Genomic DNA, 72,089 nt, shown 5'->3' on the forward strand with positions numbered 1-72,089 from the left:
TTGTGACACTGAGCAAGTCACTTAAGCAAATATTTTCAAAAGCATCAACTAATTTTGTGACCCTCCATTTTGGGAGCTTACTTGAAGACATTTTCAGCAGGGCCGAGCACCCACAGTTCCCGTTAACTTTAACTGGTGTTTTGGATGTCTCTGAAAATCAGGCCAATGGGTGTCTCAGATTGGCCACCTAAAATTCTTGGACAGTTTTGAACATTTCTGCTTCTATTCCCCCATCTGTAAAACAAGGACAATCATACTGATCTAGGGCCAAATTCTGATCCCACACCAGTGAAAGACTGGAATAATTCCACTGAAGTCAGTGGAGTTACTCCAGATTTCTTGAGATGATTGGGATGCACAGCACCATGGATGGAATTTGCTACATAAGAGAATGAGTGACTATATTTGTAATAATTGTCACTGTATAAGCCTTCCGTGTCTCTGGCAAGGGGAGCTGGAAGGAAGGGGTTACGGTTTTCAAGGAAGCCACATTCACAGTAAATCAATTGTCCTGTTGAGAAATCATCCCTGTGGAACTCAGCCAGCCTGGGGGGGATGAATAATCCACTAATTCACTCCTCTGCTCCCTTCGCAGCCCTTGCACAGAATGCAAGCAACATGGGGGAAATACATCCAGTTATTGTTAACAACATGCTATGGGTAGATCCTCAGCTAGTATAAATCCATATAGCTCTATATGCAGATTTACACCATATGAAAATTTGATCTCCATTTCCAAGGAAACAAAGGGGGTGAGTATTAATTATACCGGGCCCAGAAAGCTCTTTGAAATTCATTTAGCAGACAGCAATTAACATGGAAACCTGCCTCTCTGTAGTTTGTAGCAAATTTTAAATACTTATTTTACTGCATGAACAAAACCCAGTGCTTGAAGAAGACCTTATGGGCAGAGATGTGGAGGTCCTGCACACACTAGGTTTAAATGGGTAATGAAAACCTGCTTTGCTGCTTTTAAACACTGACAGGGACGAGTCTTCATTTTTTCAGAGTGTGCGTAAGTCTCAGCGCATTTTTAGTGGGTCATTGTGAAGTTAATAATCATGTGAGGCCTGGATTCTTCTCTTACTCACACTGGTGTAAACCACTGAAATCAATTGAGCTTCCCCGGAGTAAAGCTGGTGTGAGTGAGGACTGTATTTTTCTAAAATACATTTCCTTATCAATATTGTAAATACCACAGTAAAGACTTAAAACATTTGTAAATATCATGTACTTTCCACTATTTGTATGGCTTGCTTCTTTTATTTATGTATTTATTAATTTGCAGTTTTCATCTTGAACAATGAAAGTAGACTTATTTTATTTATTTATATTCTGGTATAAAATATTCAGGCCCCATTGTGCTAGGCACCGTACAAATAAGATTTGTCAGTTTCCGTGTTGCTTATAGTCAGTTTTCACTTCCAGGTCAATTTTTTCACTTTCCGGTTCTCATACATTAGCATAGAGGTGCTATTTATATACCTGTGCAGAGGAGCCTGCAGCCACAGTCATGTTACACACAGTGATGGGCTGCCAAGAGGTGGGGGTAGGGTTACTAACTGTCTAATCACACAAACCCAGACACCCCACCCCGCCCCTTCTCCAAGGCCCCACCCATTCCAGCTCCCCTCACTCTGGTGCTCACTCTCCCCCAACCTCATTCACTTTCGCTGGGCTGGGGCAGGGGGTTGGGGTGTGGCCTCTGGGCTAGGGCCGAGGAGTTCGGAGTGTGGGAGAGGGCTTCAGGCTGAGCCGCGTGCAGGAGGGAGTGTGGGGTGCAAGCTCAGGGCTGGGGTAGGGGGTTGGGGTGTAGGAGGGGGTTCCAGGATGGGGTTGAGGTGTAGGAGGGGGTGCGGAGTGCAGGCTCCGGCCAGACAGCGCTTACCTTGGGTGGCTCCTGCCCTGGCCCCGCACTGCTTGCAGAAGCAGCCGCCTTATCCAGCCCCTGGGGGGCGGCAGGGGGCTCTGCACGCTGCCCGCAACTGCAAGCACCGCCCCCGCAGCTCCCATTGCCTGCAGTTCCCAGCCAATGGGAGCTGCAGAGTCGGTGCTCAGGGTGTGGGCAGTGCACAGAGACTCCTGCCCCCCCGGGGCTGCAGGGACGTACCAGCCACTTCTGAGAGCGGTTCCGCTGCACCGCTGGAATTTTAGCGCCCAAAATCTCCCGGTTTGGCTTCAGTAGCTTCTGGGAGATAGGGCCTGATTCTGGGAGACTCCCAGCGAAACCGGGAGGATTGGCAACCCTAGGTGGGGGTGGCAAATGGGGCAATTTGCCCCTGGTCCCCATTTGAGAGGTGCCCCAAATCGACCTGGCATGCCAGTTCACAAGGCCACTCACTGAAATTTGGCCCAGTGACCCCTCCATCACAACGGAGGGGCTGCTGGGCCAAAGCTGAGTGGTGCCATGCTAAATTAAAACAAGAATGTTTCAGTTGTGCATACCATGTGAAAAATTTCTGGGGGAGCCCCCATACTTGTCTATTCTGATCTTTATATTTTTCCTATCAGCTGAGAAGCTGGATTATGTGGGTTTCAAATATTACAGGGGAATGTTTGTGTTTTACAAACTGTGCCCAAGAGAATTAAGAACAAAAAATCATGGGAACATTTATATTGGGAGTGATTTTAAAAATACTCATATTTTAAAAAGAATCTAAATTAGGACCAAATTTGGTCAGGAAGTACCCCTTTAAAATCATTCGTTTCTGCTGTTAGACTGTGGGCTGGTGCTGCATATGGAATTATCTGCAACCTCCATCAGTCTCACCACAGCCTTCTATCTTGAGGTGTCTGAGCAGTCACAGCACCTCCTGAGTGCCAGCAGTTGCTTAATCACAAGGATCCCATGAGGTTCAATCATGCTAAATAAGTCATCGTGCGTGCCCATGACTCATGTCACGGGTGGGCTCAACAGTGATTCAAACGTGAAGCACTGTGCCGGTTCCATCCTTACTTATATGATGACATAGTTAACAGGAGAAAACAAATTCAAAAGAAATACTCCTGAGATGGAGTGAACAATCTCTTTTCTGCCTAATTCCTCAAACTGCAACCTAAGTCGCAAACCATAGGGCAAAAGCTGTCACTCTGCAGTGGGGAACCAGAAGGACTCCTCTCTGATTTCTGCCCCACAAACTTCCCCACTATCTAGCCCTAGTTATTTAGGTGGGGCACTTTGGAAAACATTTGTCTCCATATGGGGCAGGGAGGAGAGCTTTATCTGCAAAGAAAGAGTCATTACTGCTTGTATCCGGATAAGCTTAGGAAAGGAAAAACATGCATTTGTAAAATAATAGTTTGAAACTTCTTTGCCACAATGTCAGCAGCCCCTGTACTGTGTCATTTGCAATGACAGACATGTGTGAATGGCGCTCAGCTGTTGGTATCAATGAATCATTATTCCTAGCTGTATTCAATTGTCTGAGGTCTGTATGCTCCTGAAATGCCCCATACAAAGATGCTAATTATCAGCTTCCCAAGAGTAATAATTGCGCCTAATGACATACTTCTGTGAGGAAGCCAATCCCTTGTCTCTGTCAGCAGTGCAGAAGTTACAGATGTACGAACCCATAAACACTAGAAACTTGAGGCTGGTGATGGAACAATCGGCTTTGTGTGGCACGTGCGTTACTGCCAGGCTGTCCTGCTTTCTTAGCCCTTCTCACCAAATGTGCTTTTGACAAATACATTTTGCATTAGAGAGTCACAGCTAAAGGAAAATAAACAAAAGAAACAGCTTTCCTGCACATTTTGGTTGGTAAAGAAACCTAGTTTGTTGTTTAGTTTCTGGCCTGCACTAGAAAGCTTCCATCTCTCTGCTCATCTGGCCTGTAAGGCAGGAAACATTTTCTATCAATATTTTCTACATTCCTAGGTCTGAAACATTAGCCAAAACGCATCGTATAATTGTTATTTCTAGAGCCAAGCAAGTAACATCACTCTGCAGCAAAGGCTAGCAGGGACCACTGATATGTAGCTGGCCTCTTTTGCAAAAAAAGAAAAAAAAAAGGCAGTAAATAGTTTCACAGAATAAGTGTGTACATATATGTGTGTGTGGTGGAGTGTATACATATATTCTTAAAATAACATACATGGGGGTGACAGCCATGTGAGGGTGATAGCTGTCTGATAAATTGCAGAACCATGTGACAAATGAATTTCATGGGTCTAATCCTGGTCTCACTAAAGTCAAGGGAAGTTTTGTCATTGAATTCAGTGCGGCCAAGATTTCACCCCATGATTTTAAAGTCCAGTATCTTGTACCATTGGAAAGGGGGAATTCCCAGCTTCTCAGTGGGACCGAGCACTCACTTCTAGCCTTTGGAGTCCTAAGTCATCACACTTAAGGCTGTTATATTTTTGATATACCTTTATTGTAGGTAGTTTATACAACCTTTTATGGCTCCCTCTAATTCTGGAACATTTGGCATTCGTGGTAACTAAGGCACCTGGCTTTACAAGCAGTTCAATCTGAAAAAATAGTCCCATTTAAAAAAAAAATTAAAACTTCCTTACAAATAGTTTTTCTGCATTATGTGTGGTATATGGAGACCATGAAATGTTATGGTATTGCATGAAGCATTGATAAGCACTTGTTTGGGATGAGCTGCCTATCTGATTAGGACTTTGCCATTTGTGAGTAATGTGCCTATGCAAAACTTAATGTAACCCTAAATCTAGTGCCTTAGTTACCATAAGTCCAACTCTACAAAGCTCAGAGAGAGAACAATTAAGACTAATAAATATAAAAACCTCCAAAACGGACCCATGTTACCCTTTCCTTCCATAGCAAAGTCACCTTCTTTTAAAGACAGCTATCATGAGCCCTTCCAGGGCTATTTCTCTGTTCTGGGGTGCTGGGTCTCCCTTTCCTAATTGTGCAATGCTCCTCTTTCTATCCAGGCTACAAGGTATCTCTCACACTTTAAAACCAGGATATTTCTGTGTCTAGACAAGTTATCTCTGGCCCAAGACTGATTCAGGTATCTCAAAAATTCGAATAAATCCCTGGAGAGAGGAATTAGTGAGCTGGGTACAGATGAGGTAGTCAGAGATGCTTGATAAATGTGTTTCCCACATGGATCTGCAATGTTATCATATGCAAGTCACCTCCACATCTGTGATGTGTGTACGTCTGCTCCCCTTCTCCTCCTCACTAACTATTAAGGTTGCTTATTGTACATGAAGCCAGGGAGAAGAGACTTCAGTTGATCTGCTGTGCTAAGAGTACAATGAAAACGCCTGTGTTTTGACAAGCAAACTCTGCAAGTGCGACAAGGAAATCATCCAAAGGAGTGATTAATAAAAACAGTCAATATTCAGACATGCGACAAGCCTTGCAGTAAAAATATAACAAGTGCGAGTCGCTTTCTTTTGTGCTACAGTCGTCACCACCATCACTTCCATAAGTGCTCCTCATCTTTTGCCAATCAGACTGAGATCCTTGGCAAGCACAGTAAGCCTGTTTTTCAAGAAGAAACTGAACTCTTGGAAAATTAACACCAATCATTCATGCCAGGTGCAGCTCTGAGTGAGGTTAGATGACACAAAATCAAAAATCCTTTAACTAGTCAAGACTCTCCTAGCATCCTCCACTGCATCCTCTTTAGCACTCATAAACATAGCATGTAAGCACAACCAGCTAGTAATATTGGCATGTGCTGTAGGGGTGTGTGAAGTCCTAAATAGAGTAAACAAAGACCCACTCATGTACAAACCTTACTCATGTAAATTAATTCTTAATCACAAGTAGAGCCGCATGGACTTGAGTGGGACATCAATGTGAGACCCATCATCTTTCGCTTTCCTGATCCTTTCGTTCCACAGATAAAGCAGAGGATGAGGTCCAGGGGCCAGCAAATCATAAAATCACTGGGAGAAGGACCTTGTCTTTATTCATGCATTATATAAAGCTGAGCACACGGCCAGCTCTTAACAAATAATGAATATCAATGAGGCCGAATTGATCCAAAGTCATTAATTAGTGAAAAACAACAAAATATTTTTGTTCATATGATTTGGCCATGACTTTTCCTATCACTGTTGCACTTCCATTCATTCCTGGATTTCTGAATTTTCTTGATCTAAGCAAGAAAGGTTTTTATTTTGCTCTTGGTTCATTTTATTTCAGTAGATACCATTCTCTTGCATAATATCCTTATTTCGTAGTTTAAATTGTTCCGTTGTCATAATTCATGGAAGCTTATTCAACAGAATGAATAATCGATTTCCCTCCCCACTTCAAAATGCACATATAATGTTATAAACTGCTGTGACTCATACCCAGATAGAGTGGAGAATAAGGCATCCTGCAGGAGTAACAGCTACTTTATTGGGTGACATATTAAAGGTAAAGTGTTTTGTTATTGATTGATAAATACACTGGACATTGTGCAACATTTGACTTTCCCCTGCTCAATATTGACTTTCATTTTCTTCTTATGATAACTGTTAAGAAATCAGTGTCTGCATTCTCTCTGAGGTGGCTTTTCTGTCAATAGGCCCTGGTTCCTTTTGTCTTCTCTTCTCTCCTTTTTCACAGATTAGCTTTTCACTGAAACGTAAAAGAATCTTCAACTGATGTTGGCAAAGTCAAGGTTGACAGGAAGCGAAAACAGACAGCAGGCATGACCCATACATGTTGCTGAAGACTTATTTCAGCCTGTGCCCCTTACCTTTGAGAAATAGTTTATATTATAAAAAATACAGATTTAAGAAAATGTAAATGTTATGTTAAAAGTGTATCCTAATGATTATGATTATTATTTGTATCTAGCAGCCACAATCAGAGATCAGGACCTCATTGCACTAGGTGCTGTACAAACACACAACAAACAGCCCCTGCCGCAAAGAGCTTCCGCTTGAAGTAATGTAGGTATAATATCTCAATAGGTATTTGTCACGTGTTGTAAACGACCACAGCGTTGTTACTGCAGTTTTGACACAACGCGGACTAGGTGATCTATGGCCAGACACTTTGAAAATTCTCAGTTATTCGTATCCCCATTTTATTATGGCCAGACTGACTCACTGCTTGCATGGCTTATTCAGTCAAGACTTAAACCAGAGCCATTTGCTAACAGCAGTTCTATCAAGGGAGCTGAAGGAAAACCTGCTACTTGCTGTTAGCCAAATCTGGGTCTGGCACCAATGGACATGGAACAGAAAGGTTCTGCAGGACTTCTGGGGAGGGTGAGGTGTGTGTGTGAAATTTTACCCCAAGGCCACAGAATGGCGGTGGAGCTGGTATACGGCTACAAACACAGCCCCTGGCTGTCAGCAGAATCTACAGCCATTGCACCCTCTTCTACTGGAGGTTCAGCTGATGGAGTGACATAGCTGTAGATCTACTGGCCACAGATCTATTGTAAGTACAAGCTGTGAACTCCTTGTGTGGGTTCCCCACATCAAGTGTCTGCACTGTGCAGTGGAACTATAGTGATTCCATTGTCTGTTGGGCCTTCCAAATAAGTCAGGTTGGGTTGCATTTGCTCCTTAGCCAGTAGGAGCTGTGCTAAAATGGAAATAGCTCAAAGGGTATGTCTACACTGCACACCAAACTTGGGTCTGTGAGACCCAGGCTTATGGACTTGGTGTTTCCAAGCCCAGACCTGAGCATCCACACTGCATTGTAAACCTGGGTTTACAATTGCTGGACCCAGGTCTCACAGCCATGCTAACGCAGCCATACAGCACCACACTGACTTTCTGACTTGGGTCTGCAGCTTGAGCTTCATCCATGTTGCAAAATCACAGGGCTTGGACCTCAGTCACAGCAGGACTCTGGATGTTACCCACCCCCCTAGCAGAGTCCTGGGACCCAGGTCCTGAGTGCTTGCTGACCCAAGTCAGACTGATTTGTGTGTGGACTTACAGGGGGGCTTGGGCTGAAACCTGAGTCAGAGCCTGGCCTTAGTGTGCAGTGTAGACATACCCAAAGGTGCCTAAAAATCACGAAGGATTAAGGTTCTCAAATCTCTTTAAAGCTCCTCTAATAATGTGATGATGAATTCAGGGGTCTTCCTTTTATTCACCCTACACCAAATATTAGGATCCTAGTACGTTGCATCAAATCTATGGGCCCAATCAACAGGATTGCATGGAACCCTTGATAATCCAAAGGTCGTTTATTTTTGTGGGGCCTAAGAATTTCTGATTGGGCAATGCCAGTTGTAACGAAATAATGTAGGAAGAGCAGATTCTTTGATCCGTAGGACAATTCCTGGAGGATACATGTTCATTTAAGGGTTGATGTTGCTTTCTTTTTATCCTGTGTGAAAGCTGAATCAGAGTGAACAGCGAGCACCTCAAGAAGGTGGATGGGTGGCATCTCAGGGGAAACTGAAGAACAAACTGCTTTACAAACATCACTTTGCAGAGTATATAAATGGGAAACGTGGTATTTAGACATGTGGTCTTGCTGAGAAGATGTATGCCTCTCAAGGAACAGAGCAATCAAGAAATTATGAACTCATTAATATCTAGTCAAGACTGGCCTTTTAAGTAACTCTGCTCCCCTCCCCTCCCCCCTGCACCAAACTGGAATTCTGTTATACGCTACTCAATACAATGATTCATATTTTTCCAGGAATATTCTCTATTACAGAACAATTTTATTTTTCAAATGCACCACTGTAAGCATTAAGAAACTAAACAAACATACAACCTTCTCTTTCAAAGGCTTAATAAGAGATCATTTTGGTGTGAAGTGCAACAAAACCAAAGCATAATTCTCTTATGTTAACTCAAGTGTGGAGTCATTTTCGTCTTTATGAATCTTTTTTCTTTCTGTATCTGCTGTTTTCCAACTATTCTCTTTCATGCATGAAAACCAAGTCAATCTATTCCCTTTGATTCATGCTACAATATACATAGTTTTGACCCATATTTTGAAGGGCCCTTATTGAAAACATGACTAGCACTGAGAATAGAAAGCTAAGGCAAAGGGCTCCATTCCTAGGTAATTTCATCTAACTCCAGCTTTCAGTTTATTACCCTGACCAAACATCTCTCAGTTGCAGAGCATATTCCTATCTCCTGCAGAGAATATATTCAGGATTAACTACCCTGAAATGAAAGTGTGTTGACCCAGGGAAGCCATTTTACTAAACAGCAGTTGTGAATTGAAGGGTCCTGTATGATATTATACACGGACTGAAAGCAATTTAAACACAGTAAGGGAAAAATGTGGAAATCATTTTTGGCAAGAAAGGAGGCATAAAGTATGTAAATTAATGTTTGTCAGGCTGCCAAAGCTTCTGCAGTGGAAAAAGTGTTCTCTTTTTTATCTCTACTGAGAGAAATAGCAACCACAAATGTCCTCCAGTCCCAGAGCATCTAAAATGTGCAATCATTTGGGTTTGAGCTGTGCCTCTCCATCCAAATAAAATGTAACCCATGCACCCCATGGAGATTTTACTCTGTATGTGTGTGGGTGCACATGCATGTGTGCACTTGCTTGGGTGTTTTCCCCCCCCCCGGGATCCTTTGCACCCTTCAATTTTGCTATGCTTTTGCATTCACAAAGCACACCCTGCTATCAGTCTGCATAACATCTATTTGAGATTTAGCAAAACAACAAAAAGAAAGAAACATTATAACTCTCCCATTAGAGAGCATAGTATGCATGTTTCCTCTCTACGGGCTGCAACAATAATGAGAACAAGGAGTGAGGAGCTGGTTCCAGCCAAGATTTACAGGCCCTGGGTTTCTGTTGCTCTGCAGCATGTATTGTCATTTACACCTGAGTAAAACGGGTGTGAAATGCACCTGACTCAGAATGGCAGCATTTTATACCCACTTTGCATTAGTGTGATGACCACACAATGTGCAACACAGCATCTGGCTTGAGGTGGGTGTGGCAGATACAACACTTCACACACACACACACACACACACACACACGGTTTACTCTCCTACTTCTTGCCCTTCCTACCACCTTATGCCCTCAGGCTGCCCCAGGATCCAGTAGTCCTCTCTATTGGCTACCCTTTCCCACCAACGTCCTCTCCCAGGGTAATCCCTTTCCCCCCAAGCTCCTACTGCCGCATCACCAACCCCCTCCCCTTGCAGCCCCAAGCTTTCTCTTCCTCCAAACAGGCCCCCCACAAGCTAGCTCTTGGTTAAGGAGAGTGTCATAACCGTACAGCTACGGGTAGCCTAGAATTCCTCCTTACCTGTAAGGGGTTAAGAAGCTCAAATAATCTGGTTGGCACCTGACCAAAAGGACCAATGGGGAAAGAAGATACTTTCAAATCTGGGGGAGGCTTTGTTTTTGTGTGTTCTCTTGGGAAGCATCAGGTCAGAAAACTCCTTCTCCTATAAACCATCCTAAAGGACTCTCATATTACAAAAATTGTAAGTAAAAGCCAGGCAAGGCGAGTTAGATTATCTTTTGTTCTGCTTGTGAATTTTTCCTTTGCTGAAGGGAGGTTTAGTCCTTTTTTTTGTAACTTTGAAACTAAGCCTAGAGGAAGTTCTGCTGTGTTTTTGAATCTTTTGTTACCCTGTAAAGTTATTTTCCATCCTGATTTTACAGCGGTGATTTTTACCTTTTTTTTTAAATAAAATCCTTCTTTTAAGAACTTGACTGATTTCTCTATTGTCCTAAGATCCAGGGGTTTAGGTCTGTGATCACTTTGTAACCAATTGGTTAGGATATTATTCTCAAGCCTCCCCAGGAAAGGGGGTGTAAGGGCTTGGGGGAATATTTTGGGAGAATAGGAACTCCAAGTGGTCCTTTCCCTGATTCTTTGCTAAATCACTTGGTGGTGGCAGCGTACCCTGCAAGGGCAAAGAATTTGTGCCTTGGGGAACTTTTAACCTAAGCTGGTAGAAATAAGCTTAGGGGGGTCTTTCATGCATGTCCCCACATCTGTACCCTAGAGTTCAGAGTGCGGAGGGAACCCTGACAGGGGGTATTATGAAACAATACAAACACTGCTCTGACTAATGGAAGAATGACATTATTGTATTACTTGGAACTGCCAAAGGCAAAGGCAATGGAAATAAACAAGAAGTCATGTGAGTTAATGCATGGCAAAGCTATGAGAAAAAGACTCTCTTAAAGATGACCAGTAAAGAAAAAAAAAGAAGCAAAAAGAAACACTTTTTTTTTCCTTTACAGGTCACTGTTAAACATATATGGGAACAAAGCCACACTTGCTCTCCAGAGAAAAGTTATGAAAGCATATACTCCTGTTGCCTATGTGTCCTGCATTACATTGTCTGTATTGTTCTACGTCAGAATATTGGTGCATGCCAAATTATCCAAAGGGACACCCACTGCTTTGCCACAAATTTTGCACCCACAATTTTGTGTGCAAAAAGCCCACAGATGCAAATGGCAATTGCACACACGCTAGAGAGAGAAGCATTGGGCACCTCGCTACCCAACCATACAAATCAAAATCCATCTTAATGCACGCGCAAGTGCATTTGCAAATTCAGAGGCTATTCTTTGAGACTTTGGCCCTGTCTGATTTTTTTTTAAGGCTGGGGACCCTCACGAAAATGAGATATTTCTGAAGAGTGAAAAAATATTAGCCCAAATAAATCAACAACGCTGCACATCTAAAATCTTTTCCAATATCATGCACATTGGAGTACACAAAGTAAAAGGTGATCTGGAATATGTAATTGGTTGGGGAAATGTCCCTGACAGGGAGATTTCTTAATTTGCGTGTGAAAGAGTCTTCCAAGGAAGTGGTGAATGTACCATGTCTTTGTATATTTAAAACTAGACTGAAGAAAAAAACACTAGTTTGCTACCCTGTGTCCTGTACAATACCCAGCTGAACAGGGCCTCAGTCATGACCAGAACTGCTCCAGGTGCTATCATGATACCAAAAATGACCAAGATTTTCAAAAGTTTCTTGTGAGTCTGGGCGCCTCCATTTTTTGGCTGCCCAGCTTCAGACACCTTCACTGGGCCTGATTTTCCCAAAAGGGCTGAGCATCTGCCCTTTGAAATCAGGCCCCTTTAAGATATCTTGAGTTAGGCATCCAAAAATCACAAGTTGTTTTTGAAATTCTTGTACATAATAATATAAATCATAGTGTATTGTAGGGACAATCCAGAACTGTTTGGGAAAAGAACTAGGAGCCTGATCCAAAGCATATTAAAGTCAGGCTTAGTGTACACTACAAAGATTTTATTTTGCTGGCATAGATATGTGGGCTCGGAATGTGGACAAACCATACCCCCTAGCTGTCATAGCTATGCTGGCAAAACCCCCAGTATAGATGCAACTGTGCCACCAGAGGAATGCTTCTGCCAGCTTAGCTAATGTCATTTGGGGAGGTGGTATCACTTAGCCAGCAGAAAAACTCCTCTGTTGGCACATGCTGCATCTAGGGGCCTCTGTTGGTATAGCTATACCAGCAAAGCATTTGTTGTGTAGACAAGCCCTCAAGTTAGACATGGATGACCTATGAGGCTTGGTCCATTAACAACATCTGGGAAGGAAAATTAGCTCATGTGTTACATTAGCATCTGGCTGCATGTGTGTGATGTGCTAATTATGCTTTGCAAACAACAACAAACCACCCAAGAGAAGGTTAGGTAAAGCAGCCCTTGCCCTTTGCAAATAGATGTTAAATTGCTTGCATCAAGATGCAGAAAAAAAAGCCTCTTGGGAAAACCATCTAAAATATTTTACCAATAAAAATCAAGCCATGTTATATTAAAGTGAAGAAATAGCCAGACAATCATTTCAAAATAATTACAGCAGTCAGCTCCACAAACCCACATTTTCCACTTCCAAGTATGACAAATGCTACTTGAGCGGAGAACAAGATCCACATGTTTGGCTTCAGGGATGTTGGCACAGGTGTTTGTTATGTGCCATGTAATCTCAGTGACCACTTCCTCGAGGAATGGCTCTGGTTAGTTAGCCCCATAAATCTGCTCTTTAATTTCAGGCAGTCTCAGAGGTACACGTGCAGAGTTCTATTCCAAACCTCATGGGGCAATCCAATCAGATTCTGAATATTTTAATAGACAATTGTGAAAAACAGCCCTTGTCACTCAGTTGGTGAGGTCTGTTCAACTAGAGTGTGTCATTAAAGATTAAAGAGGAGATGGTGAGCATGGGGTATGAAAATCTAGTGATCTGCCAGGCGATCTCCATCATCACAAGTAACAAATCCCCTAGCGTACATAGGTCAGAAAATGAACTAGTGTTTCCTTTCACCTCTTGAGAGCTGGATTAAAATCCTGTTTTAAATCAGGAGTGAAAAGGAGTTGGGTGTTCTAAACCCTGACAGACATTTGCTTTATACCATAAACTACCACACCATGTATCACAGTTCTGTGTGACTGACTGTCTCTGCTCAACAGAGGCCCCAGACTAGAACCAGTGTTGTATAAATTACTATTACTTATTTTTATTACAACCCACATCAGGGCCCTATTGTGCTAGACATTTTATATACCCATAGTAAGAGACAATCCCGCTCCCAAAGAACTAAATGTAGGAGAGGGATACAGCCTAGGACCTGGATGGTGAAGCTGACACAGCACCCGATTATACTGTGCCTGGGTCAAGACAATGACTGTAGTATCTTGGTTACAGTTCAGCTGATATAAGCAAGCAGTCAGTAGGGTTAAACTGGATTCTTGAAACTAGTTCACTGCAGCATCTCCACCTCCTTGCTTTCTTCTTCTCCTCCCTCACTTTCCACTCCTAGGTGTCCTCTATTGTTCTTAAGTAAGAATTGCATTTCCCACTCCAGTCCAGTTCTTATAGGGAGAGCCTGTAGTGATCTCTCTGTGACAGGCATGGAATAGTTATGTAATAATCTAATGTTACTGATATGTAACCTAATTATTCAGACTGACTGTATAACTGATATTGGGATAGGTTTCAGAGTAGCAGCAGTGTTAGTCTGTATACACAAAAAGAAAAGGAGTACTTGTGGCACCTTAGAGACTTTATTAGTCTCTAAGGTGCCACAAGTACTCCTTTTCTTTTTGATATTGGGATAGTGTAATGTCTATTATATGCCTATATTGCTTCCATTCAATGGTGGTTGGTGGAAGAATATATTGGAAGGCAACACAAAGACTCCCCAGATAAGAATCTCTGGGCACACACTTGAAAGGCAGTGGGTGAAACTATTAGCTTTGAGGATCCGCTGTCCTGTCTCCAATGAAAGTGCAAGCCTTGTTTTGCCAGGCTGAGAAGGAAGGGAATCAAAAAAAAGACTGAACACTTTTTAAAGGAGACACTCCCTGAAGCTGGGAGCCCCAGAAAGGCAGGGGGGTGAAAGTTTTGTGAGTTAAGGGAACAGACTATGCCATCAAAACTCTAGAAGGTTGGGAGGAGGGGAATCTCTAGGATGCTTAGAGCTACCAGGATTCCCATGTGGAAGATAGACAGGCACCTGGTAAGCTAGGCATGAGTATAGTCTCTTTATTGCTTTACAACCTGTTTTCTCTGAAATGCTTTTGTTCTTAATAGATAACACTTCGCTTTAAGAAGCTGTCTGCTCATTATTTACCACTGCCATTGCTCCCAGAGGGAATGGACTGCAAGTACAGAAACAGAACCAATACCTGAGTTCTGCTGCCTATGGCCTGGTCTGAGAGTGGAAGAAGCGCTTGATTCTACTCTGAGCCCTGATCTACACTACAAATTGATGCTGGTATAACTCTGTAGCTCAGGAATGTGGAAAATCCACATCCCTGAGTGGCGCAGTTAGACCATCCAAACATACGAAGTAGATAGCGCTATGCCGACAGGCGGGCTTCTCCCATTGACATAACTACTACCTCTCGGAGCGCTGGAGCGTTGTATGTGTAGACAAGCCCCATGAGAGGTGACTGCTTAAGGTCAGAGATCTGAAAGAGGCTGCACTCCACGAGACCAGGAGGGGTTAGAGGGGCAGTTAGCCTGGTAATTGTGACACTCTATATTTAGGTTGATTATCATTATAAAAGATTTTTGCAATTTTTATTTGAAAAACTCTAACATCTCCTTTGTTTGCAACAGGCTTTTGAAATTCAGCAGTGGGAAAGCCTTCAGGCTATATGCCTTTTCTTTGTCCCATGAACTTCTGTTTGGGTTTGGCTGAGATATGAGCTGCCAACAATCGCTCTTTCCTTTCTCTCACTTGTGTTTCCACCAGAACATTTTTAGAGTTGAGCGTTGTGATGCTGGCAGACCAGGTGCCAGCTCATGCCAAAGTCCCAGGTCAATTCACCTGTGTATAAGTGTAGATCAAAGTAATTGTTAAATGTATAAGAATGTATTTGGTGTTTAAACTTCATGAAAACTAATGGGATGTTGCATGCTTTGTTGTCACTTACCAGTATCCTTTTATAATGTAGTAGCAAACGTTTACATTTTGTGTAGCACTGTAACTAAATAACTCATCAAACAAGAAAGAAACCTTGTGAAATGCAAATGAAGAACTTTAACGGAAAGTGCTAATTTCTAAGCAAGTGGTCATTGTGTGTGATGATCAGAGGTTCAAGACTCAAAATGCATTCCTCACTCTCTGTCATCAAAGGAAAAGCGCACGTGGGTAGTGATACTATCAGTTTGTTTTCTGTGAGAAGAAGCTACGAGAATGGAGTCAGAGAAAGATCCTGGGTCTCTGGACTGTTTGGATTCTTACAGGGAAGTGTACCAGATGCAAAGTGAAGCTCCCCAGAGAAAATCTGGATACCCTGAAAAGACTTTTGGGAGACTGGCAGTTTATTACATCACTGCCACCATTTGGAATTACAAACTGACTCACCTGTGCCTATGTTTTATCTGCTTTAACCTCTCAGTAACTCTCATTTTCTTTTCTTAGCTAATAAACCTTTACTTAGTTTACTATAGAATTGGCTGCCAGTCTTTGCTGTAAGATTTAAAGTACCAATTGATCTGGGGTAAGTGACTGGTCTTGGGACTAGAAGCAACCTAAATGTGATGTGATCTTTGGTGTAAGTGACCACTTATCACAAAGTCCAGTTTGTCTGGGTGGCAAGATAGACTAGAAACTCTAAGGGGACTGTCTGTGACTCCATGATAAGACTGTGATCCAGGAGTTCACATTTGGTACTGGCTGCTTGGTGAAATCTAATTATAGACAACACCACCAGCTTGGGGTGTCTGCCCTGTTTTCTGACAGTCTGCCCTGAGGTGGGCACTCACAGTTGTGAGCTGCTCCAAACAGCTTGACACACAAAATAGAATTTGTTTATACCTTTTACCTTAAAAAAACACACACAAACCTTGGAAAATTATACACATTAAATGACATTAAAAATGTTATTTAGCTTTCAAAGTCCAGTGTTCAAAAGTTAGGAAGTGCCAGAATTAAGGTTGCTTGTGCAAACTCAGTTTGGCTCCCATGCGTGTAGGTATTATGAGACAGTCTTTAATTACATGGTGACAGGCTATTTTTTCCAAGGGACCCTGCCTCACTGGATACACAGGGCGGACACACAAAGGGGCAGAAGTAAGGTTGCTCAGGCAACTGTAAATCTGGCATTTGTCAAATTCTGAGTGCCAAATGTTTGCAACCTACATAACATTTTCTTAACATAGTTTTTGTACATAATATTAGTTTAACATGCCACAGCCTCACATTCACAAATAGCATATCCCCATGATATATTTATTAAAGTACATAGGTACAGTTGTCTACCAAGTGAAGTAGAAGGTAATCTCCACTATGACAGGTGTCAGTCACTGTTACATTCAGTTTATCATAAGAAGAGTTGCAAACACACTTTCTTGGGACTATGTGACAAACCTTATGCAATCTGAATATATGACTGCATTGGTACGTACATTTTTTTCAGACACCCTTGCTCCTAATTTTCCTGCTTCAGTAATCAGTCAAATGATGTTAGTGCTGCTCTCCTCCTAGCAATCTTCACCTTTGTGCAGTCTGCATGGTAATTTGCCAGAAAATATACCGCATTTGCATGTTTTTTCCCATCTAATTTGGAGCATCACAATTTAAAGCAGGTGTGACACAAATAAGGCAACTTGAGCAATCAGCCCAGGTTTGGATTTGTGGATTGCATAAGAATTTGTTTGGAGTGTATTTTCCTGTCTATGATAACATTAATTTTAACTGTTGGGGGGGGGTAAAGAGGGGAAGAAGCTGAGCAAATTGAAAATAGAAACTATGTGTTTGTTTAGCGTTAAAACTTCCATGGAGTAACCTGGGTTGTTAAGATTCTTTTGTATGCCTTTGAATATGGGGGTGCCTGCTGACCCACAGGAAAGTTTGCAAGGGCCTGCGTAGGCAAGATGATTAACATCCCCTGCAAGGCCCTTGATAGGAACTGAGGGAGTGAAACATACTCAACTCCTCACACTGGGCCCTGAATTTGACACTTGCCTTCTGGACTTAACTAAGGCCAGGTGTACAGTACAAAGTTTTGCTGGCATAGCTATATCAGTCAGGGGCATGAAAAAACACACACCTTAGCAACATAGCTGAGCTGGCAAAATCCCCAGTGCAGTCACTGCTATGCTGCTACATAGAGCTCTGCTGAATGGATTATAAAGATCTCTGTTTGTCTCAAGCAAGTTAACATTCCTTACCTCACTGAGGCAGTAACCACATTCACACTGTGCAATCCAATGGAAGTGGAGGGCACTTAGCTGCTCAGACTGGGCCCAGAACTTGACACCTGCCTTCGGTACTGAACTAGGCATTGCCTTCTTGTAGGATGGTCACTAAAGGATAACAACCAACTGCCGCTTCTAAGATGTTCCTTTAGCTGAAGTGCTAGAGAGCCATGCAATGGCACTGACAGGCCCAGGTTCTAACCTTGTAGATGACCTACATAGAAGGGTGTTATAAGACCTTTCCTAGCTTGAGAGAATTTGCACCTTCCTTATTTTCACCACTTTCTTATTTCTATCCCGCTGCTCACCTTTGTAGAATTATTCAATCTGTCAGAAATATTACATGGGGACCCTGCACTATATATTTTTATTCCCAGTGAAGGGGAGTGTGCTGTTATCATAGGCTGAGTGCCCCAGGGTTCATGACCTGCTCTAGTGTGCCACTCAAACCATTAGTAATACAGTCCCTCAGGCATTCAATGATGTCAGAGCTGTCGAGATAAATTAAAACCTGTTCAATCTTTACTGTCATGTCAGCTGCTGGTACTTTTTCTTTCCTCCTTTAAGTAAACTTACTGTTGGATTTAGAATGTTCAAACTTTCAGCTGAGAGATGCAGTGCAGAAGATTTTCATAAACAGGACTTCCGATTGCCCTTAGCCGAAGGTGAGCTTTTCAGACCGAAGACACTGTTTTCTTCCTCTGAACTTTTTAAATCTTCATACATACAAGATATAAAGTGAGAAGGCATTTGTGGAAAAATAATATCCACTTAGTTCTTTGTCACGTAAATCTCTAAACACCTGGATACAAATACCTTTGACTTTTTTGGCGGGGGGGGGAGGGGAGCGTGAAATCTGAAATGGAGGGGGATCCAAATTTTGCAGCTGGCTTTATTTCTGTGGTGGAGTGAATCAAATCCCAGGATGTGAATATCCCTGAACTCTGATGGCGGTTAGAGACGAGGGTATTAGAAATCCAAACTGGGTCTGAATTTCACACTTTTCTTTATCACAATGATGAGTCAAATCAAAAGCTTGGATCAAAATATCATTGAACTTTGGAGGAGTTTGGAATCCAGATAGGAATGCTGCAAAATCTAAGATACCTGTCCTTCCCCAACACTCCTCCAAGAAATACTATTCATTTTTTCAGATTGGAAAATATTCAGGTACCATATTGTTTGTTTCCCCCCAAACTTGTGTGCCCTGGTCCTTCTGGGTTCCTTTTGGGACCAGAACCAGAAGAGGCTGTTCTAACTAGATTTTTGGCCTGACCTGTCTGAGGAATAACTGGGTCTTTCATGGAAAATTCCTTCCCCTTCTGCAATTTTGGAGATAGTATGCTAGATTAGGGTCCCCCTGTGTTCATATAAGCTGAAGGGAATGATCCAGTTCAGTATTATTTAGCTCTGCAAATAAATTTGGGCTACGGTTTGGCTGAAAGACACTCTTCTGAAATTGTCTTGTGTTGTATTATATGCTCTGCGGACACGCAGGCTATAGCCCAGTAATATACCAGAATTAAATCTTAAATTTCCTTCTATTGCAAACATTTCCTTCAATTAACTGTTTCTCAACAATAGATAATCAAAAGACTTGCCTGTATTTTATTTTTAAATAAACCAGGTGAGGGTCAAGAGCACATAGAAAACACACTGATTAATGAATGTTTTTTAACTTTCAGCAGATGGAAAATTAATTAATTTTCTGTAAGATGATGTTGTTTAGATTAATACTTCATGGGGATCCACATAAATCCTTTAAATGAATCCCAACCCCAGTTGAAAGTACAGACGGCTGAGAGGCTGTAAGGAAGTTTGCCACCAGCAGACTAGTTTTGCAATGGGCTCCCTAGGGGGGAGGAGAGAGGACAGGATACAGGACAACTGGCTGACGTGAAGCAGAAGATCTGGAGTTTTTCAAATACCATCTTTAAACAAGAGGGAAAATCCTTCATGTGAATATGAGTTAAAGGCACATCTCTAAGGGCCAAATCCTTTATTCAGGCAGCCAATGAGGGTATTAATTATTAATGTCAACCGTGGTGGAGCTTTTGTGATTTGGACATGGACCCATTTCATATGGGCCACTGAACAACCATCAGATATCAACAACATTCAGTCACTGCTGACCTGAGTTGAATTCAATCTCCTGACCAAGCGGGGCAGCGTTTTTTCTGGTTTGGGGACTGTTGTTTTTCTTTTTAAAAGGGTGTTTGTCTGATTTTGGTGAATTCTCCCAGCTGTTAGGATTTGGTGCTGCATGAACTGCATTTTTTCCAAAAAATGCTAATATAAACTTTTCTTGATATTTATGCTTTTGCAGGTATTCACAGGACCTGCAGCATGAAGAAAGCAATAAAAACCCATCTCAGCTGCTGGCAATGTATGTATTTATGACTGGAATGTAAAAACATTTGCTCTGGGTTGAAGCCTGATAGAATGGCTCAGAGCCCAAAGGAGAACTTTTGTTTTTCAAAAATCCTTCCCAGATCCCTTGGACCATTCTGAATTATACCAATGGAAAACAAATGTTTTTATTTTAAGATGAACTTATATGGCAAAGCTGTATAAAACATGGGGGAAGGGATCAATGAAATTTTATTTGGATTTGATTTACCTTCCCTACATTTTGCTTTGAAATCTCACATAAAAGCAGCTGTGTGTATGATTTAAAATAATAAATATTTCCAAAGATCCTGTGGATTTCACTCAAATTCAGTCCAGACTCACTCAGTTCTTGTCGCAGGCTTCCTCGGCAGTTTGGCAGTAAATCTTTCGGCGAGCCTGGGCCAACCCTGGGGTTTGTAACTAACTCTAGGACTATGAAAGTTTGTCATAGCATGGCTCAAACAAAACTCAGGATGCTCAATGCAAATGTCATTCCAGGATATTAGTCCATAATGTGGAATACTATCTGGGGGTTAGATTGAAATCTTGCACGCAATGAAACCACAATGTGGACTAATATCCTATGCTGTCTGGAAATTTTAAAAGACCCCAAAATGAATTTATTTCAAACCATTAGATTACAGGACAAGAGGCTTTTCTCCCCCCGCCAGTTAAAAACATCCCATAGATTATTTTAGTGTGCAGACTTACAGTGCAAAAGGAGTCTGAAGCTAATAGGGTCACTATTTCTGAGCTAAAAAGCCTCTCATAATGGCAATGGTGCCCAAAGAAGCACTTGTTATAGGCTTGTGTCAACAGTACCTGGTCTATGATCCATGAACTACAGTCTCCAGGCACGCTATGGTGTGCAATCTCTAACTCCTACAAAGCTGATATGATGGTAGCCTGACATGTCAACAATTCATATTTTAATAGCTCCCTGTTATAATCAAATTCTGCCCTTGCTTGCACGCATGCATAAGAGGACTGAATTGGGCTCCAGGCAGTTACCTGTTGCAACCAGTATAATCCATGTTTACCTTTCCTGGCTATCTGTTTATTCTAAGTTTGTAATGGTTAGTCTGCCTGGAAGGAAGGTTGTAGCTGTGTAAGGCACCTGCACCCCCTGCTCTGACAAGGGCCCCACCACTGGCCAATTCAGTTCCCAAGGCATGTGGTCCTGGTTGGGAAGGGTGCATCCCCCTAGTTATCCAGGGAACACACTGTTTAAGCATGTCCTCAGGCAGCCTCTGTGAACAAAGAGCTATAGAATCCATGTCTATAATTCACTTAAAGTTGCCTTCTACTGGTGGAACCCCACTCCCACTGCAAGGGGAGAGCGCAGGCCCGAACACTTCCTGTCCTTCCTTGGCACAAATTGCCCATTGACACCAGAGCCCCACTGGTGCAATGGGGCCCAGTTTGGTTTTGGTTCAGCTCCCCTATATTTTTCTTTGTAAGCAGCTACGTTTAGTCTAATTTGACTTAAGACAATAACTCACCTTCCTAAGAGCCTATGGGTTTTGCTTCATACTGAGCCCCAGATCCACTCAAACTCATCCCAGAACTGCTCAGAAAGTTGGGAGCCAAGCCTACTCTGTTTAAGGTAGGTGCATTTTTGGTGGGACTCTGACTTAAACCTGCAAGAAAAAGAAAATTAATAGGAAATGCTGCAAATCTGAGCCCAGATTCTCTGTTACCCCACATCCCTTCTGGCCTCATTGACACCAGTGCAACATGGCTGTAAAATGCTACCACATCAGCGTGGGAGTGTTTTGCACTCACTCTTACAAACTTTGCTGTGGTATAAATGACTAACACAAGGTTCACAGATACAATGAATTGTTGGGACTTTATTATAAACCTGCGATACAGGCCTGCCAAACCCAAGGTTCACTGAGGTTCACAAACCTTTCAGTGAACTCGGGCCACCTTTCAAACAAACCAGGACCAATGAACTTGCCTGGAAAGCGAGACTCTGCAGCTGAACCTAAAAACACAATAGGGTTTTGAATCCAGCCAACCCATTTGTTCTAATACCCTTTCAGATCCAGAACACAGAAGCCTGGTCTACACTTAAAATTTAGGTCAACATAGCTATGGCACTCAGGAGTGTGAAAAATCCACTTGGTGTAGAATCATAGAATATCAGGGTTGGAAGGGACCTCAGGAAGTCATCTAGTCCACCCCCCTGCTCAAAGCAGGACCAATCCCCAACTAAATCATCACAGCCAGGGCTTTGTCAAGCCTGACCTTAAAAACCTCTAAGGAAGGAGATTCCACCACCTCTCTAGGTAACACATTCCAGTCCTTCACCACCCTCCTAGTGAAAAAGTTTTTTCTAATATTCAACCTAAACCTCCCGCACTGCAACTTGAGACCATTACTCCTTGTTCTGTCACTGCTACCTGCTACCACTGAGAACAGCCTAGATCCATCTTCTTTGGAACCCCTTTCAGATACTTGAAGGCTGCTATCAAATCCCCCCTCATTCTTCTCTTCTGCAGACTAAATAATCCCAGTTCCCTCAGCCTCTCCTCAGAAGCCATGTGCTCCAGCCCCCTAACAATTTTTGTTGCCCTCCACTGGACTCTTTCCAATTTTTTCACATCCTTCTTGTAGTGTGGGGCCCGAAACTGGACACAGTACTCCAGATGAGGCCTCACCAACGCCGAATAGAGGCGGATGATCACGTCCCTCGATCTGCTGGCAATGCTCCTACTTATACAGCCCAAAATGCCATTAGCCTTCTTGGCAACAGCCAAGATGCAGTTTGGTGAACAGAAGAATATTTCCATTGACCTAGCCGCCATCATTCAGGGAGGTGGCGTTCCTACAGCGCCAGAACCCCACGCCACACCCTGTTGCTACATGTTGCATCATGGGCAGCAGGTACAATAGTCTGGGGGAGGCTGTGCCTCCCCAAACAGCCAGGTGTGACCCCGCCCACGCTCTGCCTCCAGACCCCTCTTCCCGCTCTACATGCGGCTCCAGTCCCACTGGTGCTGGCCACAGCTGCAGCTGGGGCTGCGCCACCCACCCTCCTGGTGCTCTGGGTCTGGGGCCGCATGCCACCTGGCACTCTGGAGTTCGGGGGATTATCCTGGGACAGGGGCTGGCAGCCAAGGGAGGGGGCTCTGGGCTCTGGCAAGGGACGTGGAAGGAGCAGGGTCCCGGGCAAAATGGGCGGGGGCTAGGCTCCCCCAGCCAACGATTCACGCACTGCCCATGGGTTGCATCTACACTACAGGGTGATGCCAGCATAGCTACATTGCCATAGCTATGCCACTATAGTACCTGTAGGGTAGACATAGCCCTGGTCTACACTACGGGGTTAGGTCGAATTTAGCTGCTTTAGGTCGATTTTAAAATGAATACGTGTACACAACCAACCCCGTTCTGTCGACCTAAAGGGCTCTTTAAATCGACTTCTGTACTCCTCCCCGGCGAGGGGAGTAGCGCTAAAATTGACCTTGCTGGGTTGAATTTGGGGTAGTGCAGACGCAATTCGATGGTATTGGCCTCCAGGAGCTATCCCAAAGTGCTCCAATGTGACCGCTCTGGACAGCACTTTGAACTCCGATGCACTAGCTAGGTACACAGGAAAAGCCCCGGGAAATTTTGAATTTCATTTTCTGTTCGGTCAGCGTGGCGAGCTCAGCAGCACAGGTGACCATGAAGTCCCCCCAGAATTTCAAACGAGCTCCAGCATGGACCGAAAGGGAGTCACTGGATCTGATTGCTGTATGGGGAGAAGAATCTGTGCAGGCCGAACTCCGATCAAAAAGAAGAAATGCTAATATATAGGCCAAAATCACACAGGGCATGGTGGAGAGATGCTACAACAGGGACACACAGCAGTGCCACATGAAAGTCAAGGAGCTCAGGCAAGCCTACCAAAAGACAAAGGAGGCAAACGGTCACTCTGGGTCAGAGCCCCATACATGCCGCTTCTATGATCAGCTGCATGCCATTCTAGGTGGGGAGCCCTACCACTACCCCACCATCGTCCATGGACACCTGAAAGGGGGAGTCTCACATAACAGGGAGGAGGATTTTGTGGAGGAGGAGGAGAACGCGCAGCAGGCAAGCGGTGAATCTGTTCTCCCTGGCAGCCAGGACCTTTTCATCACCCTGGAGCCAATACCCTTCCAAGGCAGGATCCCGACCCTGAAGCCGGAGAAGGCAGCTCTGGTGAGTGCACACTTGTAACTACAGTACAGGGTTTAAAAGCAATAGTGTTTAATGTTTGATTTGCCCTGAAGAATTGGGATGCATTCGCGGCCAGTACAGCTACTGGAAAAGTCTGTTAACGTGTCTGGGGATGGAGTAGGAATCCTCCAGGGACATCTCCGTGAAGCTCTCCTGGAGATACTCTGAAAGCCTTTGCAGAAGGTTTCTGGGGAGGGTTGCCTTATTTCATCCTCCACGGTAGGCCACTTTACCACACCAAGCCAGTAGTTGGAATCATTTCAGCAAAAAGCATGGCAGTGAATGGTCCTGGATTTTGGTCGCATTCAAGCAACATTCGGTCTTTATCTTTCTGTGTTAGACTCAGGAGAGTGATATCATTCATGATCACCTGGTTGAAAAAGGGGAATTTTTGTAAGGGAAAAGTAAAAGGACCCCGTTCATGCTGGGTTGTTTGCGCTTGGCAAAAAGAGATCATCCCGGAGAATAGCCACGCAGTTGGGGGAGGGGTGAAGGGATCATCCCAGAGAATAGCCACGCAATGGGGTGGGGGGAGGTGTGTGCTGCACATCCACCCAAAAACCACAGCCCCTCCTTTCAAATGTGAAACCCAACCGGCATTGCTTGCTATGGGAAAGGATGGCGCTGCAGTTTGAAACCATTCCCACATGTTATGAAGGCATAAGAAGCCAACCCCATGTACTAAAAGGCTTACCATGGCTGCTTGGAAACCGAATTCTGTTGCCCACCCGTTTGTGATGTGTCACCATACCAGCAGGTGCTCAATATAAAAGGCAAAATGCGACCTTGTAGCTAAAGCACATGTGCTGTGTGCTGTGAATTGCTTGATTCACTGTGAAAGAGTCTCCCTTTTGTTCTCAGAAATGTATCATCTTAAATTTTACTCTCCCTTTTTATCTCCCCACAGGTGCAAATGTTTCTATGCTCCCCATATCATCTCTGTCCCTGAGGTTATCGCAGATTAGAAGGCAAAAAAACCGCACTTGCGATGACATATTTTCTCAGCTCATGCAGTCCTCCCACACTGATAGGGCACAGCTTAATGCATGGAGGCATTCAGTGGCAGAGGCCAGGAAAGCATTAAGTGAGCACAAAGAGCAGAGGCAGGAGGCGATGCTGAGGCTAATGGGGGAGCAAACGGACATGATGAAGCGTTTGCTGGAGCTTCAGGAAAGCCAACAAGAACACAGCCCCCCGCTGCATCCATTGTATAACCTACTGCCCTCCTCCCCAAGTTCCATATCCTCCTCACCCAGATGCCCAAGAACGTTGGAGGGGGGTGCCAGGGAGGCTCCAGGCACCCAGTCACTCCACTCCAGAGGATGGCCCAAGCAACAGAAGGCTGTCATTCAAACAGTTTTGATTTGTAGTGTGGCTACAATAAGCAATGTGGCCTTGTCCTTTCCTCCTCCCTCACCCCACCCTTGTCAGTTATCTCACTTTTTTTTTAATTAATAAAAAAAGAATGCATGGTGTCAAAACAATATTTACTTTAATTCCTTTGCCAGCTGTGATCGAAGTGGGGAGGGTGGAGGCTTACAGGAAATTAAAATCAATGAAGGGGGAGGGTTTGCAGCAAGGAGAAACACACACAACTGTCATGCCATACCCTGGCCAGTCATGAAACTGGTTTTCAAAGCCTCTCTGATGTGCAGCGTGCCTAGCTGTGCTCTTCTAATCGCACTGGTGTCTGGCTGCTCAAAATTGGCCACCAGGCAATTTGCCACAACCTCCCACCCTGCCATAAACGTCTTCCCCTTACTCTCACAGATATTATGGAACACACAGCAAGCAGTAATAACATTGGAAATGTTGGTTGCACTAACGTCTAACTTTGTCAGCAAACAGCTCCAGCAAGCTTTTAAACGTCCAAAGGCACATTCTACCACCATTCTACACTTGCTCAGCCTAGAGCTGAACTGTTCCTTACTACTGTCCAGGCTGCCTGTGTACAGCTTCATGATTCATGGGAGCAAGGTGTAGGCTGGGTCCCCAAGGATAACTATTGGCATTTCAATATCCCCAACGGTAATTTTCTGGTCTGGGAAGTAAGTCCCTTCTTGCAACTGCTCGAACAGCCAGGAGTTCCTACAGATGCGCATGTCATGCACCTTACCTGGACATCCCACGTTGATGTCAGTGAAACGTCCCTTGTAATCCACCAGTGCTTGCAGCACCATTGAGAAGTACCCCTTGTGGTTTACATACTGGTTGGCCGGTATGAAAGTTTTGCAGCCACTGTGAATCATCCCATACCTGCAACACTATGTGGTCCCATCAGTCTGTGCTTCTTTGCCGGGCCCAGAATCGGCGTTCCACTGTATCAACCAGCCCCATTGCCGCCATGATGTCCTAATTGCCACAGCCCATGCTTTCAGGAACGTCTGTGTTCATGTCCTCATCACAGTCATCCTCATGCTGGCATCTCTTAGCCCGGTTCTGCACATACTCCAGGATAATGTGTGAGGTGTTTACAATGCTCACAACAGCAGCGGTTAGCTGAGCAGCTCCTTGCTTGCCATGGTATGGCATCTGCATGGGTAACCCAAGAAAAACGCTCAAAACTATTGTCTGCCATTGCTTTCTCAGAGGGCGGGAGGGAGGTGTGACTGACGACATGTATCCAAAACCACCCTCAACAATGTTTTTGCCCCATCAGGGATTCGGAGCTTAACCCAGAATTCCAATGGGCAGCGGAGACTGCGGGAACTGTGGGATAGCTACCCACAGTGCACTGCTCCGTAAGTCGATGCTAGCCATGGTATTGAGGACACACTCCTCCAACTTATTGCACTTAGTGGGGACATACACAATCAATTGTATAAAATCGATTTCTAAAAATCAACTTCTACAAAATGGACCTAATTTCGTAGTGTAAACATATCTATAGTCTCAGTTTTTCCAAAGTTCTACCTGAAAGCATGACTAGTGTCAAATTGCACAAAGAAGGGGGAGATGCTGTCAGGGCAGATCTCTCAGTATACACCTTCCGGAAATGCAGCCACAGACCAGAGCTCTAACTTTGCTGCCAGCCTTTTTATTTCCCCTCTTATACCCAAATATCTTCTGAATTTATTTTTGGCCTTTATTCTTAAAGGGTGACTGCCTGAAGTGTCAGATGACTCCTAGCCTCCTTTAAGAATGGGAATCTATGCTGTAACTAGAACAATCTACATACAGGGTAAATGTGTAACTAGGGTCTCTAAGGGAATCCTGGACAGGAGCCAGAGAATTATTGACTGCCTGTAACTCTGGAAGCGCAGGAAGGATATTGTCTGGAATCATTACAGAAGACCTTGATGACTTCAGGGGTGTGTGTGTATGAGAGAGAGAGAGAATATCAGGAATAGTCTTTGCTGCTCACCCTCTCTCCTTAAAATACTATTCTCAATATGCTCAGAATACATAACCCCACTTGTCATATACCACCAGCACACAGAGAACTCTAACAGGGCCTTCCTTTGGAAGCAAAGTTTATTTTCAGCAGTAGATTTTAGCTAGAAGAGGGAAGTTCTGACTAGAGGCCCTGGCATTTTGCAAGGCTTAGCTAAATTGTTTGTGCATGCTGTTTTCCACAGTCCTCGCAGCATGGTGGTGTCACTTTATCCCCATGAACTTGGGTAAAGTGATAGTTTGATTAATGTCAGCAGTTCAGCACTGTTGAAAGTGCACTCATTGCTCTTTCCTTGGCTGAAAAACAATACGGGTTTGTCACTTTCCGGAATAAAGACTGGAAACATCCTGAGCACAAGCAGAGCCCAGGACTGGTGGAAAAGGAAAGGGGAAAAGAAAATGGCTTGTTGTTTAAATAGGGGGATAGGGAGCCGGGAAAGGGAAGACCCAGATGCTATATAAGATTATATTTAATGGCAAAGACCATTTCATTCCGATATTAGTATCAAAATGACCTTCTAAAGAGTTACCAAATAAGTAAATCCTTCCACAAGAAATGCATTTCTTGATTTCTTTAAAAATAAACTGAACATCTTTGCTGTAGACCAGAGATTCTAATAATTAATACTGTGGCTTTGGGGCAAGGTTTTGTTTTGATTTAGTTTGCAAAAAATTATTTCAATCTTTGTTAGTTTTTTCTATTTTCATCAGTCTATTTCCAGTTCTCTCTAGGGAGGAGAGTACCCAACTAGATATTCCAGCTAGTACCCAACTAGAGTACCCAACTAGATATTGGGCAGGGTCCTGGCCAACGTTTGTGGCATCGCTGGCAAACTCTCAACTGGAATTGCTTCATGGAGGATCAAGGGCATAGGCACAAGGTTTTCATTTTCTCTGTAAGTTTCATGGGGCCCAATCTTGCAAAGTGCTTCACGCTCCATGGAGTTGCTCAACATCTTACAGGATTGGTCGACACTGGTTCTAGCCACAAATTCAGTACAGTGAAAACGTGCTCTGTGTGTGTATGGAAAGATACATCTTTATATTATACAGTTTTTCTTTAGTACTCATGATGTGCTTAGTGCTGTTCAAGATATGGGTTCATATCATGTATTACATACAATATACGACGTATGTGTGTTTGTGTATACATCAGTTATACACATATAATGTAATGGACCTGCTGATTCATTACTGGGTACCTTTTCCATACCCCAGTAGAGATGGAAGGGAAAGGGTTTAGCATTTGGAGAGTCCTCTGTTACCCAATTCAATGCATTGCCAGTAGAGGGCTCTGTAGTCCCCAAAGTACAGGAAAAGGAAGTAACATCCTGAAGTCAGGGGCATCAGGCTGTGCAGAGATTCAGAGGTTACATAGAATATCAGGGTTGGAAGGGACCTCAGGAGGTCATCTAGTCCAACCCCCTGCTCAGAGCAGGACCAATCCCCAATTTTTGCCCCAGATCCCTAAATGGCCCCCTCAAGGATTGAACTCACAACCCTGGGTTTAGCAGGCCAATGCTTCATGCAAGCAGGCGCAGCAGGCGGACAACTGGCTGTGTCGGAAAGGCTGTGCGGAGGCATCTTGAGAGTTGGGACTAGAAGACTGAACCAGCTAGGGAAGCAGCCTGTCGCCAGCTGCTGGCAGGAGTCCAACAGTAGCAGCAGACGCATATAGGGCAGTTGCCTATAAGGAGGCGGCAAGGGACAACCGCATGTGTGATGAGAGCAGGATGGTGTGGGGGGGCTTCAGTGAGACCATGAACAAAAAGAACGGAGATCTGACTGGGGGGACCACAGGTTGGTACTTCAATGCCTCAGGGAGAGAGGGCTGGGCTGGAGGGACTATTCCTGGCACTGGGCCTGAGGACGGTTACTTTGATACCCCTGTGCATTGGGTTAGGAACTGCTTCGATGACCTTTTGTTGTAACAAAGTAACTGTGCCGAGGTATTGGCACCCTTTCTTTTCTGCCAGCCCTGTTAAAGGAGCCCCCTGTCATCTGAAATCTCTCAGGGTGAATGGAGATCCACTGAGGGCTAGAGCCTGTAGCGCCTAGTGTTTGGACGCCTACAGCGCTTACCTCTGCGTTCGTGGCACACCCAACCACAACCAAATATCTTGAGGGGAGGGAGATACCACAATACACGCAGCCACATCCTGCCATGGGGCTGGTTTCAAGATTTACTAAAGTAGCTATTTTGTTCTAACACTTTAACGGTAACCTTCCATGACATAAAAATTAAATAATTAACCGGCCCAGATTGGTTAAGCACCAGCCTCTCTCTTTCTCGTTCAAATGATGTCACTTAGAGGCCTGACATAACATGAGCTGTGCCCGCAGAGACATTCCCAGGCCCAGCACAAAACCAGGCCCAGCACATTTCCTGTGGGGAGGGAAGGGGGCTCTGTTTTTCTCTTCCAAAGCACCACTTGTACTTTGCTGTCTTGAGGCAGATTTTTCACCTTCTAATGCTGGAGATGACTTGGGAGACTCCAGATGAGTCTCTGAACTGATAGGTTAGAAGGGCTGCTTCCCCAAGGTACCTTTTCCTCACTTCTGTGCATCTACAACTTTAGGGTGTGTTTGCGAGGTGAACAGGCCCTCCGAGTATGCAGTAGCTTATGAATGCTACATAAACAATCCAAAGACTCTACTCTTATTCAGCTGCAGCCTCCTTACTGTCATTTCGACCCAGACAGGCTGATCCGGCTTCTTAACCTGAGTAATTGTTGATTGCAAGTTGAACCTAGGAGATCACAGCACTGTGGAGAGTATTTTTGGTTGGTCTCTTTGAATCATCAGTGTTAGCAACCCTCACTGCTGGCAGCCCCCCATGCAACAGGAGAAAGGGAGTCTCTACATAAAGGGGCGAAAGACTTTGTGGAACCCCTGACACCAAGGGATGGGGAGATGGTGAAAATTCCTGCAGCTAAGAGGGAAGTGACTGTTTAGCCTGAAGAGAGCAGACGCACCAGTGAGAATCCCTGAAATCAAAGGTGGTATTGCCTGACCCTGGCAGTCCCAACTGCTATTTACTCCTCATAAGGTAATATGGCTTAATTTGCATTATTATTATTTATATTAGTTCCTTTAGTGGAGATGGGCCCTGCTCTGAGGAACTGATTTAAAAGACACAAAGAAGACAGGAGGCAGTGGAAAGAGCAATTTTTGGAGGGTTTTAGACTCATGACTCCCCTGTGGATGGCATAGAAGACATCAGTCTTCAGGAGGGATTTGAATGTGGCGAGGGTGGTAGCTTGGAGACTCCAGATGGACAAGGGTTTACCTGCACAAGGGGGGTTGTATGGGGAAGAAATGCACAAGCATGGCAGAAGCACTGGCTACTTGTAGCACTTCTGCAGTCAGGCACTGACTAACTGGCCATGGGCATCCTTAACTTTAGGCACTTCTTTAAGTCGGGGGCTCCTTAGTGTCCCTGGACTGGGCCAGTGCTGGTTTTCCTACTGTGCAGAAGGATTTGAACTGAGCGGAAGAGGCTCTCCATCCTCACCCAACCTAAAGACACCACTATGAAGCAGGCAGTCTGGCCCTTGGAGACTTCTAGTCTCTTATATTATCAGCATCCTACCAATAAAAATCTGTCTGGCTCTTGTGGGTAAAGCAAATCATTGGAAGCTTCTCAATGCAGAGCTTGTCTCTGGTGCATTGTACAGTGCGAGTCACATAGCTGGCACTAAAAGGTTTTGACTGAACTGCACAGTGGCCTCTGGGAAAAGTCTCCCCAGCTGAAAAGAAATCAGGATACTCACTGAGAGCTAAGTGCTATGTCAGTTTTCTTGAGTCCTTGAGTTTCAAAAACTGCCATGTTTTGTAATTCTCCTGAACTCCAGTGACTGAGCAGCTGTTCCTAAACTACAGCTCTAGTCAGGGTCGTTGGATTCCCTTGGCACAAGCTAGCTTAAATCTTGGCCCCCTTCAGTCTATAAAAAAAAATCCATCTGCCAGGTTCTCTTTCTTGCTAGTTTGCGTGATCATATCACTCTCCTTTGTATCCTGCCACTGGCTCCCTAACAATTAGCATGTCATATTTAAGCTTCTTGTCACTATCTTCATATATATGTATAATTCTACCTCTACCTACTTATCCTCCCTTATCCTTCCTGTAGCTGCATCCCCTTCACTCAGGCAGTATTCCCAGCATTGTCCACCCACTTGTCCCATTTTCATGCAATAACCTTCCTGCCTCCTTCATGCCCTCCCTCCCCCCCGCCCCATGGTAAAACGTCTGAGCTCATTTGCAAAAGCTCTGCCCAAGGGTAAATTCCTCCTAAAACCCCCACTTCTCTCCCGAGACGTGGAATTTCAGGGGATTTTTAAACCAGCCGTCATAGTATGAGTCAGACTTTTTTCCCCCTAGGTTGTATGTTTATTTTAATATTTCATGATAGGGAAGAAGGTGAAGGTTTCACAAAGAGCTCATTAGCTTATAAATTGGTGTTGTTTCTAACAACAGAGTAGGATGCCAAAATATTAGCTGCTTTTATTTCTCTATATGGAGACCTCTGAACAGAGAAGCTTCATTCAGTTTCTGAATCCATTTCTTTTTGGCCCAAGCCAGCCACACATACATTGAGAACTTTCTTTGGCATGCCTCTATGAACACCAAATCATCTAAGGAGCTTTTTGTTTTTTGTAAGAGATTTTTATGCTTTTAATCGCTTGATCAGGTCTATCAAAAATATTGGTGTTTAATTATTTCACACCAGTGTTTTTCAATCTCTTCAAGAGTCTCTTTTAGTTTCTTAAAAATTAGCAGAGATGTGAGCTAGGGATTAAAAAAAATGGTTAGAGCCTTGATTTTTTATTTTGCAGTAGAAGAAAGAGTCTCTAACTTTCCTCAGCTAATTAACAGTTATATTTTGCTTGAGTGCAAATAGAATCTGAAAATCCATGGACATATTTCTTCCGGTACTGCAAATATTTTATCAAAGTGTCTGTTTTGGTCAGGGTAATGAAAGCATTGCTCCTCAGCAGCTTCACAAGTGTGGATTGACATCTGCCTTATTGCCGGGCTTCACTCTGCAGGGACATGGGCGTTGGATAACTCTGTTATCGTAAACTGTGCACGGGTTTCATGCCAGAGGGGGAAGAATGCTAGCTTTTCAGGGGTGTAATTAATAAAAATCAATTGATTCCCTGCTTCCAAAGTTTCCTTGTACAAATCCGTCTAATAATAACTGGTAATTAAAGGCTTTTGCAAATGCAATCACAGATTCTATTGAAATGCCTTTTCTTAATGTTAGGTACTTGATGAGTAAAGAATGTTTGTCTTGCTTCAAAATTACACATAAAATATCTTCAACCAGAATTTATTTTTTAATCAGTTGGTTAAAAGAATGCTTTTTCAGCTGTACAGTTAACGTATAAAATGCAAGAGCAACAGTTCAACAGCACTCTGCAATTTGTCAGCTATAAATTTGAATAGGTAACTTATGATTAAAACCCTTTACTTCAATATTTAAACCATGATCTCCAGGTGTAGGTTATATTCTAGACCAGGAACAAAATAATCGTATGCTGATTCTGTTGCACTCTGCTAGAGAGCAATATTTCAAATACTCGTGAATTTTCCATATGCTATCTCACCAAAGGAGAAACCGGATGAAAATATATATACCCTTTGGTTGTCTCAAGTTTGTTGTTGGTCTCAAACCATAAACAGCCTTGATCTCTGTTTATTATTTTAACATGTGCTGTGTCAGAATGATCAGTCTACTTCAGGGCGGAGCAAGTGGATGTCTTTGCTTTTCTTAGGAAGGGAGAAGTCTACTTTTGATCTAAACTCACTGGCGTGCACTCTATACGAGATCTTGTTCATATCTTGTATGCTATGTAGTGTCCCAAACCACCTCTCTCTTACATTTAATAGGAAAAAATATTGTGAAGACAGTAGAATTACTTTAGCCCTCAGAGTGAAAAGTTAGTCTCTATTGCTAGCATGAAATCTTCTTTCTTAAATGATTGCACATCCTTACAGAGAATCTATGCACAAAATTCCATTGAATCATTCTGTCCTCAGTAATTAAGTTCATTGTATTCAATTTTCTGCATTTCTAATAATTAAACATGTATCAAGGTATTTGTCTTATATTAAAATCAGGTGATATATTCAAGTGGCTTGTTGAAAAGCCAGTGAGACGTGAAAATCTTTAAGGTGAACCAGAATGTTAGAACTGAATGATCACATTGCAGTTTGTGATCGCAGTCATACAGAGAGCTTAGCATATGCAGATGACTTGAAACTCAAGTGGAATAATGGAATAGCCAGATATCAAAACAAATATATTAATTAATTAATTATATTAGAGAGAGAGAGAGAGAGAAAGAGAGAGAGAGAGCTGTCTTTTCTTACTGTATAACTGTTCCATCCTGCTGAACCACATAAATTATTTAAATGATCCATATCACTCTATTATGAACTGTTTTAAAATTTATAAATTATTAGAGAACGTGGACAGATTCTTAATAAATGTTTTGGAGGAAAGACATCTTTGACAAGCATGCAGCACCCCCATCCCTTCACTTAACAGTGTGAGAAATTTCACCCTACATATTCTCTGAAACCCCCAGGAGGTCCTTCAGCAAAACCAAGGAAGACCAGATTAGACAGTCCTAATTTGTTTTCTTTAATGTAAAAATAATAAGCAGGAAAATAAAATCCAGGCCTTCCTTATTCAACACAAAGAAGCTGTGGCACTGGCAGACCAGGTGCCACCTCATGCTAAGGCCCCTAAGTCTTAACTGAACACTGACAAGTACATAGCTGGAACCAGTCTGGCTCACCTGTGTGTTGGTATTGTTAAAATGGGTAGAGTTTTTATGTGCTTAGCATTTAGACTTTACGGAATGCTTGTAAATTGCTGCATGCATTAATCTCACTTATAATATCTATATACCATGTTATAAGGTAATATTTAAGTGTTTGCTTCCTATATCTGTAAGTCACCAGACAGGAGAGGGGCATTAACAAGTGTGAAACTAGTTTTCCACAGGAGGTGTGTAACAGGGACTGCTCTCTTATTGCTCTGGTGCCTCCTAGTGGCCCATTTGGGGATTAGTTCACCATATGGTCAGATGCCTCTTCCAGCGGTTGCTCAGCCCGTCATCCCACTCGCTCGCTTCATGGCCTCTCTCATGATCCAAGAGCTACAGCGCTTTCCTCTTCATGGCTTAGACCTCCGGCCAAGTCACATTGAAGTTCCCCCCCTTCTGGAGTATTATCACAGTCTCCTTCCAAACTGACCCCTGCAGTCCCCATGTAGGCTGCCCCTCGTGTGCCACTCCCACAGTGGCTTCTAAGAAAACCTGTGTCCATCCTCTACACCAGGTTCTAATCCAGAGACCCTCGACCCAGCAGCTCAGGTCTTTATTCTCCCAGCCATTACTGCTCCTTTCCTGGGTGCCTTCCTATACTGCCTATTGCAGGCTCCTACTATTCATTCCCTCCTCCCCAGCCCCATCAGGGAGTGTGGCTATAGGCTTCCCCACTGAAGGAATCTCTGGTGCCAGCTTCCTGGCTTTTTAGAAGCCCCGCCTGTGTCTGCCTAGGTGAGCTTCATCCCCCAAAGCCTCAATGAGCCTTAGCTCCCCTCCAGGTGCAGTCTATGGCTAATTGGTCTCTTGTGCCTATATTAATTTAACCTCTCCAGGGCTAGTGGGGGGTGGTAGTGAATATCCCATTACAAGATCATAGAGTCATAGAGTATCAGGGTTGGAAGGGACCTCAGGAGGTCATCTAGTCCAACCCCCTGCTCAAAGCAGGACCAATCCCTAATTTTTGCCCCAGATGCCTAAATGGCCCCCTCAAGGATTGAACTCATGTTATCTCCTGCCTAGCAAAAGAAGGCCCATCATCACCAGATGAACCACTGTGGAATATCAGAGGACAAATGACTTTGTTGACTGCTCCCCTCATCCCCATGAAGAAGAGATGTGTAACTGAATTCCTCCCACCAGCTGAACTTGCAACTCAGAGCAGAAGGGGGGAAGGAATAAAAAGCCCTAATGAGCAGAAATTGTATCTTTTGTGCTGCTTGGACTCTGAAGGGCAAGGATTACTAAGCAGCTTCCCCAGTGCTTGGCCTGGGTTAGCCCTAAAGAACATGTAGAGCTTGTTTATTATAGAAGCTTCTGTTACCTTTTGCAATTTGAGACTGGAACTCATTTGTGTGTATACCCGCTTACATGCTTTAACCTTGTGAATAACTCTTATTTCCTTTAGATAGCTTATTATAGGATTGGCTAGACATGCGTTGTCTTTGGTGTGAGATCTAAGGTACAGTAGACCTGGGGTAAGTGACTGGTCCTTTGGGACTGGGAGTAACCTGAATATAGCTGTGATCTCTGGGACCATCTATCACATAGGTAAGCTTACCTGGGTGGCAGGATTGATCATCACGAAGACTGTCTGCATTAAGGCTGTTACAGTGCTGGAGAAGTTCACCCTTGATAATTGATTGGTGAAATCTAAGTATTGAAGTCACAACCAATTTGAGGTTTGTGCCCTGCTTCTTCACAGTCTGCCCTGAGGCTGGCACTCTTGAACCACTGCAGGACAGCTTGACAGAGAGGGACACAAGCTCAATGTTTTGAGAAGTCCTTTGTGGATCCCCTTTTAGCACCAGCAGCGAATACTCGATCAGCTACCTTAATATGAAGATTAACTGAGCCAAATACTGTCCTGGTATGTGCATGTAGAGCTCCTGCTGACTTCAACGGTGTGATTTTAACGGAAGCAGAGCCAGTGCAAGGGTTGTGAACACAATGCAGGTCCGACTTTGTCCATAGCACCCTGGCAGTGCTGTGGCTGGGAGTGGTGGCAATACAGCACTTCTTTTTTAAATAGGAAGCAGGTGAAGGGGGTGAGAGCAGCTGGAACCTCAGTGGGGAGGGAGTTGAGATGGGAGTGGCTTTCTCAATCCTTAGTAAATATGAGAGAGGCATCTTGGGGCATCTGAAGCTACCACGCACGTCCCCCAGGTGGCAGATGGGAGAATGTCCACATGTGGACAGCTCCAATAGATGAATAAGGAGCCGTGGACCTAAGGTTGTGCACAGGGTTGATAACGCTGTCACGTAGAACTAACTCCCTACGGAAACGAACTCCAGGATGCACAGCAGGTTCCAACAGGAGGTAAGGCCTGAACAGACCAGCATAAGACAGAAATAAATGATGGAAACTGGGGGATGCCCTATACACACACCAGAGGTTGTGGAAGGAGAAAGAAAGAAGATGCCCACACTGGAGGGCAGAGTTTGCCTATCTGTCCTCAGCACTGTATTTCAAGGAGTAGCTCTTTTGATCGGCAGTGATATGCCCAGCACTATAGCCATTCTTCACTAACAGGAATGCATCCCCCTTAAAGAGTCATGGCTGTCCTGTACGGGGAGACTTTGGCAACCCAGTAAAGTGCCTGAAACCACTATGGCTTATTGCTAAAAGCAGCCAAGTCAACAGGCTGTAAATTGGCCAAGTCAGCAGGCTTAGCTTAATCAAGGCAGAAGGGGAGGGGGGGTCTTTGGGTGCTACAGAGAGGGCAGCTTGACCCCACGTCCTTCCTGATAAGAATTGTGTTGAAGTGGCTGATACATGCATTTTAGAAGAGCAGTATGTGCCCCAGGAATGGGCCGCAAGGCTGCAAACTCTGGAAAAACCCACACCTGGTTAATCAATAATCAGAAGGAACCTTTTGCTGGACCACTGAAACTGCTTGTAACAAGTTTTCTTTAAGGGACATGTCTAATGTATAAACAAGGGGGAAAAGTTTGAGGTAGTTTGACTCTTTTTGGACTCTCCCTCTGGATACATCTTGCAGTCCCCACCGGCAAACGGAAGATTTGGCCACCGGAAGCCTGCTGCTGTGCCACTCGAGAGCCACACTCAGCTTTGGTGATTATCAAGGGTTGGGGGTGTTTTACTAACCTTTTGCGGACGTGTGTAAGTGCTTGAGACTAAGTAAAGTTTAGCTTTAAGTGAAAGCAATTTTGCGTTGTCCTGTTTGTGCCAGCCATCTACCGGTCGGATGGCCGTGTCTCCCCTGATTTATGTCCTGACACCACCTTGCACAGAGTAAAAGTTACCAAGAGCTTTGGGTTGAAAGAACCCCGGATAACAGTCCCAGGGGTTTGGAAAGCTGACATATTCAGTGGTGATTGTCTCCTCAGTATTGTGTGGGTGTTTTGGAGCTTTCTCCTTCTTTCCCATCAGCTGGCCATAGGGATTTGCGTTGATGTTTTGGCACCATCACTACCTCTCTCTGGGGGTGGTTTCCAGTCTTTTTCTGTGGCAATGATCTGTCACACCAGCTAAGATTTACAGCTCTGAACATACCACAGCCTTTGTGTTGCATGTTCTGGCTTCCATATTTTATTTTGGTAGAGTTGGAAAGTGGCAAGTAGGAAAGTGGGTTTGAAAACTCTGGCTGATACTTTGAGAGACTTTTTCAGTGAAAAATTGAAGTTGTAATTAGCCATTTGGAGGGCAAACTGCAGTACATTAACTCCTGTGGTGGCAGGCTGACAGCACCCTGAGTGGGTGGAAAATACTAGACAGAGCGGACAATAGTGCTGCCCAGCTTCCTTTCGAATACATTGTCAAAGGAAAAGAAAACTAAAATAATGATTGCTGAGGAAAAACATCAGTGAAAAGAACATACAGTCAGCATTCTACAGAATGGAAAGTGACCTTTTAGGTTCTATATTCCCTTTAAATTGCAGGGTTTGTTAAATCCCAATGACATGTCACTGCTGCCATCTATTAGCAAGCACTAGAACTGCCATATCCAATAGTAATATTACTAACAGCAAAGGCAGGGGAGGACTTGAAACCCTTTCAGGCTTTCAGAGCAGCAGCAGCTCTGATAGAAGGTTGAAAGGACAGGAATTCATCAGCTCAGAGACTGATCCGACGAAGTGGGTATTCACCCACGAAAGCTTATGCTCCAATACGTCTGTTAGTCTATAAGATGCCACAGGACTCTTTGCCACTTTTACAGATCCAGACTAACACGGCTACCCTTCTGATACTAAATACAAAACAGACATTTTAAAAAGTAAAGAAAAAGCAAAAAGATTTTTTCCATCCTTCTTTCTCAAGATCAAACTGGCAATTGATCTCCAGACAAATCACATGCGCAAACTAATAGATATTATGCCTTACATATATATTTCATTGATGTCTTAAACGTGTTATGATCAGAGATGGTGTATTCTGTGAGTTGTATGTCACATACATATCATCTTAATAGAAAGATAATGAAACAAACAATTGACTGCATTTTGAATTCTCCCAGACAAAGCACTACGGGAGCTGCAAACCCAGGAAAGAAAGCCACTGCCAATGAGTAGACACAGACTGCCGGGTGATAAACCCTACCGGGGGCATCGTCTTGCACCCACCCTGTGGCATACATCCCAGGAGCATCAGCTCCTCGAGATGTTGCAGCCAAAAATTACATCACAAGTTTAGTCAGTTAGTGCTTCTCCAGCTCTCTAATATTATTCATGAAAGAATAGCTCAGCTGGTACTAATTTTGCAAATAATGCAATTAAATAATGGGGCACCATTTCGAAAAGGTAAATACTGGTTTACGTAGAAATGTACCTGTGCTGTGACTCCGGGTCTGCTGAACAGCACAAGCCTCAGTTTGGGAAAAGGTAGCACATATCTAGTCCTTCGGGATATTGATTTTCCTCCCTAAGAATCCCCGTTAGGTATATTGATCAATGGCCATTAGGCCTGGTGATTATTTATTATTGTAATTTAAATTTATCACCTCTTTAAGATATTATCATTTCTTGTACAAAGCCATAAATGTACCCAGCATTTTACATAAGTAATGTCCCAAAGAACTTACATTCTAAGGCCCAGGTCATCTCCTGTACCTTCCTATATGCAGCCTCAAATAAATATACCTGGCACAGAGGTATTCCACAGGGTGGAGACAGCACCTTTTCCCCTGGGCACTCTGTGGATGTCACTGCAGTTGCCTTTGAAGTCACTGTACCAACAGTCACCCATTCAAGCAGCTTGTCTCCCCACCTCCCCCTCCGGCCCACCCCTACTGCTACGGATGGAGCACCTGCCTGGGGAATGCAGGAGGCTCTTATCCACTTCTGTGATCTCCATGACCTCCCCCTGTCACAGTGTAACCCCGCTGGTACCAATGCAGTCTGGTCCATATGTACCCACAGAGGGCTGGCATTGTGTGGCCCTAAAAAGGTGCAAACAGTAGAATATAGTGACCAATGATGTGTGGTTGTAGATCAAATGTTTTGCAGAATAGATAGGCTTCCTGAAATAATATTTTATTAGAGGGGGAGAAGCCAGGATTCCTGTGCGTAGGTTGCCTAATATTTGTCAGTCTGTTGTTTTGAAGAGCTCTAGGACCCTCCAAGGTCTGTAACATTTGGCAGGAGGGGTAGTCCTGAGGTCAGGGAGGTGTCTTTTCTGGGCCCCATGCAAATCTGTTCAGATTTGGCCAAATTACACCCCTTCAGCATTTTGCCTCAGCATTCCACACAGAGCTGAACCTCCCAGGCCCCCTCATCCGCCTGCTGTTGCTGCCCTAGACTCAGTAAATGACCAACTTTTGTGTTGTGGGGAAAAAAACCTTTTGTTGTGTCCAGGTTAGCATTTAAAAAAGTTAATTGGCAATAATTTAACCTGAACTACAGTAAGGCCACACACGCTAGTGTAAACATATCCTATGTGGATATGTATGGACCAAAAGGCATTTCCCCAGCAAAATACCCTTTGGCCAAAGGGAAGTACACAGGATTGGAAACTAGGAGTTCTAGATTCACCACTTCATCTAACTGATGTCAATTCTGTGCCCTTACAACCCAGCCCTAGTGTGAGGCTACACAAGATGGGAGACCCGAGCTTTCTAATGTGGTAGTCTCAAGTGCCATCCACTTAGCCACAGAGTTTCAGAAAGGGTCTTTCAAATCTATGTGTTTTAGTATGCTGGCAAGAAATTTGGTCCAAGCATGCGTATGTAGCCGACTATTTAACTGTCTAGTGGCTAATCCACAGAAGATAACAGCTTTCTGCTGCTGCTAGCTAATGTGGTTAATCGTTTAGCTCAAATGGTAGAGATCTGTGCTGCAGTGAACTTTACTCAAACTCCGCTGATGATGCAAGCAGAGGAGGATTATTACAGTTGCACATGATAGAATGTGTTTTCTTTTTTTAAAAAAAATGAGGACATTATATACAACAACTCCCACATCTATGTTGTCTGAGTTGCAAAGTCAGTCAAATCAAGACATGCCAATATTATAGTTTTGCATGCAACTTTAAGTCTGTCCCTTTGTGCATATGCATTATGATACAGTTTGCAAGCCCCCCCTTGAGCTTACTGAAAAAACTGACATTTCCAGCAACACTTTCTGAGGAATTTCTTACAACAGTTCAGCTCATTTGCTGGAAATACGGGAAAGGCTGACATCTTGTGGAATGAATCACTTCTTCACATGACAAGGTTGCTGCAGTATGACAGAAATTCGAAATAAATGTTGGTGAATGGAACATTTAGTAAGCACTCAGGAAGTTAGGCAGCTAGAGAACATCTGCTCAATGTGCACCAGTGATCAGAAAAGCAGACAGAGATGTCAGGATATATGAAGAATGGGGTAGAATATAGTGAAAATATTATGATGCTGCCGTGGAAGTCACCCGGAGTACTGTTTCAGTTCTAGTCCCCTAACCCCAAAAAAGGATTTTTATAATCAATCATAAAACAATCATAAAAAGGGTTACATAAGTGATTTAGACTTCACAGCCATTTGGAATTCAAATGAACGTTCACAAGAACAATCTCGCACAGCAAGGTATAACACGATCTAAAGGCTGGAAGTTGAAACTAGACAAATTCAGACTGGAAGTAAGGCGTAGATTTTTAACGGTGAGAGTAATTAATCATTGGAACAATTTACCAAGGGTCGTGGTGGTTTGTCCATCACTGATGATTTTTAAATCAGTATTGGATATATTCTAAATGATCTGCTCCAGGAATGATTTTGAGGTGGTTTCTATGGTCTGTGCTATACATGAAGTCAGACAAGATGATCATGTCTCTTCTGGCCTTGGAATCTGTGAAGAACTTTTTACAGTCACTGACCAACTCTACTACGGCAAATGAGCAAGCAGAGGTCTCAGTCCCTCTCCTGGTGCATATAATGTCTCTTCCAGACCTCTAGAAGCCTGTCCAGTAACACAGTGGGTTCTGCAGCTCCCCAGACAGTAGTACTGCTATTCAAAAATTAAGTCTTCTGAGGGAGGGGTCGAGCCTGATTCCAAAGCTGATGAATGCTCACTGACATATGATCCCACTGAGAGTTACCAAAAGCAACTACAGCATTTGCTCAAGAAACTTCCTGAAAAAGCACAAGATCAAATCCACACAGACACACCCCTGGAACCCCGACCTGGGATATTCTATCTACTACCCAAGATCCATATAAATTGGTTAGTCTCTAAGGTGCCACAAGTACTCCTTTTCTTTTTGACATATCCCAAAAGCCTGAAACACTAAAAGTCTTTGACTTCTGTCAGAACTGAAGAAAAGTGCTCTAAATAAAGAGTTCTTCTTGTGAGAAAAACCTAACCCTGGCTGTAAAAATTCTAACTGCAATGGCCAAAAACAAAGATCCCACTGATAGACCGGACTTCTTAAAGCCCTGCCCTGCAGCATGCTCGGTGGAGGCACAGACTGTTCACTCAAGCTGCCATACTACTATATGAAAAAGCTCAAATGTTGGAAAACTAAATGTGATCACAAAACCTAACAGTCCCTGCCACTGTGCAGTCATTTAGTCAAAGGAATGTTGAAACTGATCCTACCCAGGACATAAATTTAAAGCTTCAGTGACTTCCTTGGAGAGTTGGAGGGAAAGTAAAAGCTGTTTATACTAAATAGGCAAGTGAGTTGAAGTCTCTGAATGGAAATTACAACGTACTGTTAAAAGGTGGTAAAAATGCACTACAACAGGATGAATGAAAACCCATTCCAAATAAAAACACTTGCTTATAGCTATATACTACTATAAAAACCCCCTCAAATGTTGGAAAAACTAAATGTGACCACAAAACCTAACAGTCTCCTGTGGATAAAATCCCCAGATCTTTTTCTTTGTGGAAAAAATCCTGGCTAAGTTACTAAACTTAAACTTTGAAGATCTACTATACCTTAAAAAATGTTAATGACTCTGTTCACAAATGAATTTCACAAGCAACTCTGGGGGAACCGCAATAGTAACAGTTTCCAACGTTACAGAGTGTGATAGAGCCTTCTGGGAGACAAGAACTAATAAAAGAACATTTACACCAAGGAGGGAAAGCAATTATCTTTTCTGGGTTAAGTGCACAGAGCAGGAGGATAGAATTTCTCATAGTGACAGGACAGGAGGAAGGATGATTTTGTCGTTACAGTGCTGGGGTTGCAACTGATTACTGCAGAACAGAGCTCCCGGAGTTGATGAGGTAGAGACAGGGGGAGGTAAACGGGCTGTGTTCTGGGGTTCCTTGAAGATTTGGATCTGAGACGGGGCTGGGACATTTGAAGTGTTGTGCCTGATGTAAGAGTAAGATCCCAGGTGCTGGGTGAGCATTTAGGTGTTAACTCTGGGTAGAGCAAAAGGCTGGATGCAGAGCTGGAGAGTATTAGATAAACTATTGCAGAAGGGCCCAGGACAAGTTAACTAAATCTACTGATTTTCAAAGCTATCCCTAAAGTAAAGGCAGAGACCTTGGCTCATTTATGATGTCAGATGTCTATACTATTTGATTGAGTGGTATTTTACTCTTTTCCTGGAGATCAAATTATAAAGATTAAAAGATTCTCTGACTTCGGTCTATAAGATTGTGTGTTGGTAGCATTTACAAATTGGCGGGTGGTTAAGAAGATCTTCAATTAAGATATAAGAGATCTTCTTAGTTTTAGAGGACATAAAACTCCAACTTTTATGGGCTGTACTGTCTCCAAAGAAAGATTAAAATAGCTGCTTCCAGATGAGAAAGATCGAAGGATATAGGATTTAGACATTTGGGCTAGATATTTGAAAAATCATGAATGAGTCATTGTGGCTGTTAGTATGTGAGTGAGTGAAAAGACTATTACTTTAAAGGCTGCAGTTACTCCAGCAAGATACAGTTGGTGCGGGCTGGGAAGAGGGCCAGTTACACCTACCTGTTTCACTGGCTATCCCAGCTCCAACTCTGGTATAAGTTAGAACTGCTTAGAGGCTATCCTAATTTACACCCGCTGGCTATGGTGGTCCTGCACCCATAGACAATCAGCAGAATGCCACCACAGACACATCTCCTTCAACACTGAGGTGGGGGAAGTCGGTGTAGGAACTGCCTGCACCACTTTACACCAGTAGAGAGCTCTTCTCCACTGGGGGAATTCTGAGCTGGCCAGATTACCTCCCTTTCTGCCACCGACGTCACACAGAGTGGCTGGAGCAGAAATAGTGAACCTGGCCTCTGCTCACCTGCCTATGCAAATTTGCACAACTAGTTACTCTAGCAACTAGGCATTTGTTGTGCCCCCATTTGGCAGGGCAGCTTGAGTAACATGTCCTCTCAGGAATGAGCTGTGAACGCGTCACAGACCAGCGTCTCAGGTGCGCCTGAGCTGCACACGAGGAGGGGAGCATAGCTGGCTTTCTGCTACCTTTGTACACCACCCTACACTAGTGCTGAGGGCAGCAGGGGCCAGTTCAGCTGCCAATCCAAGTTAGGGTAGCTTCAGGGCAGTGGCAGTAGTTGCTTCCAATTGATCACTCTAATATAGGCCTCATGTTGTTATAAGCTTGTTTTTCCTGGGAAACATTCATTCACGTGTTCCTCCGTCAAGAAGAAAATTCAGCAAACTCTTAGTTTAAAAAAAGAAATGAGAAAAGCCCTTAGACTCTCTCACTAATTAATTAAATAAAAAACCAAGTGAGTAAAAGCAAAGGACAATAAAATCCATGGCACCCCATTACGTATGAATTACAAAACAGTCACACCTCAGCCTCCCTCTTGTTTGCCTCTTGTTTCCCTTGTATCCTTGCTTTTCCCACCCCCGACACCCTTACTTGTCCCTCACAGATGAACAGCAGCATACCTTTAAGGTACTGGGCACAGTTCTGGGCAGTCTCCGCTTCTCTCCTCCCTCTACCGCCTGGGCCCTGGGCTGCTGCTGCAGGGGAAGGGGTTCACCTCAGGCACAGCTCATAGGGCAGTATAAGAAGGTGGTTCCTCTCTCCTCAGATGCTTAGCAGGTGGCTTTAGTGGCAGCAGATTTCAGGCTGCTTTGGGCTAGGCTACACATGCAACAGCTTCTCCCTGTCTGTCAGACAAGCGTCACTATGCCCACCCTGGGAATGTGCCAGGCACACACAGCATGCTGCTTCCTCCTCCTCTTCCTCTGCCTTTATCACCTTTGAGTCTTCCCTGTCTGCAGCCACAGGTGTGGGTCAGCCACCTATGAAGGTGGAGACAGCACAGAAAGTCATCAGCTTGAATGTGTGCTGTACCGTGAAAGGCAGTTCTGTGAGAGGGCTGGCTCAGCTCATGTCAAACACAAAGCTAGTGTAGAGGGCCCAAATCGGCTGTAATTTACACCGGTGTAAACCCAGAGCAATGCCAGGGGATTCAGTTGAGTTACTCTGCTTTTACTTCAGTGTAACTCAGAACAGATTTTGGCCATGAATTAAAACAGGGGGCAAAGCAAGTGCCATTCTTTATTATGTGATTGACCCAGCAAGATGCAGCGTGATCCTGTGAGATGCTGAGTGCTCTCAGCACACGCAGAGTTCAGCAGGTGTTGAGGGTGCTCAGTACCTTGCTATATTGAGCCTGATAGCAAATTCATTGTCTACAGCTGTACTTCATTTTGTCTTACGTTTGATTATTACTGTTATGTATATTACAGTAGCACCTATCAGCCCCAGCTGGTATCAAAGGCCCCCATTGTGCTAGGTACTCTCCAAACTTATGCAGAGCATCTCTGCCCCAAGGAGAGTACAAACTAAATAGACAAGGCAGATAAAGGGCGGGAGAGGAATCACAAGCACAGAGAAGGGAAGCGAGTTGCAGAGGCTCTTCTGATGGCACCTGATTAACAGCTGAAGTTCTCCTCCTCACCCCCATCCACACTCCTGGCTTTAGGGACGAGGTGCAGTCGGAGGAAGTTCTCTTTTAAATAGTCATGTGTTTATGTTGCATTTTAAGGTTAATCTTACACATACCAAAAGAGAGATCAATTGTTTGGTTATCAAGTGAACCACAGTAGAGAGGAAGAGGCTGGTGGGTGTTTCTGCGGGGCAAAGCCTGATCCTGAGTTAGCACTCTTTTTGAAGTGCTCTGCCGCTTCCTTTGTAGGAACAGAACGGCGGTTCTCAAACTGTGGCTCAGGACACCGAAGGGCGTCATGACCCCATTTTAATGGGGTCATCAGGGCTGGCGTTAGACTTGCTGGGGCCCAGAGCCAAAGCCCAAGCCAGAGAGCTTCAGTCCTGGGCAGTGGGGCCCAGGGTTATAGGGAAGCCCTTAGGCTTCAGCTTTGCCCCCCCCCCACACACACACCCAGAGCGGTGGGGCTCAGGTGTTGGCTTTGGCCCCCCAACCTGGGCAGCTGGGCTTGGGCAGGCTCACACTTCGATCCCCGTCCTGGGGTCGTGTAGTAATTGTTGTTGTCAGAAGGGGGTCATGAGGCAATGAAGTTAGAGAACCCCTGGAATAGAAGGATGATCTTCCCAGAGGACCATGCGCTTGATGTGCTCTTGAATCTGCTTTGTTGTGTATAGATCTTTTAATATTACCACCAAGCATTAATAGGTCTAATATCTAAGTAGACTCTTGACATCTACTGTCCCTAGTTAGGAGGGACTATCCCTATATAGTATATGAGCAAAACCGTTCCTGATTTTTCCACTATAAAGGTTCACCTGGTGCTGCAGATCTCAGACTTTCAGACCCAGTGTGTCACATCTAAAACTCAAAGTACTTGGTGCACTAAATTTGTGATTTTAATACTTAGCAGTTATAATAGATTTTTATCCTGACACTGTACTTTAAAAAAAACCAACACATCCCAACTGATTGCAGCCCGCATCCCACTAGCGGTATATGCATGCTGATTGGAGAACAGCTGACCTAATGCGTTTTAATTGTGGGGAGAGTTAAAAGGGAATGTATCTATGTGTGCTCACAACAATAGTTAATCAAAGCTTTGGAATGTTATCCACTATATTTTATTACATAAAAAAGGTCTTCATTGTCGTCTCTATTGAGGCAACTGAATTAAATATCTGGGGGTTTTAACAGAGAAAAACAGGAGAGTGTAAGAACTGGTCTTTTGTTGATATTTCTGTTTGGAGTGAACATGTATTCTGAGCAGAGGTAGAACCAGTGTGTGACATTTTAACTACAAAGACCTTGGAAGGAAATAAACAAACAAAATGCCAATTGCTTGTTTCACATTTTCTTTATTGACTGCCACTGACTGAGTTCTCAGATTGTGTGTCAGATATCATTAGAACAGTTGGAGCTATATTAGAATTACAGCAAGATTAAGAAAGATGGTATGCTACATGCAGGCTGGGAAGAGCTCGGTAGGGATTTGAAGCCTCAGCACAATGATGGACCCCCGCAAAGGGTCTACAGAGACATTGGAAAGACATGCTTGTCCTTGCATCAGTTGGCACTAAAGGAAGATGACACTGCAATGGTGTAAACAGATACACTTAAAGACTTTGCTGAAAAAATGTTGCAATTCCGAAACATTACACACTGTTGTTCTTGCTTTTGTTCTAAGAAACTCATGGCACATTCATTGCAAGTGCACAGTCTCTCTGGGTTTTTTCCACAGTAATCAGCTTAGCTCTGATTTTAATTTCTTTAGGCTAGAGAAGGTCTGCCGGGCTTTTCACCGCACAAGCCTTGTGCTAATGATGGGTGTGTTGGGAGCTAATGTTAGTTGTGCACTTATTCATATTTGGTAGATGTTACCAAATCCAGTACAGTTTAAAGACCTTTTCAGCAAATACATCAGTTTGGCAGCACACTTGTTTCATGTCACCTGACATCATAATGTTTAGGCTTAAGCTTCAAAGTCCACTAGCTGCTCACCCAGCCCCTCAGTCATCCAAGAAAAATTTAAAACAAAAAATAACCCCCTCTAGATATTCACTGATACCTATGTAATGACTCTGTGAATGAGGCCTGCGAACGGTGACAGACGCCTGGATGCTTCATCAGCAGGATCAGCCTAGGAAGAAGGAGCCGAGGCAGGCTTCTCCTCTCGGGATACAGGAATGGGTCTCTCACTGTAGCTGGTGTCCATGTTGGACTGGACTTTGGGGCCAGAGAAAGTCAGCATGCCATCAGCAGACAGGGAGCAGGTGATGGCAGATTGGTCCACGTTGGAAGGCAGGCGGTATCTGCGGTGGAATTCACGGGAAATGTAGCCATAGTCGTCCTGACAACAGACAGAGGGAACAGATGGCGCGGTCAGAAGCAGTGCCTGCTGTGACTTTAGGCACACCCCAAAGCATGTTTTAATCTACATCACCGGAGTGTGACTCCATGTTTACACTGAATTCCAAACAGTTATTTCAAAGCCACATTTGGCTCAGAATGAGATCACGGTCTCAGGCACAGCTATGAATGTATATGCATTTTATTCTACACTACAATTTATTAGGGACAAATCCTGCCTTGGCTGATATCCTGTGCAATAACACTCAGGCCAACTGAGCTACAAAGTGTGTCAATCAGAGCAGAATTTGGCCCTTACCACACGATGCTGGGCATGACTGTCAGCAGTGCTGAGCACCTGCAGCTCCCATTTATTTCAGTTGAAGCTGTAGGTGCTCAGCGCTCTGAAAATGAATGCCTATATTTCAGGATGTTGGAAACATCATTGAATGGAACAAGAGGCTGTAATCCTGGCTCCTCTGATGCTGTTAGCTGAAAGAATGAGAAATAAAAAGAAAGATTGACATTAAAGTGTCTTTTTTCTCCCTTTATGGTAAAGTAGTCTGAAATATATATATATAAAACAAATACTGATTGGGCTCTGAAGTTTTGTTTTCCCAACAAGTGTCTTCATGGATGAGAAGAGTTTGTGCCCCCTCCTCTCTCCCGCCACTGGTGTTGTTATTATTCACACTTCAATCCTTGCTTGAATTTCCATGTCATATTTGGTCAGTTTGCAAGCCTTAGGCCCTTTGTTCTTTTGGTTTTGTCTGTTTTGCTCTTCTCCTCCAACCAAGCATATGAAAACTCAGCTTTCCACAAGTAATCCTGGATTATGGAAACTCAGTCATTCTTTGACAGCTTCAGATAACATTCTTTTTCTAGTCAGACATTATTACTGAACAGTACACATTGTCATCTGACTGTTATGGAGCTTGATGATTGAAAATAAACAACAGAGACATTTTCTCATTATTATAAGAAATCCGGTTTGCCAGAGCCGGGAACCTACATTTAGTGAATTTAGGTTTAACCTTTGAAAAATAATTCTGGAAAAAGTAGAGAACAGTATCCTTCCCAGTTGTACTTCCCCAACTTATATATAAGCAAATATTGGTAGGAAATTCACCCAGCTCTACAGTTAACTTATATAACATATATATATGGAACACCTTAAAGTCAGAAAGAGAAAAGAGCAGGATAATTTCCTCCAAAGTTGCATGCTTTTTCTGCTTACCTGTCTCTCATTGTGCTTGCCGTGGATTTCCACAAAGTCATCCATAATCTTCACACTCAGATCTTCAGGAGAGAAGTGTTTTACATCCAGGAAGATTGTAAACTTTTCCCGGTCAGACCTCACCTGCAATTAATATAGTAATAAAATAAAACAATAATTTGTTGACTTAAAAACAAAGTATTTCTCAGTCTCATCCTGAGCATGATTGTCTCAGAAGTGGTTTAAGAAGGCTAGAGAATGGTTATGGGCCTGATCCAAAGCCCACTGAAGTCAATAGAGTTCTCCATTAATGTAAATGCGCTTTGGCTAAGGCCCTGTAATTGCAAGGTTGGTAGAATTCTAAGACATCCTTATTGCTCCTTGAGTTTGCATCCCTTCACACTGCTCTCATTGTGTCACTCTATCACTTGATTATTTTTCAGAATCTATCATTAGAGATTTATTGGACATTTGGGTTGTGCTCAGCAGCTAGCGGTGAAATTATATCAGTTATGTAGCTTCACCTATTTTGTTAAGCTCGCACCTTTGGTTTTTACTCTCTCCTTTAAACCACACTTTCTCTGTTAAGCTGCATGGATTCAGGAAGAAAGTGTGATCTGCAGTTTTGTGGCCTGGCTTGTAAGTCTAATAAAGTTCTTGCAGCTCTAGCTCTGCTGGGCTTCTGCTAGATTTTTGGAGGAAACCTCAGGAAGGTTAGTAGAATGCAGAAAGAACAAACATCTGCGCTCGCTTTGACATTTCAGATCTGACTGTTTTGAATACAGCCCAACATACAAAATGTTCATTTTGCATATAGTCTTTGGAGGACTCTTCTTGGGATTTCCAGTGTGGGATTATAACACAGAAGTCATGAGATGGTGAAAAAAAGAAAAGAAAGGAGATCGTTCATGCTCAAGATTGAATTTATACCTGGAGTCCCATCCCCAACAAAAGTAAGCTGAATACGTATGTTCATGTAACAGAGGAAGCTTTGTTTTTTCTCCAGCACATGGCAAACAGCTGTCAGGGTCTTAAAGTAATCTTTTTATAGTATTGTAAAAATACTATAGGTCAAATCTTTTTCTTAAAGGGAAAAAATTATTTCCTTTGCAAAGATTTCCCGTTATAATTTTCTGTGATGGTCAGGTGGGCTTAGTATTTTGCAGGAAACCTGCTAGTTTTCCTGCACCTGTTCACATCAGAGCTAAATTACATAGTCTAATTGAATCAAGGAACGTAGCAGGTGGTTGTTACTATTAATGAACTGGCAACAGAGGTAAATGGTATTCAGTAAAGGAGTCTTACCTCTGAAATGCCTGATTCCAGAACGGTGCGGAAGAGAGAGTGCCTGTAATAGGGGCTGATGGTGGAAGAGAACAAAGGCAGGAGATCATAATCGAAAAGACCCTCTCCGAAATACTGGTCAAACAAACGGCTTGGAAATAAGGGTCCAAGAGCTCGTTTGAACCAGGGGTGCTGGATGGTAATGTCCATGTTTTCTGCTGCTGCAAGTTCGACGGTAGAGAGAAGACAGTGCAGTCTCTGGGGACAGTGATGTCTTTGCTGGACTGCACAGTGGAGAATCAGAAAGCCTCCCTCTTTATATACTACTTTCACAGAATAAAGGCATTAGTGGGATTTCTCTGGAAAGACATGATCTCATGATGAAGGCAAACTCGTCAGCAGAAATGCAGAGACTGACCTGAGAATGACAGTCTGGTTAGAATCAGTGCCAGATATCTGTGGACAGTAGCTACTCTCCAGCATGCTATGCTATCTGGGGCTACCTCTACCCAGAGAGAAAACAGGCTGTAACCCTGAACATAGACAAGCAATTCAATCAGGACTTTTAAATTGAATTTCTAGTGGAAATTTTCTAAAGGTGTCTATAGTTACTCTAGCTAGCTTTGATCTAGCTAGATCAGAGCTAGCTCAGGTATGCCTACATATGCTGCAATCATACTTCCCAACTCCCAGAGTAGACATCCTTTAAGTGTATTCAGCGGGACTTGTTTCTTGCCATTAGCTTTATGGGTATTGGTGTGTGTATTCAATATGAGAACTGGTTGGATAATGGTGAACATTTTTCTTTCATTTTGTTTCTTTATTTAGGGTGTACACATTTCTAAGGAGCCTTGTGGTATTAAATTAGACTGTTTGCAGGACAGAACATTTTAATCTTTGAGGGCATTTGTGCACCTCAGTCCCTCCTGATCTGTGCCTTTGGCACACAGTAGTGCAGTCTCCTAAGGGTTGTAAACTTTAGTCTAATTCAGATTACATACTTCACCAGTGTCAGAGTGAAGCAGCGCCTTCAGGCAGTGTATCACCTACTAAGTGAAATCAATAACATTTGTGGGTGCTCATATAAAGAGTTAAGCTTCATCTTCATTGCAGAAAGAAGTGTGGTTTCTTACATTGAGTTGCTGTAAATGTAGCTAGCCCAGGTCAACCCGATAGCCCCACCTGGATTTGACCTCCACTAGCTGCATCAGGGTTAAAACAACAGTGCCTTGTCTGTCCACTATGAGTTTACAGCAAGATAGCTATCTCATTGCAAAAATGCTCCCTTTATTTGCAGTGAAGACCTAGCCTGTTTTGTAAAATATTGGAACCAATCCAAAACACAATCCTCAACCAGACCTTTTTTTTTTTTTTTTTTTTTTTTTTTAGTTTTAGATCTGTTCTAATGTAAGCAGGGTCTGAATGAGCTCTCCCCTGACATCTAGTGATGAGCTGGGAGAAAAGTCTAGATGCACAACATGGTGGAGCTGCTTTTCTAAAATGGTCACTTTTGGCTGGTGTTGGGTTACAAATCCCTTTAGTATTGAGTGCAGAGGTAATGAAATGTTGTTATATTTACTGTGTGAGTAAAGGGCAGCAGAACTGTACTTTGCTTGCCCTGATTGAGGGGGTCACTCTAAAATGAACCTCACTCGCTAAGCAGGGATAGGGATGCCATCTCCCAGTGGAAATGAGAGGGGTTGGGGATAGGTGTTTCTACTTGGTGGTGTGGACTCTGCTGAAAGAATCCTAGGCACCATTTTACTTTCCCCTCCCCAGTGTTTAAGGACAGAGCTGATTAGGCTCAACGGAGAGTCATTTTTTCTATTCAGTGATGACCAGAGCTGGGCCACTGATAAGCAGATCTAGGGGCTATGCCTTAGACCTGGTGTAGGGACAGTGGTTAAATGAAAGACAATGCAGAGGCGGTACTGGCAGAGAGGTTTCCTGCTACCCAGTGAAATCAGGAAGAGCTGACATCGCTAAAGACCTGGATTAAGCAGTGAAACCTCAGAACATGGCATTGCAGAAGTGGCCGTGAGCGTCCAACCGCAGCAGCATGTGACCAGTGGCAGCAGAGGCCGTGGCAAACAGCCAGTTGTAGAGGTGCACAGCAACCACACAGACATTGCTCAACGTCCCCCCTCCTTTCTTGGGTGGGAGGTGAACCCCTGTGAATGCACCTCTGAGTCTTCACTAATCAAGGACAGCCAGCTGTGAGTGGGGTGTAGTGGAGGGAGTGGAGAGTGATGTGATAAAGGGACATTCGTTGTTCAGACTTTCCTACTGCAAGGTGGGAAACAGGCAAAGGACACTGCCCAACGCACTGTGGGGTCGGGTTTGCCTATGGTTACATGCTTTTGAATGTGGTTGTTGTGTTTTCCCAAATGTACGTGTGGTTCCCTTTCCCTTTTAATAAAAGCTATCTTTTGTTATACACAGACTCAGTGCTTACAAGTGGGAAAGTATTGCCTCTTAGAGACACCTGGGGTAGTGTTATGTTTTCCCAGATTACTGCGTGGAGGCTTTAGCCAGTTCTGTGTCATATTGTTAAGAGGAACCCCTAGATAATGAACCCAACCCTTGTTGCTGCCAAGTTCCACTTGACTTGGCAGAAGGGTTACCCTAGTAAGAAGGTACCGTAAAGTGTGTGTCACTTCACACACTTGCCTTTACCATCCCAGAAGGCCAGACTTTTCTAAATGTTACAGCTGCATCCCCAATACTTCCTCCTCCTCCTCCTCTCCTAGAACCTAGCTGACTTTTCCTCCCTTTTCCTTTTCCTCCTCCAAATTTTTATGTATTTGTACAGACGTTGTTTAGTAGTTTTGGTGCAGGAGTATATGGAGAAGTGAACTGTTATACTTTTGAAATGAAAGAACAGTTGTGCAAATGACACAAAGCTTTCCTTTTCAAGAAATGGTTTCAGGCCATCTGTGATAGCAAAAAAACAAGTTAACATGCAGTCAACAAAGGACAATAGACATATTATCCTAAAGGATAATCAAATGCATCTCAGTCTGATTGCTGTGTTCCTTCTGACAGTTTTGAGCTGGAGTGGAATGTCAGGCAATGGCTGTGAGGCAGCTGGTTATAGTTCCGGGTGTAAAAGCCTTCCCTCTACCTACAGCACAGAGTTCTATATAGCCTCAGGAAGGTGTCTGGGGCTGGTTGTAGAGATATTGTCAGATAGTCCATATTCTTTGAGGTAGGGAATGATATTATGGCTTTAAAAGCAGAAGGGGTCAATCAGACTCCCCTCAGTTAGCTCCCAGGCCTGCAATGGACTGCCTTAGCCAAAAAGCAAATGAAGTAGCAGACAGGGAGGAGGGAGGTCATATCACCCCTGCCAATACCCAAAAGGAATCAAGTTACCATCCCACAGTATACAGACAAATACATGTGAGTGAGGAGGATGACAGACAGGAAGGACACTCACCTTGACTCTGTGTGGGGAACAAAAGGCCACCCCAGTGAGGTGAGGGATCAATACTCCTCCCCTTCTCCCCCACCACCGAAAAGCTAAAGTTAGGCCACTGGAGTACCCAGACCCCAGCCTCCAAAGGGGTGGGGCACAGAAAGGAATTTGGCTGTGGGGGAGGTTTGAGGAATCTCCCTTGCCCACCTGCTGTTAAAAGCAGTACATGGTTGTGAGCCACTGCACAGCGAGGCAGCCCTAACAGCTTTTTCTCTTGGCCCAAAGAACTGTTATATGAATTTTTTTTTTTGGGGGGGGGGGGGGGGGGGGACGGACCTCCACCCATTGCTGTGGCAGCCAACCCCTTCAGGGACAAAGGGACACTAGACACACTCCCTAGAAGCTATGTGGGAGTGGGAAGGCCTGGGTTCAAGTTTACACCCAAAGGTTTCGGGGTGTCAAGGGTAAGAAAGGGTAGGCAAGAGCCCCATAGGTTCTAAAGAGAGAAATTATATGGGCTAGTGGTGAAATGGCTCTGTACGGATTGTTGAAGGATGTCGGCTGGCTTGTTAGCAAGAATGTTTATCATGTGAATAGCTGAAATGTGAAATTATGAAAGGCCATCCGTGGAATAAACCTGTCCAGAAAATAAGTCAGTAGGTTTCCCTAGAATGCCAGTCACGCCCCCTAGTTACCCCCACTTCTTTAGTGGGGAGATGTTTGCGGTGTAGTTGTAGCCGTGTCCGTTCCAGGATATTAGAGAGATGCGGTGGGTGAGGTAATATGTCTAATTGGACCAACTTCTCTTGGTGAGAGAGAGACAAGCTTGTCACCAACAGAAGTGGAGAGAGGAGACAGCTACGGCAATTTCCTGCAATATCCTTGAAAAACCTTATTCAGGTTAAGTATGCTTAGAGTCCACTGTATTAAATACAAAGGTGATGTATTCTTGTGGGCCTGGATGATCAAAGGTTTATACTGAACAATATGGCAGACAAGCCTGAACTTTTGGGACAATACATGTGAAGTGGATTTCCTGGGAAACTTCAAGGAGAAGCACAGGCAACACGAAGAGGGGGAATCAAGTGCCCCTCCCCACCCCCCAGATTGGCCTGTTGGAGGCGAAGACTGAGAGTGGCTCTGTCCTTCTCTCCCTGCGCCTCCTCCCCGCAACTCCCAGCACCTTTGGCTGCTCTCCCTGGCAGCTGGGTGGGGAGCAGGACAGAGCTGCTTTTTCCTGAGAGAGCCTGACTGGGAGGCAAGGCCCGCTCCCTGCCCAGCTCTGAAGGCAGTGCCCCCACCAGCAGCAGCACAGAAGAAAAGGTGACAATCCCACTACCCCCGTACAATAGCCTTGTAACCCCCACCCACGATCTTTTGGGTTTGGACCCCCACGGTTACAACACCGTGAAATTTCAGATGTAAACCTCTGAAACCATAAAACTGATGATTTTTAAAATCCTATGACTGTGAAATTGACCAAAATGGCCTGTGAATTTGGTAGGGCCCTATGTATAATGGAAGGAGTCACAGATTCATGGGGGTGCTTGTTCTGAGCTAACAGCTGCTAAGAACTTATAACCACAGAAAACCCCCTTGGTGGGGTTTGAAGGACTAAAACCTACCAGAGCCATTCTTGGATTAGTGTGTAGGTTCTTTTACTGTTTTTTATTGTGTTTTCTCTATAATGGTTTCACCTTAAAAATAAAGGGGCTTGCTTAGAAAGGGCTGTGTGGTAATTTTTAACTGTTGGCAATTACACTAGTTCAAGGGTTCCCAGACTTGGTTCACGCCTTGTTCAGGGTAAGCCCCTGGTGGGCTGCAAAACACTTTGTTTACCTGAGCATCTGCAGGTACGGTCGCTCGCAGCTCCCAGTGGCCACGGTTCACCGTTCCCTTAAAATGCTGTCCTGAATCAAGGCCATAAACAGTGATATTATGCAGGGGGCAGACATAGCTGCAGGAGCCAGTTGCATAAACATTATTGTCATTCTTTTGGAGTCCTTAAGTGTTTGCTAAACATTTCCCTCTGGAAGTGTTTGTCCTCCATCATATTTCTCTCTCATTAGGGAAAGAGTTTCCTGCATTGTTTCCCTGTCCTCTTGCCCCAAGCTGTCCTGTCTCTGAAACATGAGCCTTGTTTTGTGCTCTTCAAACCTTGTCTGTGTAGTCAGAGTCCTTGTTCAGTTCTTCTCATTCCAGGAACAGTTCTTCTCATTCCTGGACTGAAAGTCTGTGAGCCTTTCCACCACCGTGGATCTAACGGGCCTGTTGCCATATCTGTTCTGGGACACTCATAGAGTTGAAGTGGCCACTGTAATGAGAGACGATGAAATAATAGCAACACTCATCTTCCTGCCACCTTTAAATACCAAGAAAGGCAATAACAGGTAACAATTTCCACTCAATGTTGAATTCCAGTGCCTCCCTACAAAGCACTTTTTCCATGGGCATATTATCAGAAGTCATGCTCCACAGTTACAAGAATAAAGATGGGCAGGGAAGCGTTAATGGGAGGTGGAAGGGATTGCAGGCATGTGTTTTGATCACTTTCACAGGACCAACAAGTGTTACTTGTTGCAGGCAAATAGAAACCTCAGCCCATCCGAGGAAAGAAGTCAGCAGGAGCTGCTGGGTGCTCAGCACCTTTGAAAGTCAGGCCACTTACTTAGCCCTGGTCTATACTACGGGCTTAAGTCGAATTTAGCCGCGTTAGGTCGATTTTAAAATGAATGTGTCTACACAACCAACCCCTTTCTGTCGACCTAAAGGGCTCTTTAAATCAACTTCTGTACTCCTCCCCAGTGAGGGGAGTAGCGCTAAAATCGATCTTGCTGGGTCAAATTTGGGGTAGTGCAGACGCAATTCGACGGTATTGGCCTCCGGGAGCTATCCCAAAGTGCTCCAATATGACCGCTCTGGACAGCACTTTGAACTCTGGCGCGCTAGCCAGGTACACAGGAAAAGCGCCGGGAAATTTTGAATTTCATTTCCTGTTTGGTCAGTGTGGCGAGCTCAGCAGCACAGGTGACCATGCAGCCCCCCTAGAATTGCAAACGAGCTCCAGCATGGACCGAAAGGGAGACACTGGATCTGATTGCTGTATGGGGAGAAGAATCTGTGCAGGCCAAACTCCGATCAAAAAGAAGAAATGCTAATATATAGGCCAAAATCACACAGGGCATGGTGGAGAGATGCTACACCAGGGACACACAGCAGTGCCACATGAAAGTCAAGGAGCTCAGGCAAGCCTACCAAAAGACAAAGGAGGTAAACGGTCACTCCGGGTCAGAGCCCCAAACGTGCCGCTTCTATGATCAGCTGCATGCCATTCTGGGGGGGGGGGGACCTACCACTACCCCACCACTGTCTGTGGACACCTGAAAGCGGGGAGTCTCACGTAACAGGGAGGACGATTTTGTGGAGGAGGAGGAGAATGCAGCAGGGAAGCGGTGAATCCGTTCTCCCCGGCAGCCAGGACCTTTTCATCACCCTGGAGCCAATACCCTCCCAAGGCAGGATCCCCGACCCTGAAGCCGGAGAAGGCAGCTCTGGTGAGTGCACATTTGTAACGACAGTACAGGGTTTAAAAGCAATTGTGTTTAATGTTTGATTTGCCCTGAAGAATTGGGATGCATTCGCGGCCAGTACAGCTACTGGAAAAGTCTGTTAACGTGTCTGGGGATGGAGCGGGAATCCTCCAGGGACATCTCCATGAAGCTCTCCTGGAGGTACTCTGAGAGCCTTTGCAGAAGATTTCTGGAGAGGGCTGCCTTATTTTGTCCTCCACGGTAGGACACTTTACCACACCAAACCAGTAGCAAGTAGTTGGAATCATTTCAGCACAAAGCATGGCAGCGAATGGTCCTGGGTTTTGGTCGCATTCAAGCAACATTCGGTCTTTACCTTTCTGTGTTAGACTCAGGAGAGTGATGGTCATGGTCACCTGGTTGAAACAGGGGAATTTTTGTATGGGAACAGTAAAAGGACCCCGTTCATGCTGGGTTGTTTGCGCTTGGCAAAAAGAGATCATCCCGGAGAATAGCCACACAGTTGGGGGAGGGGTGAAGGGATCATCTCAGAGAATAGCCACGCGGTGGGTTTAGGGGAGGTGTGTGCTGCACATCCACCCAAAAACCACATCCCCTCCTTTTAAATGTGAAACCCAACCGGCATTGCTTGCTATGGGAAAGGATGGCGCTGCAGTTTGAGCCATTCCCACATGTTATGAAGGTATAAGAAGCCAACCCCACATACGAAAAGGCTTACCATGGCTGCCTGGAAACCGAATTCTGTTGCCCACCCGTTTGTAATATGTCACCATATCGGCAGGCGCTCAATATAAAAGGCAAAATGCAACCTTGTACCTAAAGCACGTGTGCTGTGTGCTGTGAATTGCTTGATTCACTGTGAAAGAGTCTCCCTTTTGTTCTCAGAAATGTATCATCTTAAATTTTACTCTCCCTTTTTATCTCCCCCAGGTGCAAATGTTTCTATGCTCCCCCTATCATTTCTGTCCCTGAGGTTATCGCAGATTAGAAGATGAAAAAAACGCACTCGCGATGACATGTTTTCTGAGCTCATGCAGTCCTCCCACACTGATAGGGCACAGCGTGGCAGAGGCCAGGAAAGCATTAAGTGAGTGCAAAGATCAGAGGCAGAAGGCAATGCTGAGGCTAATGGGGGAGCAAACAGACATGATGAAGCTTTTGTTGGAGCTTCAGGAAAGCCAACAAGAGCACAGCCCCCCGCTGCATCCATTGTATAACCGACTGCCCTCCTCCCCAAGTTCCATATCCTCCTCACCCAGACGCCCAAGAACGGGGGGGAGGGGAGGAGGCTCCAGGCACCCAGCCACTCCACTCCAGAGGATGGTCCAAGGAACAGAAGGCTGTCATTCAAACAGTTTTGTAGTGTGGCTACAATAAGCAATGTGACCTTGTCCTTCCCTCCTCCCACACCCCACCCCACCCGGGCTACCTTGTCAGTTATCTCACTTTTTTTTTTTAATTAATAAAGAAATAATGCATGTTTTCAAAACAATAGTGACGGATGAAGTGAGCTGTAGCTCACGAAAGCTTATGCTCAAATAAATTTGTTAGTCTCTAAGGTGCCACAAGTCCTCCTTTTATTTCCTTTGCCAGCTGTGATTGAAGCGGGGAGGGTGGTTGGCTTACAGGGAATTAAAATCAACAAAGGGCGCGGTTTTGCAGCAAGAAGAAACACATACAACTGTCAAACCATGGCCAGTCATGAAACTGGTTTTCAGAGCCTCTCTGATGTGCAGCGTGCCTAGCTGTGCTAATCCCCCTGGGGTCTGGTTGCTCAAAATCGGCCACCAGGTGATTTGCCTCAACCTCCCACTCCGCCATAAACGTCTCACCCGTACTCTCACAGATATTATGGAGCACACAGCAAGCAGCAATAACAATGGGAAAGTTGGTTGCGCTGAGGTCTAACCTAGTCAGCAAACAGCACCAGCGAGCTTTTAAATGTCCAAAGGCACATTCTATCACCAGTCTGCACTTGCTCAGCCTATAGTTGAACTGCTCCTTACTACTGTCCAGGCTGCCTGTGTAGGGTCTCATGAGCCATGGGAGCAAGGGGTAGGCTGGGTCCCGAAGGATAACTATTGGTATTTCAACATCACCAATGGTAATTTTCTGGTCTGGGAAGTGAGTCCCTTCTTGCAACTACTCAAACAGCCTGGAGTTCCTAAAGATGCGAGCATCCTAAAGATGCAAGCGTCATGCACCTTTCCCGGACATCCCACGTTGATGTCAGTGAAACGTCCTTGTGATCCACCAGTGCTTGCAGCACTATTGAGAAGTACCCCTTGCGGTTTACATACTGGTTGGCAAAGTGGTCCAGTGCCAAGATAGGGATATGCGTTCCATCTATTGCCCCACCACAGTTAGGGAACTCCATTGCAGCAAAGCCATCCAGTGTGACCGGCCCACTTCCCAGAGCCACTACTCTTGATAGCAGAACGTAAGTGATTGCATTGGCTACTTGGATCACAGCAGTCCCCACAGTAGACTTGCCCACTCCAAACTGATTCCTAGCTGACTGGTAGCAGTCAGGCATTGCAAGCTTCCACAGGGCTATTGCCACTTGCTTCTCAACTGTCAGGGCAGCTCTCATCTTGGTATTCCTGTGCTTTAGGGCGGGGAAAAGCAACTCATAAAGTTCAAGGGAAATGGCCTTTCGCATGCAAAAGTTTTGCAGCCAGTGTGAATCATCCCATACCTGCAACGCTATGCAGTCCCACCAGTCTGTGCTTGTTTGCTGGGCCCAGAATCAGCATTCCACTGTATCAACCAGCCCCACTGCCACCATGATGTCCCAATTGTCACAGCCCGTGCTTTCAGGAACGTCTGTGTCCATGTCCTCTTCACAATCATCCTTGTGCTGGCGTCTCTTAGCCTGGTTCTGCACATACTCCAGGACAATGCACGAGGTGTTTACAATGCTCACAACAACAGCGGTGAGCTGAGCGGGCTCCATATTTGCCATGGTATGGCGTCTGCACGGGTAACCCAGGAAAAAAGGCTTGAAACGATTGTCTGCCATTGCTTTCACGGAGGGAGGGGCAACTGACAACATGTACCCAAAACCACCCGCGACAATGTTTTTGCCCCATCAGGCATTCGGAGCTTAACCCAGAATTCCAATGGGCAGCAGAGACAATGGGAACTGTGGGATAGCTACCCACAGTGCACCGCTCCATAAGTCGATGCTAGCCATGGTATAGAGGACACACTCTGCCGACTTAATGCACTTAGTGGGGACATACACAATCGACTGTATAAAATCGATTTCTAAAAATCGACTTCTATAAAATCGACATAATTTCATAGTGTAGACATACCCTTAGATGCTTAAATATAGATTTAAGAGCATAACATTAAGGTCCAATTTTTATTAAATTGGTTTCCATTTCTTTGTAAGAGAGATCTCAGTGTCCCCCACAGCCTGCTACAAATTCAAACACACCTCCCCACTTGAATTCTCCCTACAAGGCTTTGCCTTGCAATCACCAACCTTTCAGCTGGGAAGGGGGATTCTTTGGAATCTATCAACCCCACTACTTAATCAGCTACAGAGGTCACTACAGAGCAAGCCAAGGCTCTTGGCTAAATACCTTTGAGAATCTGAATCTCTGCCTCTATTGCACTCTCTAGCCCTGATGGCTTGGAGGAACTACAGGACAGGAAATTGATCCTGGGCTTCCCGCACAGTGATACAGATCACTAGAGACCTGTGGGAAGCAAGCATCTCCCTCTTTGCCTCCCACCGTTCTGCTTGGTGCACTATCAGCTCTTATATCATAGGAAAAGGGCCACGTGTAACAAAATTTTATTCACAATTGATTTACTCCATAAAGGTAGGACTGTGGGAAGATTGGTTGGGAAGTTACTGAGGCCGCATCTACACTACAATGACTAATGTCACAGCTACAGCATGCTGCTGTAGCACTGTACTGTAGGTGCTTCCTACATCGACGGAAGGGTTTTTTCTGTCGATGTAGGTAATCCACCTCTCTGAGAGGCAGTGGCTAGGTCAATGGAAGAATTCTTCCATCAACCTAGCTGCATCTACAGTGGCAATGCAGCTAGGTTGGTCTAATTTTTAGGTGTAGACCAGACCTGAGGCCCAGATCACAAAGGTATTTAGGCTCTTAACTTGCAATGATATCAATGTTGTACACAGTGTTATTGTAGCTGTGTTGGTCCCAGGATATTAGAGAGGCAAGGGGCATGAGGTAATATCTTTTATTAGACAGAAGTTTGGTCCAATAAAATATATTACCTCACCCCTCTCATCTCTCTAATGAAATCATAGGAAGTTAGAAGCCTAACTACCTTTGAGGATCTGAGAAAAGGTTGGAAAATCCCTTCAGTTAGAGTCATGCCCTGTGCTTGATTCCTGGCCCTTAGCATCAGACAGATTTCCACTCCTAGATCCACTTCCTCCTTATTTTAAATGCATGGGGTTATTTTTATTGTACAGCTATCTGTCTATTTTCAAACCACTTCACAGTTCAGCTGTACATTGGAAAAGCTAAGTATCAGCTCTCCTCAGACAAAGACCATTTTATTTTAATCTAAAGAATTTATATAATGTCAACAGTCTGCCTCAGTGCAGCCAAAGAGGCTTAAAAAATTACTAGCAATCCCTTTTTTCCACCTCAGAGCTCATGTCCTGAACACTGAACAAATCCCATCAGTGTTTGGGGTGCATAATGTCATTGTTGTTGAACCACTGGTGAATTTACACACTGTTAATCCCTGGCATTTATTCAAACAAGCTCAGCAAGTTTCAGCAGCACAATGCACTTAATGTTTTCATCAATGGGTTTACGTAATGAATGAGATGCTCTCCACACCTCAGCTTGCAGCATTGCAAGCTAGAGAGTACAGCAGGAACGTAGCAGAGCAAGACTAAGAGAACAGGAGAATTAAAGCAGAAGCATGTTTGGAATTTTATGGTGGTTTAAGTAACAGTAATACCTAACTCTCGCAATCCCCAGATCTCAAAACACTGCATAAAGGAAGTCAGTATCATTATCCCCATTTCACTGGGGAAACAGCCAGGGGAAGCATGTTGTTAAGGGTCCCTCAGCAGGCCAGAGGCAGTGTTAAAACTATAAGCCCATTCTCCTACTCTCTGTCCTGTGCCCTTTCCTCTGGATCACTGCCTCTCATGCAATAGCATGGCACTGCGGCTTAGAGCTCCATTGGCTTGCAGGCAGGCTTTCATGTATAAGAACTTTTGGGGCTCCTCTCTTTGCTTTGTAAAATCTTCCTTTCCTCAAGGAAATGTTAGTTTGAGGCCAGAGAACTTTTTTTAAAGAAAATACTGAAGGAAACTGGCATACCTGTCTGGGTAGTTTAACTCACTTTAACTCCCAGGTCACCCTGTACCCCCACACAAACAATGTTGTGCTTTTATTTTTTTTTATTATTATTATTTGTTTTGTGTGTGAATCTCTACCTAAAAAAAAGTTTGGTTTTAGGCCGTATCAAAGACCCCTTTTATAAAGCGACTGCACGGTTCTTGTATTTAAAAACAGACAAATCAACAATGCTCTTCTGACCCCTTCTGGGACTGACAGATTCTGCATGCGCTGTCCCTGTACAGTTAGAGTCAGTGCTCTTTCCTGCACAGAGCAGGATCTGCACCTATGTTCCTCTGGAGCAGGAGTGGGCAAACTTTTTGGCCCAAGGGCCACATCTGGATATGGAAATTGTATGACAGGCCATGAATGCTCATGAAATTGTGGGTTGGGGTTCCGGAGGGCTCTGGCCAGGGGTGTGGGCTCTGGGGTGGGGCTGGTGATGTGGGGTTGGGAGTGCAGGAGGGTGCTCCAGGCTGGGACTGAGGGCGGGAGGGGGAATCAGGGCTGGGGCACAGGAGAGGGTCAGGGGGCAGGTTCTGGGCAGTGCTTACCTCAAGCAGCTCCCAGAAACAGTGGCAAGTCCCCCCTCTGGCTCCTACACAGAGGTGCGACCAGGCAGCTCTGCATGCTGCCTTGTCCACAGGTGCCATCCCTGCAGCTCCCATTGGCTGCGGTTCTCAGCCAATGGGAGCTCTGGGGGAAGCGCTTGGGGCAGGGCGCAGAGCCCCCTGGCTACCCCTATGTATAGGGGCCAGAGGGGGGGACATGCCACTGCTTCTGGGAGCTGTGCAGAGTGGGGCAAGACCCCAACCCTGCTCCCCGGCAGGAGTGCCAGAGTGGGACAAGCCCAAGACCCCGCTTCCTGGCGGGAGCTCTAGGGCCAGATTAAAACATCTGGAGGACCAGATGTGGCCCCTGGGGCCGTAGTTTGCCCACCCCTGCTCTGGAGAGTTGGAGGGGGGATGTGGGCATAATGGGAAGAGCATGACTGTGGTGGGGGGCTGCAATGGATGAAATGAATAGGCAGCAGGTTTAAAACATACAAAAGGAAGTATTTTTTCACACAATGCACAGTCAACCTGTGGAATTCCTTGCCAGAGGATGTTGTGAAGGCCAAGACTATAACAGGGTTCAAAAAAGAACTTGATAAATTCATGGAGGATAGGTCCCTCAATGGCTGTTAGCCAGGATGGGCAGGGATGTTGTCCAGAGTCTCTATTTGCTAGAAGCTGGGAATGTGTGACAGGGGATGGATCACTTGATGATTACCTGTTCTGTTCATGCTCTCTGGGGCACCTGGCATTGGCCACTGTCGGAAGACAAGATACTGGGCTAGATGGACCTTTGGTCTGACCCAGTATGGCCATTCTTATGTTCTCAAGCAGAGCAATAGGCAGTAGAGAAGAGTCGTCAGGCAGATGGGGCTAAATATGGTGTTTGGGAGAAGCAGCAGCTGCAGGAGGGGGCAGTGAGGGAGAATGGTTTGTTCTGGGGTTCCGAGGGAGGAGAGGGAATGAAAAGATGTTGTAGATGTTATGGGGCAAGGAGAGGCAGTGAACAAAGGTGTTCACTAGTGAGTCTGTGATGATTTGGGGAACTGCAAAAGGGGACTTAGGCGAGGAAGAGGAGGTACTATAGAAGGAGGGTCCTTAGAGCAGAGGATGGGGGGGAGAGGCAATCAGAGGTGCACTGTAACTGTGGTAATGCTGCACTGAATTGTTCAATCACTCTTGAGACTGCATCAGATTGTTTGTGCAAAGCCTTGGGGGGAAAGGTAAAGTGCTAAATACATGCTAAGTATGAATACTATAGTGAGAATTGTTTAATTCTCCCTACCCCCAGAGAGTGTGAGAAATTGCTTAATCACAGGTGAACTGGCAGTGAATTAACCGCTGGCAAGTCAGAGATGAATTATTTCACCACAGGTGGATCTGCAAGTCAGCAATGGTTTGGAAGCAAGGTAACCTCCAAGATGGGTTTGAGGAAGAGACTGGAGGCTTGTCTACACTTGAAATGCTACAGCAGTGCAGCTGCGCCACTGTACTGCTTCAGCCTAGGCACTCACTAAAGCGATGGGAGGGGTTCTTCTGTTACCGTAGTTAATCCACCTCCCTGAGAAGTGGTAGCTAGGTCAATGGAAGAATTCTTCTGCCAACATAGCACTGTTTGCACTGGGGGTTAGGTCAGCTTAACTGCTTTGTTCAGGGGTGTGGATGTTTCATAGGCCATCTTACAAAATGCTGAGACTGGCCCTGTATACGGCATTATATGAAGCACATTAAAAACACACAGGGCCAGATGCATCAGTCCACACCACCTGCTTTGCACTGTGGTTTTATGGCTGCTTTGCATCACAGAGCAAACCAGTGAGTGTGGCCCAATGTCTCTGCCTCAGACAGCTTACCTGGAGTACACAAGACAGTGGTTCAAACACAGAAATGGGAGTGAGACAGGAAGACAGTAAACACAGGAATAATCAGTAAGAAGATCATTGCATTCACTAAACCAGAATCCGTAGAAGAGTGTTACATTCATTATAGCAGACCAGGCCAAATCCAGAACTGGTGTAAACAGACTTTGCTCAGCTAACTGAAGATCTGGTGCATGGCAGTGTGTGTAGCCAATGTACGTACGGCTGGCCTTACCTGATGAGAAACTAGAGTTTGGTGCTCGTTAGCTTGAAAAGGAGAAAAAGCAGAGAGGCCATGACAAAATTGTATACAGGAATGACCAACATGATGATTACCTGTTCTGTTCATGCTCTCTGGGGCACCTGGCATTGGTGTCACCCTGCCCCATAGTACAGGAGCCAGCGGGCACTCCATGGAATGGAAAGGGTACATTGCAAAGGAAATGTTCTGCAAAATGGCACCTGCTGCCAATACACCAAATATCTTCACTCTCCTCCTCCATAGCCCTTCACAAAACTCGCTCTTCATCCGCTGCTTTCCACCACTGACTTCCACTCCTGTGCGCTCTGCCTGCTCCATCCCTCTTGCCCTACTTCAGTCTCCGGTTTTGGTAACCGTCAGAATGCATCAGGTTTATTCACAGTGTAATGCAGATCGTAATGGGTGACATTTTCAGCTGGTTGTAAATCACTTTCTCTCCGTTGTGGAACAACGCCAGCTTACCCAAGTGCAAGCTCCGACCCATAATGTCATGTTTAGTGCAGGGCTATGCAGATACAGATTACCTGAATGAATGAACAACCAACAGCGGGAATGCACACTGTAATTTTTTAAAACATGAAAGAAGTTTAGCACCCTCCCAAGAAAACAAGAACATCACAATGAAATCTGGGCTCTCATTTTCCCAGGGTGATTCCCAGAGCCTGGGAAAATTCAGAAAGAGGCCAGCATGTGCAAATAAAATCACAGCCTTTTAAATGCTATGCAGTAAGTTTCTTCATGTAGAAGAAAAGAGAAATTGCCCTGAAAAAACGGCCCTGTAATTACTATCTTCTGCTGTGAATGTTGTTGAAAGACTTTTGACAAGCCTGCTCCAAACACAGGATTGCAGACCTCACGTGGCACCTCCTTTCTTTTCTGATTGCCACAAACTGCAGTGCAGGCAATTTTTCCAGTGTGCACACAGCACATCAGGCGTGATGTGCAGTCTTCAGCTGAAATCACAATGTGCTCCACACACATTTCATGTAGCTTCTCATGGATTATGGCAGTGCACTAGCACGGGGAGGGCTTTCCCTTTTGAGAAGCACTCAGAGCAAACCGTGGCACAGATAAAGAAGATTTTGCAAATCCTGGAGGACACTGGAGCTATCTCCTGTCTGGCTGAGATCTTAAAGGCAGATTTTCAGTCACATGAAGAGAATTTCTTTTACCTCAGAAAATCTCCAGTCTTCTTACCTACATTTTACCTACCTACTAGGCCTGCTGGGAATCCAATCCTCCCCTCTCAGTCCAAGCCTGGATCCAGATCCAGACTGTACACACAAGCCCCATCCTGATAAGAAATGAGCCAAACCCAAATTGTGGTTCTGAAACCTCTGGACTCTGGGGTGTGCAAAATCCAAATCTGAAGTTTGCCTCCTGAGCATCTTTCAGCTTGAAGAGTAATAGTGTCCATAGCCTGAAGATGAGCTAATGGTCCATGTTCTCTAATGTGTTCTACTCCCTTTGCACCAATGTGCAGGAGTCCCCAGTTGGCATAGCTAACTCCTGACACTCACCGCTGTAGCATCAGGCATGGGAGCATGTGGGAGGGTGGGGGGTGCATTGTCAAAGCATTATTGCACTCTAGCCATTTGTAGCTATTGGAGAGATCTTTGGGGGCCATAGCCATCTGATATGTTTTAGGGTTGCCCCTAGGCCACTCTAATCTACCCTGGGATTAGAATAGAACTGGTCTCAGAATCAAAGAGTCAGAGCCAGCTCCTTTATGTTCCCCTCTCCATTCTGCCCAGAGGTCCAAGGTGCAGGTGGGAGTCTAGGTTAAAGAGTCCAACAAACAGAGGGATAATTAGGGACAGATTGACAGATGGGGGATGTAAATCAGAAGGAAATAATGGAGTGACCAGAAAGATTTTGTTTTGTCTTTCAGATAGACTGCACAAGTGCTGATGTCTAGCTGCACAAAACCTGCTCCATTGAAGAGAAGTGACAGCTGCATGAGTTTGCCTTGATTGCAAAGCATGTGCAAGTCAATATCGGCTTTTAACCAGCCTACATCAATACATCTGCTCAATAACTGAACACTGCTAAAAGGCCCTTTTGCTGTTGTGACCTTAAACCTCTTCCAGTCTAGAAACAAACCAGGGGGAAATTCCCATGACGTTCTAGTGAAGACTAATCCTTAGGAAAGCAGTTTGGATGGGGGAGAAAAGGAGGAGTCTTGTAACCCTTGGCATGTCAATTACAGTGCAGTGTATCTTGCCTTAGGGCACTCATTCTGTCTACAGGTGATTTCTGAGAGAAAGAGAGCTGGTGAGAAAATGTGTGCTGAGAATGGCCATGCCTTAGGGAGCAGAGCTGCTACTGCTCAGCCACTGACGGTATGTCTAGTGTGTGTGTGTACACCCATGACCTGGCTTGCATGCATTCAGGTATGTGGTAGCCAAGCCCGCCTCCCAGCGGCCACTCCGCAGAGCTGCACACAATCCATCCTGTGTACCTGGCTCGAAATAGGCACTGCAGTTACACAGGTTTGGCACTAGGATTTCTAGGGCCATATCCCATGGTCCTTAGTGCCTTGCCAACTAAAGCTGCTTGAGTAATTGGTTCATGGTGTACTGTGGGAGAACGTGTCTGCCATTCCCGTGTCCCTGTGCAGAAATGGTTTTACCCTGCCGACATATTTAGCTGAGGCACTTTCAGCTCTGCATATTCCTCACTTATCTCCTTTCCATCCAGGGCCAAGTCATGGATCAAGCATGGGCCCTACTTACCCTCTACTGTATGGGTCAAGAAATAGTACCCTGACTTCAGGGCACTGGGCGGAAGAAGGTTTAATTACACTCTGAGCAGGTGCAGGATGGTGGTTGAGTGTGCATTTGGCAGACTGAAGACAAGATGATGCTACCTACAGAACCGTTTGGATGCTAATGTGGCCAGTCCCATTCACCTGATTATCTGTGTCTTGAACATCTGCAAGGATAAGGGCAAGAATTTTCACATAGAATTTCACATAGGGCTCAAGACTGCTGGTTTGGAGGCCTGAGACGGGCAACCAGAATGTGCACCTGTCATTACTGGGGTTGGATCCGGACAGGCAAGGGAAATAAGGGATGTTTTCTGTGCCCACGTCCTTGCATTGCAGGGTGATGTGGATGAGGAAATAGGTTACTGTGTTGGGGGACTGTAATGCTGTGTGATGGCATAGTACACCTAGCAATTTATGTGGCAATTGCTGATTTGCTATTGGTTTTATGTGAGATAAGAGCATTTGGTACTTTATTAAAAAGCTTTGGATACAACTTCCTGTCTCTTCCTTCTTTTCCAAGCACTCAGACTTCACCGTATCGTATAGCCAACCTGATTTATTAACACAACTAAAAGTATTATAATAACCAGAAGTATCATTGAAACCTTTGCAGGCATGCCAGGTGCCTGTCCACAAATAACTACTTACAAATGTAAAAAATGAAATAAAATGTGCAAAACAGTGCCATTAACTGAAGTCCTACCGCCGCAGGTTCACCGGTAATGGAACTGAACGTCAGAAGCGTGCCTTCTGTTCTCCTTCTCCCTGGTTTAGCACATTGCCCAGGTTGTACGGGGCTGGAATACACAGAGTACATCAGCCTACGTCAGATCATAGACGCGTTGATAGCCCACCCAAGCGCAGAATTTTCCAGTGACTGCATGATGTGATAGCATGGAGGAGAGTGCACGGGCATTGGTGCTGGAGCTGGTACAGGGGGGTGCAGCCTGGTGGCTATCAGGGTGATCAGCTGCTCTGACAGTGCCTGGTCCTGATTGCTATTCCTCTGGTCATGTTCGAGGATATTGGCAAACAATTTCTTCTCCCACTTCCCATCTTGCTCCTTTGCTCTCTGGTATTTCAGGTGCTCACCTGACCTGCTCCGCATGTCATATAACTGGTCGTCTCTAACATGCTTCCTTTTCTTTTGGTTGAAGGTCCTGTCCCCAAGAGTCCTGGGTGCCTCCCTTGGTGCAGCTGAGTTGGAAGTGCCTGACAAGGAAATGAAAGAGCATTTTTTTATGGGGAAAAAAAGGAAAGAATCCCTTCCCTCTTTTACATCTGCATCAAAACAAGGCCACAGTTCAATACTTTTATCAACCTGGTATGCTTTTATTCCACCTTTATAAACTGACTTATTCAGAAGAGCCTTCTAGTAACATGCCCAGCCCCAAGACAAGCCATGGTAAGCATTTTAAATTTAATTCATTTTTTTAAAAGTGGGCCCTGGTTGGAGGGTAATGGTGAGCAGCTCAGAGCCCAGTTACCAGAATGGGTGTCAACATTATTTCAGGATGGAGAAGCCTGGGAGGATATTTCTGTTCTGGAAGTCACAGAGTGGAAGAAGAACCAAATTTTCCAGGCAAGTGGTGGAATCCAATCTATCCACGCAAAGGGTATTTTCATCGCCTGTTGACTGAGCCGCATATCAAGGAATGGAGAAGGCTGGTAAACTACCAACATGACTGTTGGAAGTTTGCCCTATCCAGAAATCTCACAGACTGCCTTGAGTTTCTCCTGCATGAAAAATTCTCAAGCATCTCCTGCCAAGAGTGGGGGAAAAATTTGGGTTAACATTGACAGGATGCTGAACACTGATGCAGAGGCTTGTTAACAGCAGAGCTGATTTCCCTCCCCAGCCTGAGCAGCATGCCATGAACAGACAGAACCAGAAGGCAAAGCACTGAGGTCCACAAGGGACTGTTCCACTTAATACAGCTACTGAGACCTATAATCCATACTATCTGTGACAATGCTTTAATTCTAATCATACCGTAACTCTATCATCCTAGCAGTGTGACAGAGTTACAAAGAGAATGCTATGTGGAGATATGCACTCACGCTGGCTAATCTTGTAATCCTGATTTTTTTAAAAATAAGTGCAAAAATTGCAAAAATGAATCATTATTGCATGTTTATATTCTTCCTTCTCTTAGAGGAAGGAGGGAGGGTGGGGGAAGGGTGTCCAGGGAAATGTTATGGTTTCTACACTCAACTGAAGCTAAACCCATCCTAATACATGTAACAATAATTTCACTGGAGAAATGAAGTGGGTGAGGTAATATCTTTTAGTGGACCAACTTCTGTTGGTGACACACAAGCTCTTGATCTTACAGAGAGCTCTTCACCTTGTCTCTCTGGTATCTTGGGACCAACACAGCTACAACAACACTGCTTACAATAATTGTATTGGTCCTAATAACCCAGAAATCCTTCCCATGTATGCTTCAAGCTCCCTCATGATAATAGTAAAGATGGCCGGTGCCACTTACTGGGATGTGGATCCAGTTCCCACACTACTCTCTTTCCAGGTTGTTCCCTCAGCACATCCCTGAATAAGTCCTCAGAAAATGGACTTGGGACACCCACTAGCCCATCTGGTCTGATTTGGGGCTTCCAGTATCCCGGCCTGTTCCTGGGACTTCACCTCCCTTCCACCATGGTTTCCTTTGGTGCTGTCCTTGTCCACTCTTCTTCCAGTCTAATCATTAAACCATCCCTGCTTAGAACCCTGTCAGACAGGATGCTGGGCTCTGGGTGGTAGTGAGCATCCAGTTGAATTCCTCATAATAGGGGCAGGTAGCCAGGAAGTTGCTGGACCTGCTGTTGCCATCCTTAGCCTAGCAGTAGAGGGTCTTTAAGGGTTTGAGATGGTCTCAAACAATTGCAGATTTCAAGTGCTTACCCAAAGTTATGTTCCTTGCTGTTCTGACACCAGAGGTTAAGCATAACCCTGGAGTGTTCTTCCAGGCAGTTAGAAGCAGGCTGGGTGGTGGACATCTTGTAATGCCCTTTGGCAGAGCTAGGGTAAGCAGTGCAGAAAATGGAGCAGATAATGTGGAAATGAGGGGTTAAATGCTGACCAGGTGTAGATAAAGCACGAGGTAGCTTCCAGTGCATGGGGGTGAGTGAGCGAGAGTAGGTAGGAGGGCTGCAACAAATAGGGACTGGGAATTGTGAGATGACATTGGAAGACTCTTGGAACACGGTGGTCAGCAGCATGCTGAGCTAGATGGACCCTTGATCTGACCCAGTATGGCCGTTCTCATGTGTTTTCTCTGCCCCCACACTGCAAAGTGGGCAGGGAGAGCACAGCTGAGAGAACAATGTGTACTTTACCCCATACCCTCAGCCAAGCACGAGATCAATGCACTTGTGAGCATGTGCTTTAAGGGGTTTTGTATGGGGATGGTAAGCGTGTGTGGACAATATCACAGGGTGGCTGGCCCCTGTAAATGAAGCTGGTCCAACTTTTCTGTGCCAGAACAGGTGCCCCCAGTTAAGAGGTCAGGGCAGCACCTGGGACTATGAAGGATCAGGGAGAATCAGAGGAGTAAGAAGGTTGGTGAAAAAAGCTATAGCAGGTTACAGGGGGAGGCTGGAAGCAGGAGAGAGATTTATTAGCTGTCGTCCCCAAGCCAGAGGGCTGATGGCAAGAGAGTAGAAGAGAGTAGAAGAGGGAGTTGGCCTGCGGACATCTGAGCTGGAGCCAGCGGCCAGAGGGGGCTGAAGGTAGGGGGCAGTGGAGGAGGTTT

General features: G+C 44.7%; 1 protein-coding gene across 1 annotated transcript; it reads right to left on the bottom strand.

Moving 5' to 3' along the window:
- Nucleotides 1-47,863: 47,863 nt before the first annotated feature.
- On the bottom strand, nt 47,864-50,782 carry CRYAA (crystallin alpha A). The gene is made up of 3 exons (XM_077807234.1): nt 50,594-50,782; nt 49,310-49,432; nt 47,864-48,073 (listed from the first exon to the last, which is right to left on the bottom strand). Exons 1-3 carry the CDS (start codon nt 50,780-50,782, stop codon nt 47,864-47,866), a joined length of 522 nt encoding a protein of 173 aa, XP_077663360.1.
- Nucleotides 50,783-72,089: the final 21,307 nt, after the last annotated feature.

The sequence above is a fragment of the Eretmochelys imbricata genome, chromosome 1, assembly GCF_965152235.1.
Source record: "Eretmochelys imbricata isolate rEreImb1 chromosome 1, rEreImb1.hap1, whole genome shotgun sequence".
Taxonomy (NCBI): Eukaryota; Metazoa; Chordata; order Testudines; family Cheloniidae; genus Eretmochelys; species Eretmochelys imbricata.

Bases quoted from the DNA above. Each gene is read 5' to 3' on its own strand.
- CRYAA (XM_077807234.1), bottom strand. From the start codon at position 50,782: ATGGACATTACCATCCAGCACCCCTGGTTCAAACGAGCTCTTGGACCC. The intron at 49,433-50,593 runs GTAAGACTCCTT...TATTAATTGCAG, and splicing joins TGGAATCAGGCATTTCAGAG to GTGAGGTCTGACCGGGAAAA. The intron at 48,074-49,309 runs GTAAGCAGAAAA...GTCTGTTGTCAG, and splicing joins GCAAGCACAATGAGAGACAG to GACGACTATGGCTACATTTC.